Genomic DNA, 68,944 nt, shown 5'->3' on the forward strand with positions numbered 1-68,944 from the left:
GATCCACTTACATCCAGAGAGAATTACTTATGCTTGAGCATTGGCACATTTTGGGAAAAAATAGCTCATGCAACCTGACCTGAATTTAAATGAGAGACAGAGTTGACTCATTTTCAGGGCTTAGATTTAGCCCAGCAGATGTCAGGGCACCATTCAACAACGAGATCAACTTTACTTAATGTAGCCTTGACAACCAGATTTAGATTCCCCTTGTTGCCTCATCACAATGCTACATTTATTGGCTACAAATAAAAACTTACGACTAACAGGTCAAAACAAGAATCAATAATACTATTTTACACAGAAATAGAGCTATGGATGCAAAAATATTACACAGCTCTTATACGTTTGTACCTTCAGGTCTTTTAAAATAATTAATCTTTTTTGATGGACAGTCTTAAATGATTGAACAAATCATTATTTGATCACACAGATTAATGGGTTGAATACAAACTACCAGAAAGCTCCTGTGAAAATCTTTTGTAAAGTCACTGCAGAATGGAAGCTGTTTTTCTATGTTCCGGCAGTCATCAAAAGGCCCACACATCCTAAATGACCAGCTCATTCCCGCCCACACACCACCATCTATCCCTGCAATGCTATATTTTCACATTTTAATCACTCCTGTCAGGCCTGAGCTTTATCAAGACTTCCTCCTGAGATTGAAGCATGTTTGACTCATCTTTCTGCTGAACCATCAGCAATGACTCCTGTTTGGCTTTTCCCCTCTGCACTTTCTCTTTCTCAAACCCATCTTGTTTCAGCTGTTTTAAATTTCAAGAGTTGGATTTTCCAGGAGAAATCCTCTGGAGAATCAACTCCCCCCATGCTCTGATGAAAGAATTTTGGAAACTGGTGTCGCATTATTGTTATCTTTTGTTTCTGGGAATTCAATCTTGAGCAACAAACACAAAATCCTGAAGCAACAACTTTTTTCAAGGGGGTGCAAGCATGCAGGGTAATTACATCCTCCCTGAGCTCCTGTGATCTACACCAATGAAGAGCCAGTATAATGTGTTTGTTGTTGAGTAGGAAATGGGAGAATGTTGACTTTAATCCAGTGGGATCAGAGGTTATTGGATTCACAATAAAGAATTGGCTTGTACCATTCTACACCCCCAACTTGGGAATGTTTATACATTAGCTGCATACCAAACTCTAATCTCCAGAGCAGAGCTGTGTTTCCCAGAATCATTGAATCTGGAGTAAAAAAGTCACAGCTCATTGAGTCAGGAGTGAAGCACGTTTCACTTTTCTTCTGTCTTCAAAAGCAATTATCGCTTTCTATGGGGGCTTCCCGGCCATTCAGTGGAAATTTTTTTTTTTAAGAAAAGCAAAAACACAAGTGTAGTAAACTGTTCACAGATCATTAGCATCATCCGTACTCAAATGCTATGGCCAGTTCAAAGAAATCTGTAGTAGGACTGCCATGATTAGTCGAGACTACATTGATATATCGACTATATAGTCATTTTGTAACCCTTCTGCTCTCCTTGGCTTATTTACATTATAAGTGGGGTCATCTGGACTACAAGACAGTGCGCTCAACTTCTTTTTATCATTGATTTTTGAGTTTCACTAATGTCCATGGCAGACATAAAATCCTGTCCACCTTTATCCACATTTGTCATGGAAGGAATCGCACATGAATATATGGGTGGAGTCATCTGGACCCCAAAGAGAGCGGAAGGGCTAAAACATTTTTTCATCTCAAAACTACAGCGTGCTTTCCTAATGCCACGTCTGTTTTTGTCTTTAACACACAAGCGCAGTAGTGATGTCACAGGAAGTTATAGGAAATCTCTGGTACCATAAATACTGTCAGAATTTACTGAGCCAGACACCCAAGGAGGAGCACACTGAGGGCTAGATATTTACGGTTTATTATGCTCAAGGTGGTGTGGGAACTTCGTTGCTGCCAGATGCACAGGGGAGTCTGCAACAAAAACACAAGAGAGTTACTTATTTGAGGTCAAATGAAGGTAACAAAGTACAGGTGTTGGTATAACCTCCAGGAGAGTAGACTGGTGGTGTCAATATGGAGATGGAGGGCAGTGAAGAATCTTGTGAAATCCAGGCCAGGGTCATACACGTGGGGTCCAACCCAGAAATGCAGCACACCAGGGGATCAGACTCAAATCCAAAATCCAGGGCCAGAAAAAGGGTCAAAACCAGCAGGACAGAAGAAGCAGACTTGAGAGAGCTTGAGGAGACCTGAACCTTGGCAGAAAGCACAACGAACTGGCAAGGAGGATGAGGAGGAGAGAAACTGAAGTAGTCCAGAGCTCAGCTGTGTGGAATCAGGAAACAGGAGGGAGCAGGAATAGGAAGCCCAGAGGGAAAAAAAACCCACAGATCCTGACAAACATGCCAACTGAGCTAGAAAATAATAAAAAAAGTAAATAAATAAAAGACAAAAGTGTACAATGCAATATACATTGCAGAATTTGTGTTCCATGGCAGCGCTACGGCAATTCATGAACACCTGAAGAGGAAGCACCTTGTGACTGAGTGTGATTATGCTGAAGAGGGATCGTCATCTTGGTAAGCTAAGCTAAGCTAACATTAGCGCAGACAGAGAGCAAAATTAAAATGCACTAGTGCTATATTTGAGTTAATGTTGGCCACTTCCTTTGATTTGAGGGTTAATTCTAATGCCAGAAACAAAGGAAGGAAAGAAACTGCATTATTCATTAAAGGTTTAATAAAGTATCATCTTATCGTCTTTATTTTTAGTTAGCATATAGCTTTAACACTTCAAATTTAAAATCCCCCTCTGACAAAAAAAATCATGTTTTTTTTTTAGTTTTTAACATGTAAGTGCAGCATTTTTCTTATGAAAAAGAACAAATGTAATAAGAAATAATTTCGGTTTTTGCATTTCCGAGTATTTTTCCTTTTAAATCGCTGTTAATCAAACTGTCGCAGGCAGGCTCTGTTTGAATTTGATAATCCTTTCAAATTATAATTTTAAAGAATAATCAGATCTTGCAGGAATAAAATAAAAATAAATCACTTTGAATTACAAAGAATGAATTCTGTTTTTGGCTGTTTTGGAAATGATTTTAATAAAATAATTAACTATTAAAATAATTGTTTGTGGTAGTCGTAATCTAGAGTATAATCACTCTCATTTTAAATTATTATTATTATTACAAATAATTAATTATGTTTCAGGATATTTTTGATATCTTGAGAAAACAAGTGTATGTTACATTTGTGTATCTGAAGACCCATTTCCTTTTTTTCTGCCTCTACAAAGAAGTGACACAAGAGCAGAAATCCCCCAGGATCTATAAAAAGAAAGTGAAAGAGCTGAAGTCAAAGATCGGAAACTTCAAGGGAGAAAGAATCATGTGTTATTCTGTGAGTGAGTCATGTTTCCTCTGGTGGTCTTGGATTTCGGAGAAGCTTCGGAAACAGATAAGAAGAAGTAAAAAAAAAATGACAGATTTATGAAATATTTGTGCTCACATGATAGTAAAAAAAGGATAGAACAAAAGTGTCCATGTAAATGAAAAGGTACAATGGGACTTAAAGAGCAACACCTCTTTAAGGCTTTTCCTGCAACACAGAGGAAAATGCTGTAAAAACAAGATAATGGAGAGGGCAGGGACAAACGCAGAAATAAATGACTCATAGAATATGCTGATCTAGTGGTGTCAAATTAAACTCAGCTTTGGAGCATCTCTCAGCCTTGACACTTCATTTGTGAAAGCGAAAGACTCTCCCAGCATGTAGGCTGCATGCATGCTGAAGGTTGAGTTGGCTGTAACATGATCATGAAAAATTCATGGATAAGACAGGGGTCCTTCTGTGTCCACATTCTCTCTGTCTATGCCTGCTGTCCTCTTCATCTTGTGTAAGAAAATCGCTGTCATTGTAAGAGGCCTGGACAATCTCAGCAATATTCTTTCCTTTTTTCTCGTGTACAAAGAGAGTAACTGTTCTGAAGAAACTTATTTGTAAAAAAAATATATCAGAAGAATAAAAGTTCTGATCTCATTTCCTTAGAACATATTATTTTGTCTTACTTGTCTGTTCTGCAGAACTGACATTGCAGTAAAAATGTAACATAAATATCAATTTCATCACCAATTTCCCAGGAGATTAAAAATAAAGAAGGTCCATTTCTTGAGTTTTCGCTCATACATTTGGGAAAGATGTTTTCCAACTCACCACATCTGCTTTCACTCAGCTTTTCTGTTTAAGCATTTCTAGAATTCCCAGAAACCATGACAGAATCCCAAACGCAGAGATGAACTAAACATAGAAAATCCTGCAGATAGCTTTACTTTGAATGCTGAAATCAACATCCAATTTTGATTTTGGACCAAGAGGATAATGATAGCTACGTCCAGTCAATTCCACATAGAATTCAACAACAAATTGTTCTTTTCTTTTTTTATCAAACCACAGTAAGCCTCACTATTGTGCAGGCTGGGAGCTGGATGCTTGCATCCAGGCTGAAAAATATTTTGACAAAAGTTTTTTTTTTTTACATACTCAGTAATTTCTTATCATTTATAACAATGTAATCACAAAGTATAGTTTTTGTAAAATCTGATGCTACATGCAGCATACAGTCATCGACAAGCCATTTCCACGTTGTTCAAGTCAAGAGAGCCCATCAGAGAGATGCTGAGTAGGAAAATTCTTATGGAATAGTGGAAAATTAAGAATTTATTAATAACAAAACGAATGCTTAAGAATGCAAGGATCCGAGAAAAAACACAAATGATGCAGAAAAATATGAGTCACTGGTGTGTCCACCAGACATTTTGAAGCAAGAGCTTTTCCGAAAAAGGAAAATCATTTAACAAGAACAGAAATGCCTTTAATAAAAATAACATGAGGTTACAGCAATCGTGGGAAAAGTATCTTCTGAGACTTTATAAAAGGAAGAGAAAAATTGTGGTGTAGGTGTCTCGTTGACAGCCCACGTATCATGACTTGTCCTGACTGTAAAGGGAGATGAATACAGTGGCTGTAACTCATCCTGGACTATTGATTTACAATATTTGTGGACTGATGGCGATAGCAAAAGCTTAGCTTTGAAATATTTAAGATGATTTGAAAACTATTTTAAAATTATTTTAAAACATTTTTTTCTACATTTTTTTTCTGAAGAAATTGCTCAACTCTTGTTAGGAAAAAGTAATTTTAAAGAGAGAGAAGTGAAAGTGAATGTGGAAGTCAAGTAAGTCTGACTTCCAGTTGTCATGCGGAGCTTTCACTTCCTGAGTGCAAAATGAAAAAAGTTTGAAAAATTTCACAAACAACCAAATCCTAAAATCATTTCAAGGAGTTGACTGTAAGAAAATTAATATAATTTCAACTTTTCTCTCAGAGAAATTTGTGTTTATTGGTCTTTTTTTTTCAGCCAAGAGCTGAAACTACTCCAAACCTTATAAACTGTAATTTGATTTCAGTATTTAAAAACTCAAAGTAATACATAAATTTAACTTTGACACAAAATGTTGCAGTGACAAAAGTAAAGTACACTATATTACTAAAAGTATTCACTCACCTGCCTTGACTCATATGAACCCATTCCTAACACATAGAGTTCATGATGATGCTGGTCCACCTTTTGCCGCTATTACAGCTTCATGTCTTTTGGGAAGATTGTACTTATAGGAATTTTTGACCATTCTTCCAAAAGCGCATTGGTCAGGTCACACACTAATGTTCATGGAGAAGTCCTGAAGGCCACATGAAGTTTGGAGCTTTGTAGTGACTGACTGCATAAAGTCGGTGACCTCTTTGCGCCTCAGCGTCTGTTGACCTCTCTCTATCAGTTTACGTGGCCTTCCACTTGGTGGCTGAGTTGCTGTTGTTTCCCAACTCCTCCATTTTGTTATGATAGCTGACAGCTGACAGGATTATTGAGGAACAAGGACATTTCAAGACTGGATTTGTTGCACAGGTGACATCATGTGACAGTTCCATATGCTTGAACTCCTGAGAACGGCCCATTCTTTCACAAATGTTTGTGAAAACAATATTCTTGATTTTATACACCTGTAGCCAGGCCAATGATTAGGACTCGTGATTCTGATATTATAATATGATGTAAATATATGATATATAATAAATAATTATCTTAGTTTTGGAGAGGAAGTTGTTGAGGAAGAAGTCACATTTCTGAAAATGACAGTGACTTTGAAGAAAAGGATGAAGTTAAACACCAATTATTAAAAAAAAAAAAAGGTGAGCCAGCATCAGTACCAGTCCATCTGCTGCCAGCATCAGGACCAGAACAAAACCAAAAGATAACAATTAAAGAAATATGGATGTCAATAAATTGGGAAATTTAATGGTTTTCTTGCCCACGAAATGAGCGCCAGAACATCAGCTTCTGGAGAATTTAGTAGGAGGATGCTTGTGCCCAACCATCTACTCAACCCACAGAACCAACAACCCTGAAGTAAGTGTGTGATGCTGTTGAATGTCTGACATCAATGTCTCGTAAGAAATAGGCGTTAGAAACATTTAAGATGGTTCCATTATTCTAGATTATGGTGAGTAGAGAAAAAAAAGAAGTGCTGCAAAATCCTTCGACCCATGACAAACAGGAAAACTCAGTAAAATATCATCCCTTATTTATATTTTTTTCTTTAATCTACTTGATTATAACTGATTTACATTTCTTAAATTAGTTTCTTAAGTTAATTCATAAATGTGTTTTAACAAAGGTAAATAACACTTTTTATCCATGTTTGCTGTGTATATGACTTATGCATAATAAAAACATGTTTAATTGTGTTCTTTAAAAAAAAAAAAAACTTTGAATACTGGCAGATTAACTAAAATAGTAACACCATATGAGGGTAAAGCAGCAGTAGTGCAACTAAATCAAGGAAAAGATGAGAACTGAACAGTAGAATAAGCAGGAATTAGCTACTTAACTGTGAACAATGCATATAGGTGTTGGCAACAAAAGAAGGATGTGTACAGTTGCACGTTGAAGAATGATTGCTAGCACTCAAGTAAGTTGGTTGTTCTTCCTGTTCATTAGCTTGGAGCTTTTTGGACCCAGTTCAAAATAAAAGCACATGTATTTTGCATGCAGGGTTTGATGCATCTGTGAAGCCTCTCCCTCTCTAAATCTTCTTTTTGACTTTTCATTTCAGAGTCACTCCTTCCTTCTTGCAGAACAAACAATCATTCCTCCCTGGAGAGGATCATTTCTCTATAACATAAAGCTAGACGTCACTGCCATACGGGAGTGTTTTGCATCTTCTTGACAGGGTCAGATAAAGTGCTTAAAGAAAATAAATGTCCATCCAGTTTCTTGTGTGTCCTAAATCTTGACACAGAAACAAAAAATGAAAGCTGGATTTTGCACAGCAGCTGCACTGTTTGGGGAGATTGTTGAAAATGATGTCATGCATTCTGGGAAAATAAAACCTCTGATCTGCACAAGATACAAACGCCCCACTTCATCTGAGCAGAACTGATCTGGGGGAGAGGTCTTCAAGGCCTTTTGCAGGAGAACCTCCCCTCAACATCTGTTTGTCAGTTTCAAGTGTTGAAAGAAGACATTAGGCATGCTATTGTTTTATCTATATTTTTTTAATTTTGTGTGGGGTAAATAAATTACAGATTCTGCTACATATTACACACAGCTCATCTTCTGGATCAAAGGTGATTCAACATATTCTCCATAACTCTTTTTTTAAATGTCTCATCTGTGAAATGTTCTCTCATGATTTATAAACTATTAATTTTTTTAACCAACACTGCATTCAGATTAGACTAAATCACCAATAGATGGCAGCATCACACTGAACCTCAACACTGATGGAGTCTTGAAACAGTTACCAGAAGTGCAGTGTTCTGGCCGAGCACAAACTCAAGGGACCAACTTGGCTTTCTGTACCAGTGGAGGAAGGGGAACTGTTTCCAAAAAAAAAAGTTGGAGATCAAATGTGTTTTGAAAAGCTCAGCAGTGACAACCACAGCAACCCCATGCACGCACTCTGAGGTCATAACTGAGCTCCAGTCCAATTAACAGTTACTGCAAATTGGCTTGAAAAAGGGGAAATTCTGTAGAGAAAAAAATATTGGAATTCAATAGTTTTAGCGACAAATAAAACCAGCCTTTTCTGAGTTTTTTAACATTTTACTCTAATATGCATTTAAGACACTCCCTCCTTTTAAGTCTTTTCTGAGTTCCCTTCATCTTTCCTGCAACAAAATCCACTAATTTTTTGTTTTTCATTCTCTGCAAAGACTTTATTTTAGTTTTTCTCAATAAAAACTTCAATTGATATTAAAAATTATCTCAAAATTATATAACACTAAAAATCAGTAAAGCAAAATCTCTTTTAAATAACCATACAAGTGTTAAAATAGTTTTTTTGTTGGTTTTTGTCAGTCATGAAACAGAAATAACAACACACAACATAGCTTTAACAATTTTTCATATTTTAGAAACTTTTTGCCACCATCAGAAAAATTCTAGAGATTTTTAAAAAATCCGTTTAAAACATCCCATCTACCAGAGACAGAAAAAAAGCTCTCACTCAGGGTGAAAATATTTGAAATTTTGCTGTTATTACCACACTGAAACTGATGAGTAATTCTGGTCAGCCTGTATTTTTAACATACCAACTGTCATGTGGTTAAATGAAAATACATTTTAGGGAACTTGAATAATCGTAGTTTTATTTCCTATCGTTCGACATGGAATGACGTCCAGCTGTGTCTCAGACTGATGTTACACAGATTAACAGCTGTATTGTGGTGGGATCAACCACAAAACTGATGATTTCTCCCACATTTGAAGTGGTAACATGGTAATCCTCTGTTTGTAAGGACTTTAAACACAGAATGGCTGTGGTTTAATTTTAACCTGTTTGTTTTGGGTCTTTTCCAGCATGTGTTGCAGATGGACAGTTTCTCACAGAGCTGGAGTTTTTTTTTTTTCTCCTTCAGCTCACTCGCTTCTCTTTTTGGTTGCAGTCGGGACTGAATCGCGGCCCCAGCGGGTCTAACCTTCAACCAGCACATCGTGCCATCTTTGGTTGTTGTCAGAGCAAGAAAATCATGCAAGCCGAAACACCTCAAAGCCTTGTTTTGAAATGCTCTGTTGCAGTTTCTTTTTGTCAAAAGGAGCATCACAAAAAAGCTCCATAGCATGGGACAGTAAACAGATGAGAAAAAAGTTTCAAACATCTGGATGGGCTCCAGAGCTGGATTTACAACATCATTTATAAAAGCATTCCTTTAGGGACACTTGCTGTCCACTGAGTCTGGGGAAGTTTTAGAGCCCAGAAGCAAAAAAGGGCCTTAATAGTTTAAATATATTTATTTATTTTTCGCTCAGAACATTTGAGGACAAATAAATCTTAGCCTGTGACACAGATTCTGGAGAAAGGGTAGAAAATATGGAGGAGCACTCAAACTTTAAAGTTTGGCCGTAGTTTTTTACGAGTTGAACCAAGAAAAGGGCAAAACTGTAATATTTTTGATGAGGGGCAGCTGACACAGAACACTTAAAGGCCCAAGTAAAGGATGAAACCTGATCGTATTTACCGCCACCAATCACCTGCACAGCTGTAGAGGACTTTTGTCCGGTTTGTCTTGTTAACCACACCCGTCCTGAAAGCATTCGAAACTCCACTGATCAATAAAAATACATTAGCGATTACCCCGTGAACGGGAAAGTATCCCCCGCTTTCTCAGTGGAGTTTAAAAGGTCCTGGAGACCCCCCCTCCCTCACTTCAAAGGCCTCTTGGGCACCATTAACACCAAGAGAGGGGCACTGGCTTCCAAGGTTTGGTGGAGTGTGCTGTGTCCTAACATCTGGAAATCATTATTTTGTTGTTGCCGGCGGGTGAAGCGCAGGGGAATGATGATGGGGGAGTGGGAGTGCATGTGTGTCCCTTCTGACCAACTGTGAGAGTCTGACCAGAAAAAAAAAAAAAAAGAAAGAAAGAAACTGGGAATGTTTATTAATTCTAACACATAAATGAAGGTGGCACTGCCAGATTTGAGAAGCTAGGAGCAAGAGAAGGATACGGAGTGTTGTCTTTACTCGTGTGCTGGAAGCACGCTCACGAACAGTCCTGTATGGTTCTTTGTTCGGCATCTGTTTGAAGACTGGCTCTTTCACTGGGGCGGCAGGATGTAGCGCTCTGAACTTTTTGGCAACAGAGCAGCTCCATCTGAGCACAGTCTAAAACAAGATGGCTTTGTATGTAAGATCACCATCCTGCCCCTCCCTTCCTTCCTCTAACCCTCACTTACCTATACGGGGTGCCAGGTGCTCCCCTCGTTAGCCTGTGGCTCCAGGCCTACTGCTTCAGGATCAACCTCAGAGCAACATGACCTGGCAACAAAGGAGAGACGCTCTGACCGAACTGAGAGAGCGCCGACGTTGACTGGGAGACAACAGGACGCAGGCAAGCTGTCAGGAGGGCAGCATGTGATCCCACAATTTAGCTGTTTTCTTTAAGACTCTTTTGTGAGAAAATACTTCATTGTGACAGTATAACATCTGCAAAGCCCAAAAGAAACAATCATGTGGCTTGTTAAAAGCCTCATTTTTCTTGGCTTTAATATGGCCAGCCTCGGGGTGTTGCAAAGTCTTTTTTTTAACAAATTAAGCCCAGATTTTGGTGTGAATTCACACATGTGGAGATTAACCCCCACAAACAATCAACTTTTAGGCCTGTGTAATGAAAACCACAGCTTGGGTATTCCAACTGGGATCATTATTTGTCCCGAACCTTGTGTCTGGTCTGCACTCAGACGCTAATGATTGTTTTGGTTCAGTTGTTCTGGTCCCAGCATGAACCGCGTTCAAATGGAGGAATTTCAGAGTGAACCGAAGTTCAGTCCAATTGAAGACGATTCAAGACCACCTCAAAGATGGGTCAGAGAGTGGTTGGTTCAGACTGAAATTTTATTCCCGATTATCGAGGGAAACGAACTCTAGTCCACTTTAAGTGGACCAAATGTATCTCTTAAATCTCTTAAAGTCTCACTCTAAATATACTTTTTTCTCTTTTCAAAACGTTCCCAGTGGTCTTTTATTCATGATTATGCCGTTTTTATTATAAATCAACAAACTTGTGTTGTTTTAAAAGACATATTTTCTGCAGTACCACAGGAGTTCATTAGAAATTTGGCACTGGATCCTGGTGCAGAAGTTAGCCACAACTAATTTCCCATCAGCCTTTTATTTACATACTTACATACTAGCTTAGAGACCCCTCACCAGACCAAGCTAAGATTAGCATAGCAAAAACCGTTGAGCAAAATCGGAGCTACAGCAGCTCAGTGGATAGATACGAGAGGAAAAGGGGAACTTTGGGCCGCCTATGGCAGTTGGTGGGTCACAAACCTGAGCTTTTTCCAACCGCATGTTTACAATAGTGTGAGACAAAGTTTTAATTTTAAACTCTTTTATAAATGTCCTCCATCATGAGAACAATGCTTGAAGAACATGTTAAAAACACAATTTTCATTGGAGTGAGTCCTAAGAGTTTAGCTTTTTTTTTTTTCTTAATGTTGACCCAATTTCTTCCTTTAAGAACACAATGAGCGCATATGTTATGTACAACCAACAGCTTCAGGCTCTGATGAATCTTCTCCTCCCCCACATCAACCTGTCATCTACCTGCTTTTCTTCCTTTCCCTGTCTCCCTCCCTCCCTCCGTCATTGGCTGTTACTGAGCAGGCTTTTTCACAGACGCTCCCGCTGAGACCACTGACCTCATCAGCAGGCAGGAAGTCTAAGGGTTCAAGTTCCTCCTGTGAGAGCGATTCCACACATCTCTGCGTGGTTGATTCAGGACAAGGGAGAGCAGTGGGACCACGGGGGTGTGGAGTCACCACTCTCGGCTGTTTCTCACTGTTGGAGTGTTGCCGCACAATCGTTGTCATCACGTAGACTTTTTATTGTAGATAAAGAATAACTGAATCCAGGTGTCCCTACTTCCCCTGCACCGAATGGCAGTGATGTGGAACAATATGGAGGAAGAGACCAGATTAGAAAAGAAAGGACAGAGGGGGAAGGAGTTCTTGACCAACTGACGAAATGCTGTGGAAAAGCATTAAAGGTCAAAAATGTGGCTGTCATTACCAAACAAAGACAGCTTTGTTTCTGCATCTGTTGGCTTGCCTGGGGGAATAACCATTGATTTGAAAGATAACTGATCAGTGTTCTTTCCCCTAAAGTGGGTAGGTGACCTTGACCGTGTGTCAGCCTCTTTGCTTGCATTCTATTTTCATAACAAATGTCATAAGCTGAGATATAAACCAAAGCATAGTCAACGCCTGTCTGGACACACCCACCCAGGTTTGTCACTGTAAACATGCAACATCTCTGTGGTTGTGTAGTAAGTCCAAAGGATGGAGTTGTAAAACGGATAGTTGCATAACACTAAGTCTTGGTGTATGAACAAAATTATTTTGCAAATCCTAAAAAATGCAGATTATTTTGTTGTTATTCGATCTATTGTGTCCATCAAAACTGGGAGGCATAGATGAGATCAATAAACCATCGACTGAATTTGTCCTGGAGTGCTGTCATACAATTACACAAGCTCACAAATGCACTCTGACAAACACTGGCTGCAGACTCCTCTGCACACTTGTGAATGTGTGTTGCATATCGTGTACAACTCTTATTGCTTTCAAGGAGCTGGCAGTGAATGAGTCGCAACAGGTTTTATGGCAGCCTTGTGCTGACAGTGCAGAAAAGCACTTCCATAGACTTGTTTTGCCACTCTTAGCTTGCATGGCAAAAAAAAAAAAAAATACAAAAAAAAATGGAGCAATCTGCAAGAAATCTTGTCGCAGCTTCATGGAAAATTAGAAATTCAGAGAACCCATGACAGGCTCACAAGACTGGGCAACAATCTCATTCAGGGAGTGGAGGGTGTGTGTTGCTGTGCTGTGAAATGATTGTGAACTGGGGATCAGCTAATCTCCGTTTATCACAGAGTTTTGCCAAAGGGAACATTGGCGGGTTTGTACCCAGATGTGTGGGAGGGAGCCAGATCTGAACAGTCATCTTCAGTCTTTGGGAATTCTTTCCAGCTTTTTAATCCATTCTGGTGGCTGAATCTGCCGTCCTTCCAGGCACTTAGCGTCAGTGACCCGGTTACTGATTTCAACAAATCGTGCGCTCAAGCAGTCTTTTTTGTAAGCTAGCACTAAAGCTGCACAGAGAAGGGAGAAGATCCAGTAGAAGGAAACATTAACATTGATTTTTATCCTTGACTTATCATTCAGGAAGAAGAATGCAGTGATAAAGTCAAGCATTTTAAACAGCACCACATGGCTGTGGGGCCTGCTGTCACCAGGTCATATCACAATCAGGCCTCTCTGCTTCATTTGTGCCGTCAATGTGGAGGCTTCTTGTGTTTTAAGAGCCTTTTCTGCTCTCTGGCTGACTCTGAGCCAATATTCATACTTTGGTGAAACAGAACATTCAGATAAAGACAGCAGCGAGACTGGGAGGACATTCACTGATAAACTCTGAACTCTAACAATGAGAACATTCAGACTTTGTAGCTAGCGATGTGCTGCAAGCATTCAACAACCAGCAGATAACCACGATGACGAGACAACATTTTCTCACACACGCGGACACATTTAATTATTTACTGAATTGTACCTGCCTCCCATTTGAGAAACGGTAGTTTGTCAAAAGGACAAAGAGGTCCGTGCATCTGAGCGGCGAATGAAAAATGTGGCCATTAATGGAGTGGGCGAACAGAGAGCTTTGTGTGAACGTGTGATGTATGTATTGAAGGAAAGAGGAGGACTGATAGAGAAAGCATGTGCAGATAAGTGCAGGTCACTGGAGTCTTGCAGCCTGAGGGTCAAGAAGGTCAGCGCTGATGTAGAAACATGGAACTTCGTGTACTGTGGCTGTGTGGGAAAACCCAGAGAAAGAAAGCAGAATATTTTCAGGTCTGTTTGGGATAATTGAAGTGCGTCCTTCAGCTGGAGTGAGAGTCAATGGAGGAATGGATGGGGAGAAAGAGGAGGGAAAGGGGAAAGAGGAGATCTGGTCTTCGAGCAGGTCTGGTTCCCATTACACCAGAGGCCTGGGGTCGGTTTGTTTGTACAGGCAAAGGGGTCCCAGAGGAGGGCCGAGGCAGACTGATGTTGCTCCTCCCAACTGGAACGCCTCTGAGAGAACATCAGCTGCTCTGCCTCAGCCTGTTGCTCTTGTGTCCCAGCCCTGTTCCTGCCTTCCCTCATTGCTTCTCACCCCTTTGGAGCAAAGTCCAAACTAGTCCTCCAAACTGTTTACGGATGTTCTCTGTATATTTTTCAGTCTTGGGAGTTGTGCCAAAAGTTCCCGTCACAGCCTTTGGCCATTGTGTTCATAACTCAAACATATGATTGATGTTTTTCACAGGAGCAGCTGAACCTTGCGAATTAATCAGCTCACCTGCATCGAATGGGCGTGCAGAGACAGGCCTGTCAGCTTCATGGGTTTGGCTCCACGACTAGTCACAAACTCCTTTAGGCACAATTACAGTTCAATCAATAAAAATAAAATAAAATAACCTTTTCACCAATAAAAAAATAACTGTGCTAAAGATTTTTCCCTTTCAGACCACATTTTCAGTAAATAGTTCGCAGACTTGTGGTATCTGAACAACACAAGCTTAAAGTTTGTGTGTTTCTTTGCTTTCCACTTCACAAACTAGTTGATACTTGTAAAGATTTAAAGATCTATTCCAATGAAAATTGTGTTTTTGGTGATTCAATCTTATGGCATTTTGTCATGATGGGAAAAAAAATAACTGAGTGAGTATTTGTTTATTTAAATAATCGTGAATTCGGAGCAAATGGATTTTTATCTTCACTGATGTCCATGGCAGACTCAAAATTCTGTCCACTTTTGTCCACCTTTATCATGGTAGGGATCACACATCAATGTAAGGGTCGTGTCATCAGGGACCCCATGAGATGGCACAAGGGTTAAGTGAGAACTCAGTGGACCGGCTCGCTACGCTAGGCAGCCGCCCGGTGTACCATGTTGTGAACTAGCGAGGACCGGCAGAGCTAGCTCGCTACGCTATTAGCTTCAGTGGGCACTCAGTAGCTCGGCTCGCTACCCTAGGCGGCTGCTCAGTGGTCGCTAGCCAGCCGCCTAGTGGACAGCATAGTGAGATAGCTTTGCTAGCCCCTCACTGGCTTGCTACGCTGTCCACTCTGGGATCAAATCCTATGCATCCAAATCTAATGCATCAAAAGCCTTTCGCTCCATACTCTTGACAATAGATTAACTTGATTGAAGACTCAAAAAGTTCAAATTGCATCGTCGTTTTTAATTTAATTTTATGTATGTTATTTTAAAGGTTGAAAATTCTAAGTTAGACTGGCATTTAATGTTTCGCCTGTTCTAAAAATAAATTCTAGTTCTAGATTTTATGTTGGTCCGTTAAAATAAGCAAACTTGTACTAAGGTTGTAATCTCATTTTGTCCACATTTTGTTCTAAAATGACTGATTCCACATATTACACTAGTTTTTAGTCCTTAGGTACTTAAGAACTCAATAAATACAAACTAATTCTGAGTTCTTTAAGATTTGTTTTCTTTTAGCTTTTTAATTCCTTGTTTGATTTTTTTGTGTCTAGATTTAGATAACTCATTATAAAATGTCTTGCTAAGTAAAAAAAACTTGCTGCATAGGCAGATCGTTTTACTCCTTCCTAGTGATTTCCTCCTTAAGTTTCTATTTTTAGGCCACGTCTTTTTGCAGTTGTTTGCACTATAAAATCACCATCATAAAGTCGAGTCAGTCAGCTTTGACTGGCACCGTTGCTGTGAATTGCAGGCCATAAAAGCCAAACAACAACACAGGCGCATGCAGAGTCACCAGCAGGTAGGTAAGGCAGGAAGGCTGATTGAAGACGCTTGACTTTGACGCCACCGCAGTGCCACTGACGAGGTCGTAAAGATCGAGCACACTGTCAGAAGCTCAAAGTGGAACAGAGACCTGCTTGCGGTGATGGTGAGGAAGTTCTCATCTTCTAAATTTGGCTGCGTTAAAACATTGTGAAAGGGGTGGGTGGAGACTCGGGGGTCGTGGAAAGGAAAGGGGATGATGTTGCCTCTTCTGTGCACTGTGGGGGGTGGCTGGGGAGGGAAACTTTGATTTATGGAAGCTGAAAGTTTGCAAAAACTTTTCCTGGAACCTGGGGTTGTTTTTTGGGGGGTCTGAGTGATCCAAAGCCCTCAATGAGAGCTGTAAAATAGATGTACCTCAGAGGGATTCAGGCGGGGGTACTAATGAACATTTTGTCTGTTTTACGAGCTGCTCTCACAGAAAGTCTGCATGGGAGCTTTGTAGTCTGATGGAAATGCTCAGACTCTTGGCTAAAGATGACTAAACAAAAGTAAAACCTAAGAAAGGAAATTTATTCGGTGTTATTTCATTTGACAGCAACGGTTCAAGCTATAAAAGAAAGCAGTAGCTGACTCTTTTTGGTTTATATAAGAAGTCCTCCTGCTGTTTTTCATTAGGATTTTAACAAATTCGGCAACACATTTGATAATCATCACTCAAAACATTTTACCACCCGAAAATAGTTATTGTGTGAATGCTTTTACAGCATCCTTTCCGGTACGTTCTTCGGCACGTAAAACTCAATCACACTTTCAGAAATTTCAACAATTTTGATAACAAAACGTTCAGCTCGTTCAGAATGTTACTGCTTGTAGTTTTGGTATTCATAAGCTTTAATTTTATTTTATTTTTTTAAAAAAGGGAGAAATTGAATGAGAAATTGCTGAAGTTCTTCAAAAACTTTGTGCACTTTGAAACTTGTGAACTTCCACGTACTTTCAGCTAGAGACACCATTCAAACTTGAAAATGTTCAGCAACTGCTGGATTTTGGGGGTAATTTTGAATTTAGCTTTAAATTTAGCAACACACTAGCTGTTTTGGCTAATTTTGACATGTTTCTACCTTTTTTAGGCTAACTTGGAGTTGGCTAATATGTTAGCATTGTGTTAGCTGTTTTGTAAAAATCTGACTTTTTTAAGTTCTTTAGGCAAGTTTGGAGTTCAGCTAATATTTTAGCATTATGCAAGCTGTTTTGGCAGAATTTGACATTTTTCCAGTTTTTTGGGTTATTTTTGCATTTAGCTAATATTTTGGCAAGCTATCCGTTTCAGTGTTTCAGCCATCACCTTGAGCATCTTTAGCTTTCAGTTTCAGCATTTTCAGCTAACTGTAGCATCTTCAGAGGCCACATTCAGCCTACAGCCTTCACACTTACATTATGTATAGTCTTTTTCTGACATTTATACTTGCAGACACAGATAGTTAGCCAAAAATGTATTTTTTTCCCCTCCAATTAGTCTATTTTTGCATCCAATATCATATCAATATCAATATTTTTTGGTTCTGGATTGGTATTAAAGATAAAATAAAATGTTTTTCAATCTGTTTTAGGTTAAAGGGATTGCTGTAAAGTCACAAAATAGCTCATGTGAACTTCTAATTAAAGCCAGAATCTAGTTTTTGTTATCCAGCAGAGACTTTCTTCAGCTTTATGGAGCCCTCACTGCGGTGGCACTATTGTTTCCAAATTGTATTTTTTACGATTTGAATTCTCACTGACGTTCTGCTCTTCAGTGTTTCCAGCAACAGCTGGAGGACATAATGACTAATGTGTTGTTGTATCAGAATGACTCTATCGTCTGATTTGCATTTGCGTCAGGTAATTAAGCAGCAGTTTGCCGTCCACTGTGTTGATTTAGAGAACTTCGGGGTAATTCACCACACAGTCAGACAAGCAGCAGCATGAGTTCCTCAGTCACTGCTCTGTGGAAAACTTCACTTCCAGATGTGTTCGTGCCAGGTTGATGGATCCACTGATAGCACTTCCCAGATTTTTTTTTCAGGAGAAGTGGGGCAGAAGATGTCATTCTTTAGTCATCATGGCTCATCCGCAGGGAAAATGTGATAGGCGGCTTTGCTCCCAGTTATTAGTTAGTGATGACACATTATGCTGCATGTGGGATGGGTTCTTGAGCAAGTCTGTGCAACATTTAATTATCCTTCACTTTGGTTTCAATTGTGCTTCTGCAGCAGTAGCTTCTTCATGTGGATAAGTTGATTAACATCTCTGCTGAATCAGTAACTAAGATTTCCATTACCGATTCTGCGACATCGTCAGTCGTCAGAGGAAAGTTGCTTTAATACTCTGGTGGCAATTCTGTAATTTTCCTTTTTCGCTTTCCTCATCCCCAGTTACCCAACAAAAGTCACTGCAATAAACCGACACAACTGAAAGACACTAAAATGATCCACTTTCATTAAAATTAAGATGAAATTTGACTTTTTGTTTTGACAAACTAACCTATGAGCCTAAAAGACACTAAAAGGTCAAAGTAAAGGTTAAAAAAAGTTGAAAACAGAGAACTTCCTATGCTAGCAATCATGCGTGCTAAACTGTTAAAGCTGCCTTTTGTTTTGGGGAGGAAATAAACAGTCTTGTTGTTTTGTTGGATGCTTTTTGTAGTATCACATTTGCAGCTTTTAGTGGTTCACTTAAATCAACTTCCCACTGCTTACTTTTTTACAAAGTCACTTTAAAAAAAAAAAGGTATTTAATGTCACCATGGTGTTCAAACTCTCTTCTCATCTTCACAGATCGGAAGTTAAAAAAAAATTGCAAAGTTTTTTTCAGAATAAAAGGTCAAAAAAGAAATGTACAACTTAATATTGTTATTAGAATTCAGAAAGACGGATGGAAATATATTAATTTAACTTAAAAGTGGATGCCTGATCAAATTAAAGACCCACTCTGATGAAAATTAAAGACCCACTCTGATGAAAATTATGCTGTTGGTGTTTTTAACATCTTCTTGTGGCATTTTTTTCATGATAGGTGACATATATAAAGAAAACTTAATTTTGAATTTAAATATTTCTTTCACAGATTAAAATGTGTGAAATAGCTTGCAGCAGTGCTGCAAAATCAGCGGGCCAAGAACTCCTTGCTTTGCTCTATTCTAATGCATCCACTTGCAGACAAATAGATTCAAGTACGTCTCTGTTTTCCACGTTCAACCTAGCGTCTGACTCAACACTTGTACAGCTGGATGGCTCCAATAATGCTGAGTAATGTCAGGTTCAGGTTATGAAGCCCTGCAAACACATGGACGATAGGAAGTGGGGGCGGGCTTGCACTGTGCCAACAGTCTCGCTCCAAACTCAGAGATGAATTTCCAATCAACTACTGCCACTCTGCAGAAATTATGTCCTAAAAAACAACACAAGTTTGTGTTTTTTATCATTAAAAGAGCACTGGGAACGCTTTTAAAACAGATCAAGAGATGATCGGAGTGGGACTTGAAGCAAAACAAAGCTTAAAGGATTGGGAATGTGTCAGCTTGACCTGTAAGGAGTGAGGTCTGAGGAACTGGGGGGTGCTTCGGCTGGAGTCAATAATAAACACTGGGGAGGGAGGTGAGAGGACGATGGGAAGAATGTGTGCAGTGTGATCAAAGCACCAAATCTGAGGTGACGTGTGGCGCTTGACCACGAGGGAGGCAACGCCGTGCAGCCAATAAAGATGAGAGAACACGTCTCGGGCTCACAAGTGATTTAAAGTCTCAGAATTTATACGGCTCTCCTCTTTTGATGTTTATTTAGGTTCTACATCAATTGTGGATCCATTAGTGGGACAATCTCCACATAAATTAGGAGATAATATTTTTCCCAGGCCAGAACTTGATTCTACATATTCATTTGTTGATTTATTTGCTATAAAAACATTTTTGCAACTTTTTCTTAAATGTTTGCCCCCCCTTTCAAGCCCGTTTGTCTGTCCGGACCTGCTTAGTGTTCATCGTCAGGTTTAACGACAAAAGTGCTTCAGGCTCTATCAGGTCACTGTTAGATCCCAACCCCTGCTGATGCCCTGCCATGTCTACTTCCATTCTTTGTACTTTTTTATGATAAGTGTACACTTTACAACTTTAGCAACTCACTTCTGTGATTGTTCGCTTTTAACTTTGACTGTAGAGGTCATGTTTGAAATCGTTGGGATTAGGGTAATGGTTGGACACTGATCCCTTTTATCTGATGGCCTCTGACGTGGACTCCAGCTATCAAGTTCCAGCTTTGTTTAGGGAAGAAAAATCTTATGTCAGAAGTCGTACCCTTTTATTAACAAATCCTCTCACCCAAAGGCACAAAAATAAAGTTTAATGTTTAAGCTGCTCTTCATTCAAATGGCTTAATGCAAAACTCATGTTTACAGCCTCAGTTCACTTCCTTCCCTCCTCTGCCAGTATAGACATTCATCTTGAGTCTGTTTCCTTTTTGACTCATTTGTTGTGCTACTTCACCGCCTCTTGATTTCCACATTTTTTTCGTTTGCAGAAAGCCTTCTTCTGATAGCGTCTGCAAAAACTTTTCTGTCTACTTCAGAAGAAGAAGAAAACCTTCTTTTTCTTGAGTTTGCAAAAAAAAAAAAAAAACTAACAACATATTATCTTCTGGTGAGTAACTGCTCTGAAACAGCTGTGCACATGCTTTCTGTCATACTTCAAAGACCCACTCCAATAAAAATTTTGTTTTTAACGTGTTCTTGTGGCATTTCTTCATGATGGACATAAATTACCATTAAAATGCATTTCTGAGTATTTCTTTTTTCAGATTGTTTGGAATCAGGAGGAGACAAATAAATGCAGTAGGAAACAGTGTGTGGGAATGACATAGGTGCCCCTCATTCTGCAGACAAATAGATCCATGTTCATCTATGTTTTTCTCGTCTGAGCTGCTATCTGGCTGGATAACTCCAATATCGCTCGTTTTTTTTATTTTTTCTTGCATTAGTAATGTTAGGGTTGGGGTTATGAGGGTCTGTAAGCTAGCTGGAGAGCGTGTAAACACATGGATGATAGGAATCGGGGTGGGTTTACTCTGTGGCAACAGTTCTGCCCACAACTCAGAGGTTAATTTCCAAAGAAATATTGCCACTCTGAGGAAACTGTTTTTTGGCACAATCATATTAAAAGACCACTGGGGACACTTTTACAAAAGATCAGAAGATAATCGGAGTGAGACCATAAAAAGTAGGATTCGTTATTTTACATCCAACATCAGAAAAAGACTTACAGGAGATATTCAACTATTGCAGATGTGACAATATAATTCTATTGTTTTACTTGTACTTTGCCCTTACTACTGCAGATTTCACTCACATGAGCACAAGCTAACTCTTTTAACTTTCAGTTTCTATGTTAGCGTAAATAAAAACGCCAGCTGTTGGTGTCTTTGTCAACTTAAGGGGAGACGTTGATGGCTGCCATCTGGTCTTTGCTCAGCAAACAGACTCAAACTGACAATTTAAGGTCCGTGATCGTATCTGCGCTCCTCGCTGAATGTTCAATTTCTGCATCTCAGAAAAGAATGCTGAACCTCAACTTCTAAACGACAGTTTCACCACAGAACTGACTGGAGTTACATCACTTCTGGTATTGCTAAACTATAGAAACGCAGGCAGTAAATTAGAAAAGTGATGAAAATTGCTGTAATGATGACTGCTTGGGACTAGAGTGGTTTTCTTAAGGGTACTTCACTGAGGCTCTGTAAACACGGCACTAATCTTTAGGAATCCACAAAACTCATGAAACGCACCCCCCACCACCACCACAAATGTGTTGCTATCTGCTAGCATACATATATCTTGAATTTATCTAATAAAAAGAACAAGACATTCAATACTGGTTGCTCCAGTATCTAGTACACAAAGACACAGAAAACTTGACCAGAAGAACAATCTTCTTTTTATGTTTTTTGGGAACAATAAGATAAGTTTACACCTATGCGTGTCACCAGATGGGTGGAACATTGATAAACTGCCAGATTGAGATTCTAAGTCTCTTATATGTTCTTCACACACATAACTATTTTATATGGAGCCACAGTAATCAGAGAATGAGATTCTGAACTGAATTTTGTTTTATTTTGAAGTTATTATCAGCTATAAGTGACCTAGATCTACGTTTTCCGTGCACAGCAAACAGATCCAGTTCCTTCAAGTTAGAATAGAAAAGGTTGTGGGATAAGCGATGGAAGTTAGTAAAAGATGGATGGATTTCTTCTAAACTTGGAGCAACAGAGACATGTGGTCCAGCCTGAGTTTAAGCCCAGTGTTTAGAGTGCAGAAGCAGATAAGCTGCTTTGACTCCAGACGCCTCGGTTGTTGGTAGAAGAGATCAAACCTTGGCTGCCAATGGAAGTCTGTCCGAATGACCCTCAAGCTGGGAGCCACACAACACACAAGTGATTAGTCAGCTTTTAGATGAAAACGTTCAGAACGTACAAGAATAGCCTCTTAAGTGCAGACACGTTATTCATTCCTGCACACAATCATCTGGGGCTGTGAAGATGCACATCAAGTACTGATCTAACTTCTCGTGTGAAAAGAGAGGAAGGCTGGCCCCAAACCCTTTTTGATGTCTGGGATACTAGAAGGAGGAAGTCACAGCTTCGCTTTTTGAGTTTTGAATTAGTTGTTGAACCAGTTTGCAGTTTTTTCCTTCATGTCTGGATAGGTTAGCGCACACAAGCACACGGCTGTGACTCATAACTATTGCTAAAAACAAAAGTGACAAGCACATCATGGCTTGTTAGAACCGAAAGGATTTTTTTTAATTAATTTCCTAGAGTGTTGCACTATGGTTTATATATTATAGAAAAGAAGGTAAACATGGAATGGAAAGTCCCCGCCTCAGAGAGCAAAGACCCTGAGAACAATTAGATTTAGCTTAAGAATTAGATTTGCCGTCTAAGTGGAGCGTACATACAGGCGGATGTGTTTGCCTTGGGGGTCTTTTGCTCTTTGAGCAAGGATCTGTGCAGATGACTTATATAAATAGTGCTCCGTCTTGTTTTGTGCACGTTTCTGACGTGCCATCTCAGAGGTTTATGCTTTCTTATTGTCACGTTCTCTCAAGTTCAAATGTAGGTCAAGCGACCACAGCCCCACTGAAGGGTCTTTCAGGACAGTTTTGTAGTATGTGCAGAATTCATATATGGGAAACATTTTGCGAGGTTTTGTGGATTGTTTGAGGCGAGACTAGAACAACAGACACCCACGTCGGGATTAGGAGCAGCGTTAAAAGCAGAAGTTCCCACCAGAAGTTCATCAATCAGTGCAGTTTTTGTTCAATCTACACAAAAAAACAGTGGATGGGGTGTGTGCAGGGGGTTGCTAATAACAGCTGCCAGATGTGTGGAGTCCCCCGAGCCTGTGCACATTCTCACAGACAATGGAATGCTTGTGAGGAGCACTGACAGGAAGTGAGGTCAGGGCTCTTGACCCCTCCCCTAAAGTCTCACTGAAGGATCCAGCAGTGCCCCTGAAAGCGTCCTGTAATGGACCCCTATGACAGTGTGCACTCTATAAAGTCATCCCTTCCACAGACAGGTTAAGGATTCCCCTCAGACTTCAAAGACGATGCACTTTCCACTATTTTAGCAGAAGTGTCGAAAGCCAAATGTGGTCACAAGATGTTCTTCCTTCCAAAGAAAGAGATGTTTCCACATGGCTGCCACCGTGCTTTTTTCAATACCAGATATGGAATAATAGCTTTAACAACAGAATGGCCTATAACACTTAGTAGCTATTTTATGTATTTTGCCTTTTTGTAATGTTTTTCCTTAATTTCCTCTTTTTATCTCTACTTATAAAGCGCTTGTGCTTCCTAACGGGGGTGACTAAATAAAGATCTGTTCACTCATTGATTCAGGTTGGTGGATAATAAAAGTTTTTTCTGCAATCGCTGTCACTGACCTCAGAATTTTTTTTGACTCAACGCTCAAACTGTTTGTCGGCCTTCCTGAAAACCGTCTGCTGTGGCCCCTTTACTTCCCAAAAAGGAGTTATGATACGGTCTTTCGTGATATTTGCACTAACAAAATATGAGCCTATGGGTGACTCAAAAAGTGCCACCTGTTTCCGTAGCTTCTGTTTTTTCAAGACATACATATTTTATTTTTCCACAATCTTTCACTTTTTAAAATGTAGTTTTAAACAAAAAAATCTGAGTGGTTCATTTCAGATTTCTACTACAGAAGCTTTTGATCTGAGCAGCAGCTTTGAGAACATTATCACATAGATGATGTCATGGCCACATGGGATGGATTGGGCTTTCAGGATAATGACTGTAAAGACATTAGTACCTCCTCTGGGGTAACACAGAGGCTCTTTTCACCCAGCCAGCACCTGCCGGCTTATAGACACAACTCTGATGATTAACAAACTCTGACTTCAACCTTCTTTTCCACCTTGAAAGGTGAATACTGGAGTCGGTTAAGCAAATCAAACAAAAGAAAGAGGAAATGTCAAATGTTTGCACAGTTAAATTTTAATCAAGAAGCTGCAAGCACTCTGCTGGAAGGGAAAGGAAGTGGAGGTGAAACATCTGGACTTCATTTGTGCGCTCCAAAGCGGAGAAAAAAGGGTCAGAAATAGCCTTTAACAGTATTTTCCATATGAATTGCTGTCCACATTCCTGCCCAACTTTTTCAGGCTATACAGTTCGAGTGTGAAATGCGCGATTTTCATGGCCACATGACGGTTCCAAGCTGTCTCTTTCTCTCTCTCTCTCTCTTTCGCTGGTGTGTGGGTGTGCGCACAGAGCGCAGCCTATTGTGAGCGCGCGCCTCCGACGCACTCAACGGCTACTGCTGCTGAGCGAGAAGACAATCAAAAACGGACCCCTGGATTGGAGGCAACAAAAGAGAAAGCGCAAACTTTTTACGAAACTTCCTCGGGTTTTGTCTCACTTCTCGGTTGGTTAAAGTTTTGGATCAGGCTGGGCTTTTGGGGGAACTCTGCGTGGTCTTTTTCGCTGGTACCGGTATGGATTCAACAGACTAGACGAGTCTAGACTCACAGATGAAGTTTGGGTTGTCATTGTTTCCTCGGGGACACTGACTAGAGGACGGCACTGACGGTTTTACGCATCCTTTGTGGACGCTGGTGATGGCACCTGGACGTGGATTCTGGTCGGTGCGACATCTGTAGACGACTATATTTCTCATGGGGTAAGATAAAGCACTTTATCCAACATATATACAATAGCATTATAAGATTGACCCATTTTTTTGCCATGAAAATGTGTATATGTATATATTTTGGCGCAATTATACTGATCTCCACGTGGTTTCTTTTTTGATCAAACTTTGACAACAGGGAAAATTTTGTTGACTTCTGTACTGACTCATTTAAGGGAGCTCCCGTGACAGCATGATTGCCCCATGCAGCCATGACTAACACCTCCCCTGTACTTCTGTTCACTCCTGCCGTCAGTGTTTGGATGCGTCCTGCGCGCCTTTTACTGAATAACTGGAATTGTGTTAAATATTAACACTGTGGGTGACCAGTATTCCGGAGAGGGCAGAGCAGTTTGCTGTATCATAGGTGGGGATGTGCGCGCAGGGGCGCTTAGCTCTTTGGAGCCGTTGCGCAGCCTGCTGTGTCCCCCCTCCCTTCCTCAATCTCGGCCTGACCCCTCCGATTTTGTTGGGGCTTGTTCATCCGTCCCTCTAAAGAAGGCATTGTAGTGAAAGGATGTATTAATAAGACAAAAGCCCCATTATCCCCCGTGTACAGGAGTTAATCTCACTGCGCTCCCCTGACCAAACAGGAAAAAAAAAGTTTGTTACCTGAAATTCAAATGGAGAGAAAACAGGATTTGTATTTGCATATACATTTTCATGATAAACTGCTTCTGTTGGTGGGCTGCATTTGTAAAGCAGAAGGAAGTTTGAAGTTGAGTCAACAAGCCAAAAGGAGTTTCTTTGAGAGATAAATCCTGGAGGATGCAGAGGTGTTGGCAGGGCAGTAGGAATCCTGGGAGAATCTTGTGTGATAAGTTGATAAGAAAGAGGAACTAATGTTTAGTGCCCTGATAAAAGCCCTCATTCTTCATCCATGTGCGGGTCGTCCATCTGCACAGTATGGTGCAGTTAAAAAGGTCCAGAAAAGGGGCTCCAAAGCCTGCTATATGAAAGTCAGCAAACATCCAAACTGTGATAACATCAGAGGTGCAGGAGGGGTTGAAAAGAAGTGTGGTCAGTGGTGTCAGGACAGGACTATCGAGTGTTGAAGGACCTGTCAACAGATCTATTGATACTAGTGTTGTGCAAGAGCCACTGGGTTAGTTTTGGTCATGCTCCTTTGGATCTCAGTGTGACCAGCTGGCTTCGGGGTGCAATGCCTCCACCTGTCCATCAGTGTTTGCTTCATGTGGTCACATGGTTCAGTGGATCTGAACAGCACCCGTCACCCCGCCGAGCCAGACTGCTGTCAGGTTTCTCCTCTTTACCATCTTGGCAAGGGAGGCCTGAGGGCGCTGTGAGTGCTTTGCGGCTCCAGAAGCCCACAGCCAATCACAGACAAGGAAACCATATTAACATTTGCAATATCCATTGAGGACTTTTACATTTGACCAGCAGCTCATGACTCCAAGAGTTCAGGCTGTGTGTTCTTTATAAGCAAGCTGCTGAAATCGGAACCCCACTCAATGGGGGCTGCTGCGTGAGAGATGAAGACAAACAGATGAACTGGATAAATAAATAGAAGTATAAGAGAATGGGTGGGTAAATAAATTAATGCTTATCAGAAGCAACAACAAGTTTTTTTTGTTTTTAGCTTTTTAAGAGAAGGAGGGAGACAAGTTTCCTTCTTGCTTGTTCTTACCACTTTATTCATCCAGAGTGACCTGCTGGAGGCGGCCTGTCTTTAACCTGAAACCACACACAGGTCGATAAATGCAAGCAGAAAGGAGCACATGGAAAGTGGGTTCTGCAAGCTTTGAGTTCTAGCTGGTACTCCCCTCTGCAGAAAAACACTTTCCTTGGGTGTGGCAGCTGGAGAAAAATAAATGCCTTCTGTTCTCAAGCTGCTGAACTGCAAGTCACAACACACAGCTGACAGCATGTAGCCTCCCATTCAGGGCCAAGACTTGGGAGTGTCTGATCAAAGGTATAAATGTGGCCGTCATTTCATAAACACAGCTTTAAAAACAAGTTTGTTTGCAGATGAATGCTTTTATTCACTTATTTTGCCTGCTCTGATTATTTTAGCAGATATTTCAGTTCTGCAAAGAAAAAAATGTGTTTTTCTTTGTTGGAAGCCCTGAAGAGATTCCACAGTCTGCTGTTTCAATCCCTTTCTACTTGAGGGAATTGGACAAGCCATCGGACCCCCCATGACCAGGCACTGATGCTTGTAGCAGCATGCCAGGATTCCCCAAAGCTTCCTGGCGTGAGGATAAGTCTCTCACATTTCAAGCTTTGGCCATGCAGCCCAAAAACTTCCATCTGGAAATAATGCAAAAAAAGGGTTTGCCTTAAAAGTCCTTTTTTTTTTTGTAGACCCAAACACTTCGCATCTCACAGAGACAATGACAAATAGACTGAATGGGGGTTTCTGGTTACAGCTGTGGCTTTGGATGGATTCTGCAGCACTTTGCAACCTCTGTTTAGGTTGTGCAGTGATTTATGACGTGGATGGGAACAGCATCATACTGTCTGTTCTAGCAGCAGGGTAAATCGGTGTGGTCATGTTGTGGTTTCCTGATTTCTGCTCATTTTCAGAGCTCACACTTTACAATCCTGGAGCAGGTACACATGAAGATGCTGCAGTTTCAGAGACCTCCTCCACTTCCTCTTTTGTCCTCCCTTTTTGGGAATCTTTGTTATACACTCAGCTTTGTTTGTGCAGCTGGAAAACACAGCAGGATTACTTCAACACCCCCATCCACTAGACCCCGAAGCTTGCCAGAGTCCCTTTTTTCTTGAATTGCCTCGTGTTGAGCCTTGTGCCAGTGAGAGCCTGCTGAAACTTTTTGCCATTAGTTTACTTAATCTCTCAACCTCGTAAGCTCTTTTGGTCCAAAGACCGTTCGCATTAAATTAAATTCCAAACTATGATGACATGTTTCTTTTAGAGACGGCTATTAAGGCGTCAGCCAAAGCCTTACAGACATCGTGGATGCGGCCACACGCGAGATCACGATGAAGGTCAGACAGCTCTTTTGGATTGGAACAATTGAGAAGAAGTGCCGCTGTTTAAGTAACTGACAAGGACAAAAAGACATCAGTTTTATGCAGCCGAGGTCAAGTTCTTTCTTTGTTTCCACTGAAAAACTCGTTTTGCTTTTTTTTTAATCCAAATATCTCAAACAAAAATCCTATTCTGTTTTCACAGATTCATCTATTTATGAATCATATATGAATCTATTGGGACAGACTTTTATTTAAAGTCTTGGTTCTAGAAATAAACTGGATTATTTGAGGCAGAAGGGGGAAAAAAGTCTTAAATTGCTTAAAATAGTGGGGTGCAACTGTGGGCTTTGTGGACACAACAGTGTTCCTTCTCTAGGCAACCAGGCAGATCTATGTTTAATAGATCAGTGTTTTGCCAGAAGAGTCAGAGGAATTTATTTTCCTATAATAGGCACAGAGGAAAGACGAGATGGAGAGCTCCTCCGTTATTTTTAAGGGGGTACTTGGTATTTTTGTGATGCAATGTTAAGTGATCTGGTAATTGTATCCGGCCCTCCAGATCATTTTATTTTATTGTTATTAATGGTCCGATGTTATGTTGCGCTTATTTTTAACTTGTATAATTTTGACAAAATATATTTTATAGAGAGTAAATATTGAAAGTTATTTAAGGTTTAAGTTGTTTAATTCTGGAATGAGAATGCTGCTTTTTTATTACTCATAATTATGTTAAAAAGTTATGGTTTAAAGTTTTGAAAATTGGCATTCTGCTAGCTTTGTGGACTATTTTAGCATTTACCATGATTTTTTAGGCTTTTTTTGGAGTTTAGCTAATATATCAGCTACATGCTAGCTGTTTTGGCTAACCAACATTTTTTTGTTTGTTTGTTTTTGGCATTCAGCTAATAGTTTAGCTGGCTATCAGCTTCAGTATTTTGAGCTATCAGCTCCAGCGTTTTTATCTATCAATTTCAGCATCTTCAGCTATCAGCACTAGCATCTTTAGCGACCAAATTAATCTAACTGCATTCACACTAGCATTATCGCAGCTAATGCTATATATCTAGTTCATAATTGAGCTAAAAAGTTTTAAAAATGTACTTTTAGAGTGTTCATTAAGTGTTTATCATGTTCAGCCCACGACCTATGGTGTGTTTTGGATTTTGGCCCCTTGTGCAATTGAGTTTGACACCCCTGCTTTACATTGTGATGCTTGTTGTTCTCAACAACAGCTAATCACTTTTTCTCTCACGCTTTGCCCTCTATTTGTCAAAGAAGCGAGAGAACATGAGAAGGGGTGGAGTTCAAGTTTTGGTGGTAGATTAGGAAAGAAACAGAGAGGCAAGACAAAGGAAAGCTAAAAAAGAGTTAAATTTCTTTATTTCTGCAGATGCAAAGGCAGCTGAAACTCGCCTTAACCATCTAAAACAAATTGGACCGTCTGTTCTGTTGCCTTTGAGTCTGCAGACATGATCTGATAGTGTGCACATCTGACGCCATGTGGATCAAACATTTTAGCAAAGAGCATTACGTGGTTAAAAGTATCACGCAGATTGAGGTTTATCTTGACTTCACTAACTGATGCAACGACCAATGTTTTTTAAAGATTATCAATTCTCTGGGCTATTCAACATCCTGTTTGCTGAGCTAATGTGGAAACAACTGATTCATTAATATACAGTGGTTTAATTATTAACTTCACATAAAACCTCAAAAGAGTTTGTTTCACATCGTAGATCTCCAATGAATAGAGCTGATTGCACAACATTCTGAGCCTTTAACAGGGGCCGTAAGAACATGTCTGCTCCAGATGTGAGCTAAATAAGTCGGTCTTGATGTGACTTTAATCACCTCTTTGTGGGCTTGTCTTCAGATCTGTGCAGTAAGTTTAAATAATTTGAAGCAAAGAGGGCGTGTGAACGAGAAAATGATGTCGCCTTAAAAGTCTGTTTGAAATGGAAATAAGGAAAACACAGCAATAAAATAAAGCCTTAATTTGGAGACAAGACTTAAGCTGACAGGAATGGTCTAAGGGTGAATGTATTACAGTAATTGCCTCTCAGGCGCCACCTTCAGAGACCTCTTCCTCCTCCTCCTTCTGCTGGGGAAGGCATAGAAAAGAGGGGGTCGGAGAGGAGGGAAAAGGGGGTTATGGTTCCTGAGGCTGCGTGATGCCCTTCTTTTACTCGGCTCTTTGTTTTTCCATTCCACTGGAAATCCAGTGAATAAACAGCTGCTGCGCAAAAAAAAAAAAAAAAAAAAAACACCACAAAGTTACTACTTTGACATTTTCAGTGAGGAACTGAGAGTACCCAATCCCCACAAAACTCACAATAATAAAAAAAAAAGCAACAACAGCCGTTTGTGTTCCAGACAGGATTGCACTGACAGATTGGATCCCTCAGAAGGAGACTGTGCCCAAACTGTCAAACTGTTTGACGAGCAAAAGGGTAATCCCTAATTATGTGACGAAACCCCGTGTATTGGGGACACCCACTCTCCTCATGTCTTGCAGATTATGCAGAGTTTCAGTGACGCCTGGGTGTTCATAATAGACAAAGGCAGAGCACAGTTTGCCATTTTAAGGTAAAATTAGACACTAGAAGGAAGTATTCAATGAAAACAAAAAGGAAGTGCCTTGTTGTTTGCTGTGATCTGTTGTCATGATGCTGGTATGTTTTTTAACATTTCTGGAAATCTAGTTATATGTTTGTGTAAAGTAGTTTATTTAGCTTCATCTTTTTTCTTTTTAGAACTGAAATCTGCTGTGACGGCATTAGATTTCCTTCCTGAACAGATCATAACAGTCAACCTGTTCTGCTTTGATTCTAGCAGCAAATCTCTTCATAGCACTTTATGTAAAGTTTACTTTATCTGATTTGCAAAACAAGAATTTTAACTCCTCTATTTCTTTCTTTGAAATCACTGCTATAACTGATCTCTTTTTAGTTTATGACTTCTATAGGGTCTATAGGGTTGTATCTAATAGATAGGATTTTTACGCCTAAATTCACTACGTATAAAATGTTCCTTTAGCGTTGTGACGGAATGAAGTTTGAATTTTTTCTTAAACATTTCCCCTTTTAAGTACACAACTTCTGTTGTTTACATCAGAAATAACTTGTATTTTTAGCCTTCTGCTTTTTGTCACCAGTTGTAGCTACAGTTTTATCCGTGTGCTTATCTGCAGTGAAGCATGCATAGAGATAAGTCCGATGCTTAGAGATAGTCAGTCACGGAAAAGGGAAAATTGTTCCGGTTTTGTGCCCCCTTTTGGAAAACACTTTCCCAGTAACAAAGCAGGGTTCAGCGCCAGGACAGCAGCAACACAAATAGTCACACTAATAATCGAAACATGATTGCTTATTTCTAGAAATTGCCTCAAAAATCAATAGCATTGCTTATGTAAAACCAACCACAGGAAAAAGGGCTCAGTATATTAATGCTTCAATGAGGAAAGAACGTAGACTGTATTTCTTCTTTAGTAAGTAACACCTGCAGAAACCACCTGCATCTCTTTTTTATTCTTCTTTATTATTTGTAAAACATGCATCCTGCAAACTTCATGACGGAATTTTGTATGACAGTGTCTCGAAAATCTAAAGCTTGAGAACTCGGGAGAATATCTGCAGAGGCGATTGTGCATACATGCTTTTAAAAAAAATCCATTTCCTTTAGAGATGTTTCTGTGGCAAACTCTGCGGTTAAAACAGTTGCAAAGTCTCCTCTGAGTCTCGTATGTTCAGGTATGAGGATTTCGTGACAATTTTGCATAGCTTCCCATGCAGTATTTCTTTCAAGTTTTTTGAAGCCGAAAAATTCTTAGTTTGACGGATAATGTAAACTGTTGGGTCCTTGACAGGACACGGGAATACGGCAGGTGTGCACAAATCTATCTTTCTGTTGGCATATCAGTCTCCCAGAGTAGATTAACCTTTGTTTTGCTGATGCGTTGAGCAGATTAGTGAAAATCGTAGCAACAGAAATGGAGACTAATACCATTAAAATAAAAGTGTAAAGAACACTGGAAGCTTTCAAACCTCAATAAACTTTGAAGAGCAGAAAATAAAGATCCTGTGTGAACTATCTGAGGATGTTGACGTGTAAGCGTCGTGACAGGAAGAAGCAAAAAAAAAAAAAAAAACTGGATTGTACCTGTTTGTTGTCATTACAGCAGCTTTTGTGCAGGGAGGAAAAAAAAAAGGTCAAACTGGAGAAATATGTCACAGGATGTGTTTGACCACAAACTGTCGCAGAACAGTTCAACACTGCCAAAGAAAAATCCATTTGAATGCCAACAAGATTAAAAACAAATGTAAACTGCCTGGACTTCTTATCTTCAACAACTGTTTGAGAGTGTGAGTGACATTTGTAAGCTCCTATACGTGCATTTCTGAGTGCAGCAGCTGCGTCGCAACCTAGTTGTTTTAGGAACTTTTCCCCCTAGAGAAAGTATAGAGGGGTTTCAGTGGTGGATTACAGGTTGCAAGTGGGCGTGGAAACCTGGTTAACAGACGTTTTCTAATTAGTGCTTATCAGGTTTAGGGAAACACCTGATGCCTTTTGTAAAACCAAATTTTCATAAGCTGCATGTAATATCAGTGCATAAAAGTGCAGGTGCTGTGGTGATAAGCACGAGTTGTTCTTTTTTATTTTCTTTTACTTTTGTGGTTTTGAAATAGCTGAGCTCACTAAAGTGTGATTTCTGGCCACATCACCTTGCTAAAACATGCACCGCTAAAAAAAAAAAAAAGAGCTGCACACGTAACAGCTCGTGACTTTTGATAGCATATCCTGTTCTGATATTGTGTCCGTTCCTGTCACCTTGCTTTCTCTGCTCTCTTTACATTCACTTCTTTCACCACCAACACAAACTAGCTTTAAGATTTGCTGTGAAATCCTGACAGGATATTGAGCTGTTTATGAAACAGCTGCACCTTCACCCATACTGCAGTGCACAAAAAAACCATAGGAAGCTTTGCTTTCTACCTTATAGCCTATATACATGGCTTTTTTGTCATCCTCTTCTATTGAAGGGAAATGTGTCAATTGTGTGAATGCTTAGTAAGCATTTACACCATAGTGATTCACCCGCTCCTTTCCGTACGTTTTTCGGCATGTAAAAATTCTTTTACACTTAAGCGATTTCAGTAATCTTGATATCAAAACGTTCAGCTTGTTCAGGACAATAACTTTATAGTTTTTGAAAAATTGAGCAAAGCATGCTCCATAGGAAGTGAATGAGAAATTATTCAAAAACCTTGTGCACTTTGAAACTATTGTTTTCAGTAATTTTTAAATAATTTGGCAATAAGATGTTACATTAGCATTATGCTACCTCATTTTGGTAATTTGGCATCTACTGAGGATTTTTAAAGCTAATTTAATGTAAAATGTTAGCAAAATTCTGACATTTTTTGGCTAATTTCTCATCAACTAAGGTTGTTAGGCTATTTTTGAGTTTTGCTAGGAAGAGGCTAAAATTTTTGGCTAATTTGTTAGCTACTAATTTTTTAGGCTACTTTTGAGTTTATATTTTAGCAACAGGCTAACATTTTTAACTAATTTTACTGAGGATTTTTTTGGCTATTTTGGAGTTTAGCTAGTATATAAGCAACATTCTAGATTTTTTTTAGCTAATTGGGCATCTACTGAGGTTTTTTGGGCTAATTTATAGTTTAGCTCATATTTAAGCTACATGTTTTTGCAAAATTGGCATGTATTGAGGATTTTTAAGCAAACTTACTAACAATTATTCAGAACTGTATGCTAACTTCAGCAGTCTTTCATTGTCCTTTAACAAAATGTCAAGTCTTTTAGCAAATCTTATATTTTGCAAACAGCTTTTGTATTTTCATCAAATCCCTTCAGCAATTAGAGTAAATAGCTTCAGCATTTCAGCAACCAGATTATGCAAAAAAGCATTCACACTAGCATTATTGCAGGTAATGCAACTTTTCTAGTTATCTTAGTTAATCACCAAACTTTAAATTGCTTAATATTTTGATGCTGGTTAACAAAGCAACCATTGATTGTCAGTGCATGACAACATTTTTGACGGTGTGTCGGCGTGTCTTTTGTGACAGTGTGACAGAGGTGTCTGGGTCGAATGCAGGCCACAAGTTGAACAAAAGAGGCGGGGGTTTGTGTTGGAGCAAGTCTGCACCGCGCTTGGCCAATCAGTGTGGCAGCATCTGAATAGCACATGGCAGGTAGAAGAAGGGCTGGGCTCCTTCGAGTCGGTGCTGTCGGCAAACCAGCCTGTCAGGTTTGGAACAAGGAGCCAAATCCCTTGACAACAGATGACTCGTGATAGGAGGATCTGCTGTTGTCTAAACAGCAGATGGGAAGAGAGATGTCCTGAAAAAAAAAGAAAAGTCAGGATGAGGGAAATCTATTTTAGCTGACAGAAGACGGGGAGTTTATTCCATGCATAAAATCATTATGTGTCCATATTGTTAAATAATGTAATTACCCAGGCACAGCTGGTGCGAGTGGTCAATCTCAACTCTTCCGATAATGGAAAGAAAAGGGATGGACAGACCTCCTGAGATGGTGGTTCAATAAAGAAGTACTCCACTGTAACTACATTTCTGCCATGATGCGGTTACATCTGCCCAGTGGTGGATTGTGAAGGCCAGAGCACTCCACAGTGAAGCAGACTGCAGTTAGTTGTTCCTGTTAGAGGAAGCTAGGTCTAACTGGCAGTCTTGTTGCAGCTGCATGCACAGCCTGCGAGTAGCATTAGCCGTGTTGGTAAAAACAGATTTCTCTGCTTGCGTAAGAGTCCCATTCGTGCGTGTATGCTCATCCCAGTCAGGTCTCAGACTCTTGCCTTTGTGTCCAGATGCCGTTCCACATGCATGCTCACTCTCTATGTCTCGTTTCCTTTTTCGCTTTTCGGTCTCTCGGGGTTTCACTCTAGCACAACAGATCAGCAAAGAAGCTCAGTTTTCACTCGATTTTTAGGGTTTGTTGCAGCTGTCCAGCTTAAGAAAAAAAAAAAAAAACAGGCAGTGGAAGCATCAGCGTTGAATTACCTTAGGAGCAGTGAGGGGATCCAGTTACTTTTGACAGGTTTAAGACACCGGCTCCGTCTCTGATTAGATTTCCAGGGCCTCAAACTTTCTTTTGTGCTCACTTGTGACGCTGCAGTCCACTTTAGTTCACTTTAAAGGGTAATATGAAACCAGGCGTGAAGAGACCCTGTTTTTTTTTTTTTTCTTTAGCTAATCTTCATATAAAACTTGTTCACATAAAATTGTTTTCTCACTAATCTGATTTTATCAGAAGTATCTCTGAAGTGAACACTTTCTGTTTAGGCTTGTCAGCATGTGATGCTACTGAACACCACAATCAAGTCTTAACAAGCTTTTTTTTCCCGATAAGTGAGAGAACCCCCCACTTTTCTCCTCCTCAGGTGTCTGTTTGATTTGCTGTTAGCTTTTCTCAGGAGAATGGAAGTGGGTGGTTGGGCAGGTCAGGACGAAGAGGTCTGGCTGATCCACCAGCTATGCTGCAGTTTAAAGAAGTAGCTCAGTGAAGTGGAATGGTTCATTCCCTGCAACAATGCGGCGCGTTGACAGCCGAGTGCTCGGACAGGGTTAGTGGAATGTCCCGTTCGGACTATGAGGGCAGTCCTTTGTCTAGGTACTTCCACCCTCTGAGGATATTGAGTCTTTTACTTGAAGATGACTTCCTGTACACAGGTTTGGTATAAAGAAAAGTGTTTAGTGTTCTTTTTTATTTCTAAATGAAGAATGAAGCAAACTTAACTCTTTGGCGATTTATGGTTTTGAGAAAACACAATTGTTTTAGGCACAGCATGTCTGCACAGTTCTGTCATGTAACTTATGCAAGGGCTTCTGTTTTTACTCTCTTTATTCCTGATTTAAAGTTATTTTTGTTTGGTGCAGATTTTTTAGCGATATTTTTCAAGCTGTTGCAGCAGGTTTTGACATTAGACATTATGTTCCTTTTCCAATAATGTCTGTTTGCTTCGTCACAGCTTATTTCAACCATAGATCCACTTTTCCACAGTCTATAACGCTTTCATTCTCTCTGTCCACAGGTGACCCACTCAACACTCCTGAGACGTGACTGTAGGACTGACATCCTACCCTCCGCCTGTTTCCTGGCAGAATTTATGATATAAAGACTCTGGAACTGAAGTTTTAATGAGTCTTTCCCATAGTGCCCCTGTGCTCTGCCATCCTGTCACCATGCAGAGCAAGTACTCCCAGTACTACAACAAGAGTCTCATACAGTTACACTATGCTCATGCCAAGAACATAAGTGCAGAGGAGATAGCTAGAAAGGTATCAGAACCTGCCCAGCCCGACTCTCTCAGTATAGTCATCCTGATCATCTGCACCATCATCATCTTCGAGAATCTCTTGGTTCTGATGGCTGTGTGGCGCAACAGTAATTTGCACTCCGCTATGTATGTCTTCATCGGAAACCTGGCATTCTCCGATCTGCTGGCGGGCTCTGCCTACATAGCAAATATATTCCTGTCAGGGTCACAGACGTATAAGATGTTCCCAGTGCAGTGGTTCATCAGGGAAGGCACGGCCTTCATAGCTCTGGCTGCTTCAGTCTTCAGCCTGTTGGCCATAGCTATAGAGCGCTACATTGCTATCACAAAGCTTAAAGTCTACGGACACGAAAAAACAAGCCGCATGTTCCTGCTGATAGGAACATGCTGGGTCACCTCCATCCTGCTCGGGGGGCTTCCCATCCTGGGCTGGAACTGTATCTTCGACCTCGGAGATTGCTCGACTGTGCTGCCACTCTACTCCAAGAAATACATTGTTTTTGTCGTCACCGTTTTCAGCCTCATACTGCTCTCCATTCTCATTCTCTACGTGAGGATCTACTTGATCGTGCGCTCCAGCCACCATGATACAAATACAAATACGCAGTCATACTCCCTCCTGAAAACTGTCACAATAGTGCTGGGAGTCTTCATCGTGTGCTGGCTGCCTGCGTTTACCATCCTTCTCCTGGATTCCTCCTGCAGTATACAAGTCTGCACGATCCTAAACAAGGCCAAAATCTTTTTCGGCATTGCCACTCTGAACTCAGCCCTCAACCCCCTAATCTACACGCTGCGCAGCAAGGATATGAGGAAAGAGTTCTTGCGATTGTTGTGCTGCTGGGGGGTGCTGCAAAGTGGGCGTCCATCTGAACGCTGCCTGATACCCTTACATCTCTCCAGCTCTCAGGAACAATGTTCCAACAAACAGGAACAGCAGACGACTCCCATCATAAAAGACTCTACAACCTGTGTCTGATACTCCACGACAGAGGAGTTTCGTTCATGCACATGCGAGAGGCTCGCACGGGAGACGCTGTGTTCATTCGGACAAATGTTGACAGAGAGCAGGTCATGTGACTCGAAATGTCTGGGAGGCTAAGGCGTCTGTCTGCAGGGACGTCGTTCCCAGATGAATGTTTTCCTTCATAATACAATCATAACTGAGCGACTTCCCAAGAAGGTTCTGGTTTAAATAAAACAATTTGTGTTAAAACACAGTGTTTCAAGAGGGAGCTAGTTGTGTGGGTTAAGAAATGTGAAAAAGCAACATTTACTAGGTACTTTTATATAAGGAGCAAACATGTTTTATATATGTGGTTACTAGGTTTTTTTTTTTGTTTGTTTTTTGTTAAAATCCTACTGAAAGCCAGAAACAGAAAAACATAAAAGCTGAGCTAAAATTGTGTTGGGGAGTTTTTTTAAACAATCTTTTATTAAAAAATACCAAAATTGCACTTTTAAAAGCAGACTCTCATCATTCTCTCCACATAAGGTCTATAGATTCACTCGTTCCTGCAGCATCAGTGAGCTCACCACCATTCTAAAATATTTAGAGACAAAAAAAAAACCTCTATGTATACCATATATAATCTTCCTTAACCAATTTGTTAAACTTCAACAAAAGTGCATAATCTGCTTACATTTAATGCATGAAATTCTAATAATAAATATATACTCCAGCTCCAGCTTCTACCACTAACACCCTTTTCATCGTTGCGCCTCATAATCTGTCCCTCTTGCTTTTACTGTTGTCTTTTGTAACTGAACAATTTCCGTTGAGGAAGGCCAAATCAGAACTCACATTTCCTTGAGTGTGCTGGCATTTACTGAAACCCTTCAGCCACTTTGACACCTGACAGTGTTTTTTAGTAACTCGGAACAGCGGCGTGCCAACTTCTGTTTGAGTCCTTCTCTTTGGGATTAAGGCTGAATGTATGTATGAAGTGTTTGGGGCGTGTGCTCCACTATGACAGTATTAATGGTCAGAGTTCCTAAATCGTTGGTGAGCAAAGAGTGAGCCGGTTAGGTCTCTCTCACTGTGTGGCCTCATTGTATCAATGACAAGAATAGGGGGTTGGCATCCCTTAGTTTGTTATTGTCAAACTTAGAGCATAAACGCATGTTTTCAGAGTTTGCTCGGCTCCAGGTTTGAAAGCATGTGAGGGATTTGCCCTTGGAGGAGGTCAGCTTCATCTTCATCCTCTGACATGCAGTGACATGCAGCTTCCTCCAGCTTCAGGAAGTTTTTTTTTTTTTTTTTTAGTTGTCCGGTTCCTGTTGTTCAAGGTTAGAAGAACCTTTTTCCTTTAGACAAAAATAAAACTGTTCTCTCTGACAGTCCTCTTTATAGTGACTGTTGTGTCCAAGTAGAAATTGGTGAAAAGCACTTTGGCAGCTTCAATGATGTTATCTTTTCCCTAGTTTTTCTCCTATCAGGTGGTAAAATGTTTCAATTGATGTACCAGTGACTTCATTCAAACCTGACCATGGCTTTATTAAAACATGAACAACTCTGTATGTATGTTTGTATCTTTGTATACTATGTATGAATTCAGAAATGTGTTGTGTGCAATAGCTTTGTGTGTTGTGTAGCACGCTGCCTGTGTTAAACTGGTACAAACTAAAACACTAATGTAGGTACATAAACGTTTTGTTCATTGCATTCCAGTTTTATAAAATAAATGAATTACGAAAATTGTGTTTGTGTGTGCATGATGTTCATTTTCACCTGCCTGTCATTTCTGGGAATTCTCAAATTTCTCTGCAGGTCTAGAGATGTTCTGCTTTTTTTTCTTCATCTCCAAAGTATTTCAATGCAACATTAAATCCAAACATGCTCTGACAAGGTCAGAGAAACCTTTGCTCCAACATAAAAGGCTGAAATTGTTCGTGCAAACACTGCGTGGGCATTAATCATAGCTCTGTTGCCTAATACAATTATTTAGTTGCTTAATGAGGCAATGATAGGAAGCTGGGCAGAAGATGGGGAGGCCAAAATATGGGTGTGGCAAAGAATTATGTCTATTTGTTTGATAGCTGCCTGGGAGAAGCAGAGCAAAATACCCCTGGAGGGGCTTTTGGTGAGGGGGATGCTTGGGGTGGAGGGGGCAGAGGCTGACTTATGGTGGCCTTGGGAGAGTTGGGGCTGTTTCCTGTCAGACATCCAGAATTCCTGGGTGGGAACATTGACTGAATCCGTCCCAGGAGGCTCTGCTGTCTGGAAGTCCGCCAAGTCTTTCCATTGCCCAGCAGGATGTTACATAGCTGCAAGTTATATCAACAAAACTCTTTACAGAAAATTAAAACCTTTAGTGCCACCGTAAACATTTTAGATTAGAAATGTATCATTTGTATGATAAAAACGAAATCTCAGGTAACATTAGTATTTATTCTTAACATCTTCTGCCATTTACAGTGTCACACTTGGGAATATTTGAATAAAAATACTCCAATGTTTCAACAGCTTATTGAGAAAAGTTTCTCTACATTTTGCAATTTATGTGTTGCCTATATTTTGTGAAATCAACCGTTTAATTTTCCAAGTTTTGCCAAGGGTTTTTCCCGTAATCACAAAGCCAGTTTTATTTTCTCTTTTATTCAGACGTGAGAATCTAATATTGCTTCATCAATACATGATTTCAAACTCTGAGTCATGGAATTAAAAAAAAAAAAAAAACATAGTAAAAGAAGACATTCGACCAACACATCCCCAACATAAATATTTGGCTTTGTTTTGTTAATGTAAGGTCGTATTTTTATTGCAATATCTCACTAATTTGAACCCTAAAGTGGCCTATGACACACTATTCTATTGCAAAAAAGAAATAATTGCATTTTATTTGTAAAAGCAATTAGAGAATGGCCATTTGAAATTACTTGTGTAACAACGCCATCTTGTGGCAAAACTGCAAAACAGATGCTTCTCTTAAACAATGTGGGGCAGAAAAGTATTTATTCAGCCACTAATTGTGCAAGTTGCAAAAAATGAGAGACGCCTGTAATTTTCAGCATAGGTACACCTCAACTATGAGAGACAAAATGAAAAAAAAAATCCAGAAAATTACATTGTCAGATTTTTAAAGAATTTATTTGCAAATTATGGTGGAAAAAACTGCAAACAAGCGAGATTTCTGGCTCTTTGAGACTTCTTCTGTAAGAAAATCCTTTGTCATCCACTTGTTACCTTTAATAATGTTTAATAATGGCACCTGTTTGAACTCGTTAGTTATATAAAAGACACCTGTCCATAATCCCAAACAGTCACACTCCAAACTCTGCAACCTGTGGCTCTGGAGCCACATGTGGCTTTTTTTTTTTTACCTCTCCATCGTTGCTCTTTAGTTAAAATAAGTGTTTTGTTTTTTTTAAAGTAACTATGAAGAAAAAAAAGTAATTGGTAAGAGTAAATCAACTCAAACTTTATTAAATTAATTTAAAAGCAGTTGAAAGACAGTATGAATAATTTCGTGAGGATCTTAACACCAGTAGCTGTAATTCTCCATCAATCCAGCAATCCTTTATAGTCTATCAACATCATACTAACACATTTGGACTTAATTTTGAGCTTTATTTATTACAGAAAATCAATTTATTGTCAGTTAGCACAACCGTAACGAAACTTGTGTTAAATTATAATCCACAAAATTTTCCATTTTTGAACAAATTCAAGAATTTAAAGTGTGCCTCGTGGTTTTAGTATATTGTAGGGGTAAATTAACTATCTCTGATTTAGTTTTAGTTGGTTACCTAGCGAATGACCTGCAGAGAGCTGGGACCAAAGTAACAAAAGCTACCATCAGTAACACACGACACCGCCAAGGACTCAAATCCTGCAGTGCCAGACATGTCCTCCTGCTAAAGCTAGCACATGAGCAGACCCGTCTAAAGTTTGCTAGAGAGCATTTGGATGATCAAGAAGAGGTTTGGGAGAATGGCCTATGGTCAGATGAAACCAAAATAGAACTGTTAAGAACTCTTCTGTTTGTAGGAGAACGAATGCTGAGTTGCATCTGAAGAACACCACACCTATTGTAAAGCATGGGGGTGGAAACATCATTCGTTGGGGCTGTTATTCACTAAAGGGATCAGGACGATCAATCCGCGTAAAGGAAAGAATGAATGGGGCCATGTAAGCTCAGTTTTTGAGTGAAAACCTCCTATCAGCAAAAGCAGTGGAGATGAAACGTGACTGGGTCTTTCAACATGACAGTCCAAACATACTGCCAGGTAACGAAATAGTGTCTTTATAGACGCATTTCAAGGTTCTGGAGTGGCCTAGCTAGTCTCCAGATCTCAGCCCCATAGAAGATCTTTGGAGGAAGTTGAAAGTCTGTGTTGCCCAGCAACAGCCCCAAAACATCACTGCTCTAGAGGAGATCTGCTTGGAGGAATGGACCAAAATACAAGCAACAGTTTCTGAAAACTTTGTGAAGACTTACAGAAAAAGTTTCACTGCTGTCATTACCAACAAAGGGTATATAACAAATATTGAGATGAACTTTTCTCATTGACTAACTCATATTGTTAAGTGAGAGAACTTTGAGTGGCTGACAAAATGCGTTTTTGCCTCACTGTATATTTTCCTTTAGTGTAGATCAAAAATAAAAGCAACAGTCTTTGAAAGTATTGCTTTGAAACACAAACGACATTTATGGAAATAAACTTTTGGTTTTAGGTTCAACTCAGCTGCAAGTAGCCTACCTATTTAACTCACATCCCATATCACTGTTTCAGCAGACACAATTTAAGAACTTCTCAAATGTGGCAGATTCTGGAGACATCAGATCTGTTCATATTCTTGACACTTTTTCATTTTTTTTAAACACATACATAGACATTCAGCCTATATAGGTTTTAGATTGTAAGTCCTAATGGATTTTATTAACTTAAGAAAATTATTTCATTTCACTTTTGTTTTAACCTTTTTTACAATCTCTTCCTAGTCTCAAATGTCAGATGTTGGTAAACAATGCTAAAGAAGAAAAATAATATTTTGCATTTTCGTATTCAGTTTTCTTCTAGTTTACTTAAATACAAAGTGGTCACAACACAGACCCCCAAGAAGGCCCCAAGGACGGGATCACTGTCTGTATATTCAATATAAAGTGATATTATACACATATGGACCGAATGGAAACATTATTTTGAAATTCACTCGAAAGCCGGAAGTGAGACATGAGACAGGGATCAAGGGACTCATTTTTTTCTTTCTTTCCTTTATTATTTCTTTTTACACGCATTTATAAGTAACAACAGCAAAACGAATCATGCTATAGGCTTATTACATGAAATGACTGAGGTAAAATGTGGTAGGTAGGTTTGTCAAAATATTTCTAAAAGAAAGAAAAGGAAAGAAAATAAATGAAATCAAAGAAAATGAACAATGGGGAAAATCATGACAAATTGGTATATAAATTCGTTTTTTTAGAAGTTATAGTGGGATTTACAAATTTTCATAATATTCAAATATTTAATAAGGATCGGAACTGGGGTTTAGAGTTGACTCATTGATGGTTTAAACGCTATTTCGTTATACAAATACGTTAAAGGATTGTGACGTGGGTGCTGAAAATACCAATTAAAAAAGAGCTTTACTGTTGACAGTGAACATTTATATCGTGTTTTTTTTTTATTTGAAAGAAGCAAACACGAAAGTATCTAGTTTTTTCCCATTCCGGAACTCAATGTAAACACTAGTAAACATTTCATGTCGCTTCCGCTTTGACTGTTAACCTACACATTTGTGCGAAAGAGTGGGGGTTTACCAACCCATCTCTTTACATACTCATATATAATACTACCACATTTTAATCATATATGAGTTATTTGAGCAGCATTTTAGGTTTATACGGTTATTTCTTGGATTTACAGTGAACTACAACGAATTCAGAAGAAACATTGTTCATTCATTTGAATGACGCGTTACCCATATATTGTTCAGGTGGTACAGTCCACAACACCCGGGTTTCCGCGCGAAAAGACGGCCCGCGCGCCCGAATTGCTTATAGCATTCACGTAAGGAGACAGCACGCTGCAGTCGTTACCGGCGGGTCTGCTTTGTGTTTGATGACGGTGGAGTAAAAGTTGTTTTTTAGCGGTTTTAGACGGTTTTATTTTTTAGTTTGCAGTTACGATGCCATCCAGGACGTCCCTGTCTTTGCCAGACGATGTCAGAAAAAGGTACTGACACCGTGTCTTAAAATGCTGTTCCATTGATGAAGCTAGCGGTTTCTTTCCCTCTCAAATCTACAACAACGCATTTGTCACTCATGTTGACTCCATTGGAGTTTACCTGTGTGGGTTTAGCTTAACGAGCACGTTACCCTTGGTTTGTACTAGCAGCTGCAGCTAGCGGTAGCATATGCCATTCGACCATTAATGTGATTTGAAGTAGTTTTCCTCCTTTATTAGCCCGCTAACAGCGTTAGCCTCACTGTGCATGGAGCGACATGACATTTGGCGCCAGTTAGGAAGTCCTGATACCCACGTTTTTTTTTTTATTAGCGCGGTATCGCAGACAACATGTGTAGCTCTATGAGATTGGCGCCCTGTAACTTGGCAGCATCTGATTCAACGACGGGCTATTTGTTTACAGGCTGCAGATGCTGGAGGAGGACGGATCTTCAGAGGAGGTAAAAGCTCTCCATGTAGTTCATCTAAATGGATCCTCTGCTTTGACCAATTTGAAAATGCTCGTAAAGATGGTTAACTTTGAGCTCAGGCTTTCAGCATGTATTTATTACGATGCCATGGATAAATATGGTTCCTTTTTGGAATGGAACATGGTTTATTTCAATCATACTAAGAATAATACAAAAACAAAACGATCAAATGCGCAGAAAGATTTCAAATATAGAATAATTGGGCAAAAACTGTATTTGCATAACTTTTTAAGTTTAAAAAGCAAACAAAACGTTTTTCTATTTCAGGATCAAGTCAAAGAGAAGCTGAAGTTGGTGCAGGACTTTCTGCATGATGATGCCCAGACTCAGTTGACCAGTCTTGAAAAAGAGATGAAAAGTTCAGAGATCTCAAAGGTTGGTTACATCCTCCTATGTCAATATAATTATTACCTCTGTTGCTTGGCCGCTTGCTTAGTTCTTTTTTATTTTTTTTAATTTTAGGAGGTCTACATATCAAAAGTTAAGGCCTTGTTGGGAAAAGAACTTCACCTTGAAGATGACACACAAGCTGGGAAAACAAATGGCTTTTCGAACGGCTCTCATGAAGACGAGCAGGAGGAAGAAGCTATGGGTGCAGATGATGTTAAATCACCGCCTGCTTCCAAAGGGAAGGCTGGACGCAAGGTCAAGTCCAATGGGGATTCAAAAAGTAGGCGTTTCAATTTTATTATGCAGTCATGGATCTTAGAAAATTACAGTGTATTAAAAAATATTTTGTTTCCAGAGTCTCCTGCAAGTGCCAGAGTCACCAGGAATAGTGGGAAACAGCCAACCATCCTGTCAATGTTCTCCAAAGTGTGAGTATATGTTTATGTATATGCATGTTTGGAAGCTCAAATACATATTAAAAAAGGTGAAATTATCTAAAAGTGTAATTTTTTTTTTTTGCAGTCAGAAGCGTAAGTCTGATGAAATGACTGAAGAAACTGTCAATGGAAAAGATGAAGTGAAGAAAGAGGAGGATGCTGATGAGGTGATACATCAATGTCTGCAGTTGATGTGGACTTCATTGTCTGATATAATTGAGCCTATTTTATTTTTGTTGCATTTTAGTGTCAAGAGAAGAAGCGTCTCAAAGTGGAGTCTGATGAAAGGTAACTAATTTTTGCTGATCGTTTTGTGTAGTACTCATGTTGTCAGGTAAACTAACACACTCTTCTCCTACTGTAGTCCTGCTGCAGAAGATAATGAGAATGACACAGCAAAACCAGTTTCTGTTGCAAAGGTATTTAATACATAAAACTGTGTTTTTGTCTTTTGTTTTCTAACAAGACATAAACTGTCTTAACTTGATTTATTTATGTTCCTCTTTTTTTTTTTTAGACACCACCCCCCAAATGTCAAGATTGCAGACAATTTTTGGACGACTCGGACCTGAAGTTCTTTCAAGGAGATCCTGATAATGCTGTAAGAATTTCCAGCACATGAAATGGAAAAAATGTTATTTTTCCTGATCGGTTTTCTTGACCTTTATCAGCTCGATGAACCTGAGATGTTAACAGACGAGCGTCTCTCCCTGTTCGACTCGAATGAGGACGGGTTTGAGAGCTACGATGATCTACCGCAGCACAGAATCACAAACTTTAGGTATGCAATTTTAATTTTACCATGTTAGCACCATATTTTTCTTTCCTTAGAACATAGTATTTTGTGCTCTATTGAACTAATACCCACTGCAGCTAGGGGGCGTACTACTCCTTTTAAGGTTATGGAGTAGAAAAAAAAATGGTGTTGACCAAATAAAGTTATTTGAACATCATTTGTGAGGATTATTTTTCTACCAACATTTTGCTTGGCTAATAGCGTAATGTTTTCCCTTTCAGCGTGTATGATAAACGTGGCCATCTGTGTCCGTTTGACTCCGGCCTGATTGAGAAGAATGTGGAGCTTTACTTCAGCTGTGCCGTTAAACCCATCTATGATGACAATCCTTGCTTGGATGGTAGGGAATGTTTCATGTCAAACACTAATAGTTAATCTTTTTTATTTTATTTTATTGTTGCTGAATCCTTTTATTTTTGATGCAAAATCAACTTGTTCCTTAGGTGGAGTTCCTGCTAAGAAGCTCGGACCGATCAACGCCTGGTGGATCACTGGTTTTGATGGAGGAGAAAAAGCTCTAATTGGTTTTACTACAGGTAAAAAAAAAAAAAAAAGTTTTTCATTTAAATATTTTTAGTCCTTGCATACTAATGTAAACTCTTTTTATGCAGCTTTTGCGGATTACATCTTGATGCAGCCCAGTGAGGAGTACGCCCCCATTTTTGCACTGATGCAGGAGAAGATCTACATGAGCAAGATAGTGGTAGAATTCCTCCAGAAAAACCCAGATGTGACTTATGAAGATCTCCTCAACAAAATTGAGGTGGGCTCTGATGTTTCACCATTAAAGTTTTCTATTTTTTTGCCAACATCAAACCCTAAACGACTATCTTGATTTTCTACTTTCAGACGACAGTCCCTCCAGCTGGACTGAACTTCAACTGCTTCACTGAAGACACCCTGCTGCGTCACGCCCAGTTTGTGGTGGAGCAGGTGGAGAGCTACGACGAGGCCGGCGACTCGGATGAGCAGCCCATCATCGTCACTCCCTGCATGAGAGACCTCATCAAACTCGCTGGAGTCACTCTGGGAAAGAGGTAGAGTTATTATAATGAAGCTCCTGTAAATACATTTTAGAATTTTTAGGTTCGTAATTAAGTGACACAATCGGCTCACCTCAATAAAAGTTAAATCTTCTTTTGGTTGGATACTTAACTTGCAGCCTATAGTAAAATAAAGGTGAGCAGTTTGGGATTATAACGATTTCCCCTTACAGGCTGTATTTAGAATTAAAAGCTATTTTTAAATATATATAAATATTTAAATTATTCTCTCTATTTTTCTGCTCCTCCATCTTTGCCTCCCTGATATCTAACATGTTTTTAACACTTCCTAATGCAGCACGCTGCTGTACTGGTAGGTGGGCCTTACTGTGATTGCATCTCTATTCCGCTCAGTGGTGTGTTACTGTCAAACGTGCAGATATTGAACAGATTATTATTCCCACTGAGATAAATATACATGACTTCAAAGTTATTTTCATTTTGAGTTATTTTGATTCTTATTGTGGTCTTTTAGTGAAACTGCTTTTGTGAAGTTTTGGTTGAATAATTTTTTTTTGTAAAACAAAAAAAATAATAATTTGACTTGTAGGGTATAAGTGTAAACTATGAAACCAAATAATAAACATAACTTGAAAAAACTTTTTCTTACAAACTGCCTTCGTTTTCCATCTTTTAAATTTGTTTTATTTAGGATTACAGGTAAATAGAATAGTTTGCTTTCTTTTGGAGGAAATAAAAACAAAAACTTTGTATTTTCAAAATAAAACTATTTAGAATTTTACACTTTCACATTTTTGATAGTTATCGATTAACTTAAGAAAATGTTTAAAATGTATTCATTTTTCTGATAAATCTGTGGAGTTATCAGAGTTTATAAGAAATAATCCTGTATTTTACAGAAGATTTAAGTTTTAATTTTTCCATCTTCAATGTTTTCATAGTTCTCCAAAGGTTTTTAAAAGCTCACCGACGTTCAGACTCTGTTTTGTTTGCTTGTACTGCTGCATGGCCTGATGCTGTGGTGTGTTTCCAGCCAGGAGCTTCTTAGTTCCATCCCTCACCATCCGCTCAGGTGTTTATGCTGCTTCAAAGTCCACCTCTCCTCTAAACTCCGGCTCGCTTTTGTTGATAGGAGAGCCGCCAGAAGACAAGCCATCCGTCACCCGACCAAGATCGAGAAGGACAGCAAGGGACCAACGAAGGCGACGACCACTAAACTGGTCTGTCAGATCTTTGATGCTTTCTTCTCTGACCAGATCGAGCAGAACGATAAAGAGAGTGCGCTCAAGAGGCAGCGTTGTGGTGTTTGTGAAGTGAGTTTTTTTTCTTTTTTATCTTCTTTTGGTTTTTAATTGTGATTTTAGAATTCTAGATCTAACAAACTGGAATCTTTTTTAGGTTTGCCAGTCGCCTGATTGTGGTAAATGTACGGCCTGTAAAGATATGATCAAGTTTGGAGGAAGCGGTCGAAGCAAGCAAGCCTGCAAACAGAGAAGGTCAGGAGGCTTGAGCAGATAGTTTTTGTGTCAAAAAAAATTCTGGTTAAGTGTAATTTTCCTGTATTTACACCTGCAAGAATAAATATCAGATTTTATTTTTAGAGAAATAATTTGCTTTCTTAACTTCAGTACTTCATACTTGGGAAAAAAAATCAACATTTTTTCAACAACTTTTTTTTTTTAAAACCCCTGATGGCACTTTTGTCCTTTTTCATGCTTAGATGCCCAAATCTTGCTGTAAAAGAGGCTGAAGATGATGAGATTGTTGAGGAAGAAGATGTTGTGGTTGATAAAGCCAGGAGAGATGCCAACACCAAGAAGAAGAGGCAAACTCAGGGCAAGCTCGAGTGGATCGGAGAGCCTGTTCAGGTATGTCTTTTAGCTCTTTCCATTTTTCCCAATTTGTGGTGTGAAGCCACTCATTCACTCTGATCTGTTTCATTTTAGTCTGAGGGGAAGAAACACTACTACAAGAAAGTATCTATGAACAATGAGGTTTTGGAAGTGGGAGACTGCGTTTCGGTTTTATCCGACGATCCATCCGTGCCTCTGTATCTGGCCAGGTACGAGAAAGAAAAGGTGTTCTTTAGTAATGTTTAGTTTACTGAAGAGTTACTAATTTCACGTTTTCTCTCTCAGGATCACTGCAATGTGGGAGGGTCCTCATGGGAAGACGTTCCACGCTCACTGGTTCCTCCGCGGGATTCACACCGCGCTCGGAGAGTCCTCTGATCCGCTGGAACTCGTCGTCGTGGACGAATGCGAGGACATGCTGCTCAGTTTTGTCCATGAAAAAGTGAATGTTATGTACAAAGCTCCCTCCAACAACTGGTTCATGGAGGTAAGCTGGGTAAAAACGTTTCCAGTTTCATCCTGTCATTTTCAGAAACGTTTACATTTGATGTCTAACGTTTTAGGGTGGCATGGATATTGACCTTAAGGTGATTGAGGATGATGGGAAGAGTTTCTTCTACCAGTTTTGGTACGACACCGAGTTTGCTCGATTCGAGACTCCTCCCAAGACTTCTGAACCAGACAACTGCAAGTACAGGTGACTCATTTTGAAAATAAATTGGAAGGGGTTTTCTATTTATGATATTGATGAGTTTTTTTTATTATTATTATTGTTTTTACCTTCAGGTTCTGTGGCAGCTGTGCTCGCATCAAGGAGAGAGCAGAGCAGGAAGTGCCTCAAGCGGTTGAACCTCTGGACAATGAAAGCAGCGACACAAAGGCTCTGTATGCAGTGGCTTGCTTCAAAGGAGATCAGTTCAGGGTTGGAGATGGCGTTTATCTCCCTCCTGACTCCTTCAATTTCAAGTGAGTGTATTTAAACTTTTAGGGATGACAATTGCTCCAGTTTAATTTTTTTTTAAATCTTCTAGCATTTTTTTCACATTGATTTGGGCATAATTGATTGCCAGTTGAACAAAAAGAAGGCTTGAATTTTTCTGCTTTCTTCCGCGTTTAGCATGAAGCCTGCTAGTCCAGTGAAGCGCTCCCACAGGAAGGACGATGTGGATGAAGATCTGTATCCCGAGTACTACCGGAAGTCGTCAGACTACATCAAAGGGTCAAACCTGGATGCTCCCGAGCCGTTCCGCATCGGTCGCATCAAGGAGATCTTCTGTCATCGCCGCAGCAACGGGAAATCCGACACCGCAGACGTCAAGCTGACGCTTTACAAGTTTTACAGGTTGGAGAAAAAAAATCTATATATAAATATAAAGTCTAAAAAAACTGGACAAGTAAATAATTTTTTTTTTTGTTGTCTCCTCCAGGCCAGAAAACACTCACAAAGGTGTCAAAGCGAGTTACCACGCTGACATTAACCAGCTGTACTGGAGTGATGAAGAAGTGACGGTCCGCATGACTGACGTTCTGGGCCGCTGTCAAATAGAATATGCAGAAGACCTGATTGAATCGGTCCAAGAATATTCCAGCGGTGGACCAGACCGCTTCTATTTCCTGGAGGTACGGTTAGGATTATAAGAACTGGCTGTTCAGCTTGTCTGAGCTGTAAGGCCACACACTGCATTGAGATGAAGCCAAAGTTGAATCCTTTACTTTTCTGTTTTTCACAGGCCTACAATGCAAAGTCAAAAAGCTTTGAAGATCCTCCAAATCACGCTCGCTCCGCAGTTCATAAAGGAAAAGGAAAGGGCAAAGGAAAAGGTTGGTTTGAAATCTTATCATGTTTAAATGAGTCGTCTCTCTGGTCACTGAAACCTGAACTCTGTTCCATCAGGAAAGGGCAAAGGGAAGGCTGCACAGGAGCTGCAGGACTCTAACGTTGGCCCACAGATGCCTAAAGTTTCCAAATATCGCACTCTTGACGTTTTTTCTGGCTGCGGCGGCCTGTCCGAGGGTTTCCACCAAGCTGGTAATCGTCATATTTTTAAGTCCACTAAGCAATGACCTTTTTAGTAAAATATTTACAAGTTAAATTAAGAATTTCATGTGTGAAACCTCTCTTAGAACACGCAGACAGTTGTTTGTAGGGCATTGCTCAGAGTGCGTCTGCTGCTTTCAGGTATCTCTGAGACCCTGTGGGCCATCGAGATGTGGGAGCCTGCAGCTCAGGCCTTCAGGCTCAACAACCCCGGCACCACGGTCTTCACAGAGGACTGCAACGTCCTGCTGAAGCTGGTGATGTCGGGGGAGAAGACGAACTCTCTGGGTCAGAAGCTGCCGCAGAAGGGGGACGTGGAGATGCTGTGTGGGGGGCCGCCCTGCCAAGGCTTCAGTGGGATGAATCGCTTCAACTCTCGCACTTACTCCAAGTTCAAGAACTCGCTTGTGGTCTCCTATTTGAGGTATTTCAAGGAGGTCTTATCATGTTGGTGGTGTTTTACAACTAAACTGACTGTTAAATTATTTTTATTTTTCCTTCTAGTTACTGTGATTACTACAGACCCAAATTCTTCCTGCTAGAGAACGTGAGGAACTTTGTTTCCTTCAAGAACTCCATGGTTCTGAAGCTGACTCTGCGCTGCCTTGTGAGAATGGGCTACCAGTGTACCTTTGGAGTCCTTCAGGTGAGACTAACCTCTGCATGCATGAAGCTCTTCCCGTGTGAATCCCAGAGGTGACGTTTGTCCTGCTCCTCAGGCGGGTCAGTACGGTGTCGCCCAAACCCGTCGCAGAGCCATCATCCTGGCTGCGGCTCCAGGAGAGAAGCTGCCGCGTTACCCTGAACCTCTGCACGTGTTTGCTCCCAGAGCTTGCTCTCTGAGCGTGGTCGTGGACGAAAAGAGATACGTCAGTAATGTGACCCGGTAAAGCAAACTCCCTTAACTTCACATGAAAGAAAAATACTTCTAGTGCAGGGGTGTCAAACTCGATCGTACAGGAGGCCAAAATCCAAAACGCATCTTGGGTCGCGTGTCAAACAGGATAAACATTTATTGAACTAAATTATTAAAACTTTAAAACTGTAACTTTTTAACATGATTGTGAACTAGATGTATAGCATTACCTTTGATAATGCTGGTGTGAATGGTGTTGGCTGAATGTGGCCGCTGAAGATGCTAGTGCTGATAGCTGAAGATGCTGAAATTGATGGCTTAAAAACACTGAAGCTGATAGCTGAAAATGCTATGGTTAATAGCTTAAAAAAAACTGAAGCTGATAGCTAAAATTAGCTAAATGCCAAATTAGACAAAAAAAATAAAAACTTCGGTTAGCCAAAACAGCTAGCATGGAGCTGAAAAAATAGTGAAACTTAAAAATAGCCTACAAAACTGAAAAAGCCGAAATTAGCCAAAATAGCTAGTGTGTAAATATTAGCCTAACTCAAAAACGGCTTAAAAAACTGAAAAAAAAAACAGCTAGCATGTAGCCGAAATATCGAGTAAACTCTAAAACGGCTTTAAAAAAGCCTAAATTAGCCAAAACAGCGTTTATATAACTGAAATATTAGCTAAACTTCAAAACAACCTAAAAAAAAATCTTAAGTGCCATAATAGTCCAAAAAGCTTGCAGAGTGACAATTTTTAAAACTTTAAAACCTCAACTTTTTAACATAATTATAACAAATAAAAAGGCAGGAATATTATTCCAGAATAAATCAACTTAAACCTCAAATAACTTTCAATATTTTACTCTGCATAGAAATATATATTTTCAGAATTATACAAGTTAAAAATAAGCGTAAAGTAACATCGGGCCACTAATAACAATAAAATAAAATGATCTGGAGGGCCGGATTCGGCCCCCGGTTCTTGACTTTGACACATGCTCTAGTCTAGTGTTTATTGGATGAATGTATTTTTCCATCAGAGGTAACGGCGGCATCTACAGAACCATTACAGTCCGGGACAGCATGTCCGACCTCCCTGAGATTCGTAACGGTGCATCTGGCCTGGAGATTTCCTACAACGGGGAACCTCAGTCTTGGTTTCAGAGGCAGATCAGAGGCACACAGTATCAGCCAATCCTCAGGGATCATATCTGCAAGGTAAGATTACCTAATCCTCAAAAATAAATAAATGATGAATAAAATATCCAGAATTAACCAAATTTTATTCATTTTAGGACATGAGCGCTCTGGTCGAGGGTCGGATGCGTCACATTCCCTTGGCGCCGGGCTCCGATTGGAGAGATCTTCCCAACATTGAAGTTCGCCTCAAAGACGGCACCATGACCAAGAAGCTGCGCTACACCCACCATGACAAGAAGAACGGCCGCAGCAGCACCGGCGCCCTCAGAGGCGTCTGTACTTGTGCAGGAGGTACACAGCACCCTTTCGATGGACATCCCGAAACCGTCTCCACGGTGCGAGCAGCTCTGACCCGCTTTGTGTGGCGTTTTAGGGAAGCCTTGTGATCCTGCAGACCGGCAGTTCAACACTCTGATCCCCTGGTGTCTGCCCCACACTGGGAACCGCCACAACCACTGGGCCGGGCTTTACGGCCGACTGGAGTGGGACGGGTTTTTCAGCACCACTGTCACCAACCCGGAACCCATGGGCAAGCAGGTGCGGATGTTTGGGTTTTCTGTGATGCTTAAACACAAAATCTTTAGCATATATATAGCTTTTTAACCGTTAACACGGTAATTACAGGTGATTCTGAAGGAGAAAAGCGGCTCGAGCCGCTTTTCTCCTTCAGAATCACCTGTAATTATCGTGTTAACTTTAAAAAGCTACTGTAAATTAAAGAAATTAAACAGTGGAGCTCCCCGCTTCATCCTTTGATTTGTAATTTTCAGGGCCGCGTTCTGCACCCGGAGCAGCACCGAGTGGTCAGCGTCAGGGAATGCGCACGCTCTCAAGGATTCCCCGACACTTACCGCTTCTTTGGAAACGTCCTGGACAAACACAGACAGGTGAAGAAGTCCTTTCTGACAATATATATATATATTTTTTTAAAAAAAAGCTCCTTTTTGCTTTTATTCATCTTTTATTCGCTCATGTTCTTCAGGTTGGAAACGCCGTTCCACCTCCACTCTCCAGAGCCATTGGGCTGGAGATTAAGAAGTGCGTCATTGAGAGAATGAAGGAAGAGGAAACAACAGGTGTGTTAACCTCAACTTCTGTCATTTTTTCTAAGAAAAAAAAATAAGACGAATGTATTAAAAACATGTTGATTAATCTACAGACGTCATCAAACAAGAGAAGATGGAGGTTTCTGATTAGTTCCTGTTCCAGCACAACAAGATCTACAAATTCTGATTGTGGGTTTGGGGATTGTTTTATTTTTTACTATTTGCTGTCTGTGAATTGACCACTATGGACATTTAATGTAGTACCCATCCCATGTTGTGTTTTAACTGTGCTTTTAATCATGTTCCTCGATGTTTAATGTGCGACAAATTGTATGTAGTTTTTATATGTTAAAATTCAAATAAAGCTCTTATGAAATTGTATATTACTGAAGTAAGTTGTCATTTTATTTAGATTTATTTATATAATTCAACTCAAATTACTATAAACCGGTTGGATTTGAAACTTTACAAGTGCTTTAAACTATTAAAAAAATCCAAGTCCAGCTGTAATACAATTGCTATGAAACAAAGCCTAAAATTTTTAAAACACCAGTTTGTCTTTTTTTTTTTTTTTTTACAAATTTATCAACTTTAATACTTTTGACTTTGTTGATTTAAGTAGTTATGTATACTTAAAAGAAATGTAGTTAGGATATGTAGTCATTGGTTGGAAGAAAACAAGAAAAGGAATTGCTCATGTATACTATTACACTAAAATGTTGAAATTACTCTTAAAGGCCCTTCAAATTAAAAGCATTGCATTAGTAGTTGTTTTGTCTTTTTGAGGTTTCAGGCTCAGACACTCGACAACTTTTAAAAATACTTTGACTAAACTAAATAAATAAAAAAACAGTATGGAAACTCAATTTGGAAAATAAAAACCTCATCAAAACAGCAGCTTCAGGTTTTACACATCCAAAACAAGGGCCCTAACAGAAAAGTATTTACATGCATTAAGCCTCTTAAGGATTCCAGTGCAATCAAGTCCAGTAAAACTTGTTGCTATCCCAAAACTTTCGGCCCTTTACCACTGATCCACTTGCAGCAAAAATCAACACGTGGTACATGGTTTCTTTAGACTTTGCAGTCTCCAAAATGAGACGGGGGTTCCAAATCCAGGTTCAGTCCCAATATCTTCTGTACCTCAGAACAATACTTGAGGAAAACCAAAAACTATTAGTTACAATTTCTGTTTTGCACTTCAAAAACAAGCGAGAAAAACTTCAGATGAAGCTGTCTGTATTTTGGTGAGATGTGCATCCTCTGAATGATAAGTTGAATTTTGTTAAAACACTGAAACACCGTTAGTGTATTTCCAGATATTTCTCCCAAATGACAGTTCTTTCTCCCATGTACTTCTAAGTTTACATAATGGTGACAATGTTTTTACAATAAGCTCAGACAGTCTCCCGCGTCCTTGAAATAATACTTTTTCAATAACAGATTTTTTGAGGTTTGCTACCTTTGTAGTTTAGTTTTAGAAGTGCTTCTGTATTTAAAAGCATTTTTTTTCAGCCCAAAAAGTGGAGTATTCATTTTTTAGAGCAAAGTAAATCTGAGATGACACTAACTTTGATATTGGCTTTAGGAGTGAGAAATACATGGATTAGTTGAAATTCTATGGTGCATAAGTGCAACAAAAGCACACAGACTTTTTAAATCTATGGAATAGAAAAATGTACATAAGTGAATAAAAACTGCAACGATGATTCTGAATTCATTCTCTTTATTTAAGCAAAAGCCACATTTTACCACAATCAAATCTGGCGTCTTCCTGGAAATATTCATGAACTCAGTTGTTTGAAGGCCTGCGAAGAGAATGAAACGATGTTCAGCTCAAGATTTAACACACTTTTACCACGAAACGCTCGAATGTGAAACTGAACTTACTTGGCCCATTCAACATTAAGAATAAGATGGTCATATCCAAATCCTGAGACGCCTGCGATGGCTCTGGCTGCATCCTCCCGACGATGGAAACTGATGAAGGCAAATCCCTGCAGGAAACGAGATGCAGTTAAGTGGAGCGTGTCATTTGTTTATGGGTGTAATACATCAACGGTCTGTTGGCGTGTTTATATCACATGCAGACAGAAGGCAGCTCTCACTAAGTTGCACATTTGCTTATATTAGTTAAGGTTAATGTTGGTGATTGCAGACACAACCATGAAGGAGAAAGGGTTAAAGTAACCTATTTTCAGTTAATTGATCTGTGTTTTGTGAAACGGCCTCTAACCTTGGACTGTCCTGTATTCTTATCCTTGGCCAGATAAATCCTCGAGATGGAGCCAAAGGGTCTGAAGAGCTCCTGTAAGTCGGTCTCACGGGTGTCCTCCGACAGGTTGGTCACACGAATGGTCGCATTATCATCAGCTGTGAGATCACATACAGTTTAAATGAAATTAATGGAGTTTTGATGCTGGTCACTGAGTTAGTGGTTTTCGCCCTGGAGCCTCACCTCTGCGGTTAGGCTGCATGGACTCCCCTCTGGCCCGGCCTCCGTCCCTCAGACTTGGCGGAACATACTTCCCTGTCTTGCTTTGGGCGGGCTGAGCGGGTTCCGGTTCCGCTAAAAAAGTAAGGTACCAAAGGTGAGATGTTTAGAAAACCAAACAAGATGTTGGTTATGAGAATAAAGAACAACCAATACCGGCGCCAGCGGGTTTTTCCTTGTCCCCCGTGGACAGTCCAAGCTGCTCAGCCAGCTCTTTCTGCATGGGGCCCAGGGTGTCCTTGTACGGGCAGCGGGTGGTCCAATGGTCGCCTTTACAAATACGACAAGACACAATCTTCTGTCCCTTTAGCTTGTTCATGGGATCCTCATCCTGGTCTTGAGCATTCAAGTCCTGCAAAAAGAAAAATTAAATTTGAGTAACCCTCAAAGAAAGTTGGTTCACAAAAAATATTTTTTTAATGCAATTTTTATGTTATGACCTCTTTGCTAGAGATGAAAGTCATGAAGACGTCATCACTGACGGTGGTGGTGGCAACATTTGGGCCGGGTGCATCAAACTCAGAGTTACCAAATTTTTTCCAGTTCTGAAATGAGTAAAGTCACCGTTACGCAACTACTAATCTCACCCAAGCAATCCCAGTTTAGACAGAACTCCACAAACCTTCCTCCTAGCGACGGCTTTGGATGCTTTCCTCGTCTCAATCTTAAAAGTCCGTATAATCTACAGAGATTAAAATGAAATGACTCAGTCTGAGCAGATCATTATGGCAGCCACTGTAGACGTGGTTTTTACCTTGTACTTCTTTCCATCTTCATCGTCGATTTTATATTCTGTGATAGTTTTGATATTTCCTTTAATCGTCTCCTTCGGGGAGGGTAGTGTGGCTGTCAATGAAAACACAAAAACAACGAATAAACCCAAAGAATTGGGAATTGTGGTCATTACTTGTTCTGTATGGTCTAAGCTAAAAAAATAATAATAAATCACTTACAATGCAACAAATAGCATATCTCAAATAAAATATACTATTTATATTGTGATTAAGTGATTGTGCGTTTTAATAACATGCTTGTATTGCGATGATGCTAAAATGTTCAATGAAAACATAAGTAAATGTAATTTAAAAACTAACCGGTAGAAGGTTGAAGAATAACTACTGACTCTTATTTTTATAATTTTGTCAACAATATGTTGTATTTAATATATGAAAATGTTTAATTACAAATGTTTTGAATTACATAATTTGTCTATAGATATTTTTTAACTACATTTTCGTTCAAAACTGTTGGAATTACAAATAAAAGTGAATTCGCTCAACACAAATCCACTGTTTTAACTTATATTTTTTAAGTTTTTAACTGTGTTTGCAAAAATCTCTGGGACTGAAATAAGTTAAATTTGTGCCACAGACTAATATTTAAGACTCAATGCATTATAATTAAACTCGGGGCTGTCACCGTCTGCTAACGGGGCTTGTTAGCATGCTTTTTAGCCACGTCGAATGCTATTGATAATAAAACTGCGCTAACAAGCGTCCATTCATGACGATTCTACATAAAACAACTCCTATAAAAATAAACAATTTTGGAGGGTGTGTACGAAATAGTTTCCCCTGGAGTTATTTGATTTGCCAGACAACCACGTGGAGATGAAGCCGGTTAGCCGGCCTCCTTGAACTAGCGTTCCCGTTAGCTACAAATGCTAACAGGGTTCTTACTTTCATCGACTTCCTCCTCGACTTGGTCGGCCCAGCTGGGCTTAGAGCTAAAAGACAGAGAAAAATCGAAATCAGATCAATAAAAACGACTCTTATGACATATAAACAGGAATGAAAAATAATTAAAGACGCTCACTCGTCGTATTCCACCGACGGCATCCTGCGTGTTAGCTTAGCCTCAGAAGGACCAGGAGGACGCGCCGAGACGAGAGAGGAGGGCGCTTCCGGAACTAGAACTTCACAATAATGGCACCAATAAATAAATAAATAAAAATAAAAATTAAATAGTGATCGAATTATCAACATTTCCCCCCTTTCCGTCTTAAATATGTTGGTTTATTTGGTTGTTTGTTTGTTACCACTCGTCTCAGATATTTATATATAATATAGACAGGATAATCTGATCCTATTTTTCATAAAATGTTAGTTCTCTGATTTTAATTTAACTGTTTAAAACCACCAAATTTATCTTCAATATTTTGACATTAATTATACACTTTAATGAAATAAAAATTTCATCTGATGAAATAATAATAATAAAAAGATTTTTTTTAAACAAGAAAAATATTATTGTATTATAATATAATATGAAAAAAATTCACAATTAACATCATAACAGGAAAAAAATGTTTATTTGGATAGATAATATTTTTCCAAAATGTTCATCTATAGGATGAGCTGGGAAGAAAACAGTTTTATCATTACAGGTGAATATCAAAGTTGACATATAGAAGGCAAAAATATTAAAGACTCTATATACACTGCTATCACAGATAACACAACTTACTTTTCTAGTCAGAAAGAAGAATGCATTTTTACAAAAGACACCAAATATCAATCATCAAACTTAATTTGTGTGGTGCAAAAAAACACAACATTGATTGTACTGAAGTATAATACATCAAGGTATAATAACACAACAGACAGAAAACTGTATGAAAACATAGATGGAAATTTAACAACAGAAATACATCATAAACTACTGGAAACTAAAAGCCGGAGAGAATAAAGTGTTAGGAATTAAAAGATGTAAATTGTTTCTTATTCCTGCATTCTGTCCTCTGAACTCTTTCCACAGCACAACACTCTTATACTGTCGAACACGGCCATGTAGAGGATGGGATGGATGCACATGTTCAGCGTTGCCAGTCCTTTAGACACCTGGTACATGTTGTAGACCCAACAAACAGACTGGCGAGGAAAGCGTGACCTTAGATACAAATGATAGACTTGAGCAAAGTGGTAAGGGACAAAGGAGATAGCATAAAGAACGACCACCGACGACACTAACAGGGCCACCTTGTACTTTTCTTGCTTTGTTATGTTGACATTTTTCCACACGACACGAATCACCAGAAAGTAAGAAGTGAAAGTCACCAGGAAGGGCACAAGGCAGCCAAACACAGCCAGGAATAGCTTGTAAATGAAGTGAGACCTCGCGTTGTTTGAAACATGGTCACAGAAGGACACACACAGAGTTTTGTTGTTGTCTTCATGTTGGCAGACAGATGCAAATTTCAGCACAGGACTGGAGACGACAGTGATGATAACCCATATGATGACGCTGACCAGCTTGGCGTGGAAAGGCTCCACGTAGGAACGGGTGAAGAAAGGCCAAACGAGGGCCACGCATCGGTTCACACTGATGGCCATGATGAAGAAGACGCTCACGTAAAGGTTGAGGGTAAAGAGAAACCTCTCGATCTTACATGCGGCATTCCCAAACATCCAGCGTTTCTCCAGGGAATAGTAAACAATCAGGAGAGGCAGCGTTAGGACGTACAGCAGGTCACTGATGGCCAGGTTGCAGGACAGGACCACACCTGGGTGCCAGTTCCTTCTTTCTCTGGTGAGCAGCAGCCACAGGGCCAACAAATTTCCAACCAGAGCTACGATAAACTCCACTCCATACATGGCAGGAAGAACGCCAATCTGGAACTTCTCACAATCAGAGAAGTTTACCATCTTGCTTTAAAGGGGATTAATTGGAGTGCAGAGGCTGTAAAAGAATGTGAACAGTGATCAGTGGGACTGATTTTACTTGAGCACATACAAATAATTTGATTTTTTGATAACAAAAACAGAAAATGCATCTTTTTTTTAAACTCTTTTTATCAGAAAACTTTTAAAACATGTTTTTTTTAGAGATTTCAAAAGTAATAGTTACTTACCTAAAATGTGCCACAAAATGAATTTACCAAAGAGCGACGAAAGGAGTTCCCGTGTAAAAACTGAAGACGACAGAACACCCCTTGATCATCTTAAGTGTTGCATCTGGTGACTAAGAGACACAGCAAAGCTGTCATTTCCTCAAACCCCCACATGCATTTCACAATCTAAAGAGGAACATAACCACATCTGCCATCTGCAGAAAAAAAATATATATCCACGGGCATATCTCAGTTTTAGATCACATTTATTTCACAGTCTAGAATAGTTGTTTAACTTTAATTCAGAAGTTATTTGACTGCATAGAAGATTCAAAGGGGATTGCATTAAAGTAATGGGACAATTTCTAACTTTGCTTTAGATATATTTTCAGATTTATTCTCTTCTGGCACCTAAAAACGGAAAAAAATATGAAATTAAGGATGTATTTTATCTTTATTACCGAGATAATAAGTGATATTAAAACAGTTTACGCTTCCTGTTTGAGTGTTTTGTACACTAAAATAGTGCAATTTGAGTTTTAACCATCAGTAAATCGTATGCAAATCAATATTTCATTCTAATTTGCAAAACAAAATATTTATCCTAACATTTTGTTTACTAAATACCATGACAGAGAGTTGCTCAGTTGATTTTTGCCAGTAAACTTTGTTAGATGTTGAGTGAACTATATAAATCAACACATAGCATAAATATTAGTCAATTTGCATTTTTTAGAGATTGCATTATTCTACTTGGAGCTTGTTTTTAATTCTGGCAATTATTTCAAAAGAATATCTACATTTATAGACAATATTTGGATACAATTCCCCTAAACTCAGTTAAAAATACAGGGATACATTGAGGAGAGATGAATTTCAGTTAAATGATTTTCTTCCACACATTTATGCTTAATATCTTGTTTGGTACATTATATATTTGAGGAAAAAAAATGAAGCTGTACTTAAAAAAATGCCTTTTTGGTTTAGAGTATTTTAAAACCATTTACAGTGAAACCCCAAAAATATAACTGAGAAAAAGTCATAACCTTTATTTAACTAATTATTAAAATAGTTTTTTTTAATTTAATCTTTAAAAACAGCAACAAAATACCAACCATTTTCACATTTATTATGAATCTCAAGTATGTTTAATATTTTCAGCATTAGTTATGACAATTTGTACAAATATGAAGAAAGTCACAAAACAGATGAAAAAAAATATTGTGATGTCCATCAACAAAATGGAAAATTTTAAACTTTTGCCTCGTTTTAAATTTCACAAGTTGCAACTTTCCAAATAGAGACATCAGTGAGACGATGCAACACTGCCATCTGCAGGCCCTTGGAAGGACTGCAACCCAAAGTCCACATAGACCAGAGAAGTTCAACCCTTTCCCTTCCTCTGTTTGAACCCTTGCTTCCTCTCTCCACCCTTCTTCTTAAAGCCCGGCGTGCCTTTTGAATGTTTGAATTTGAATGATTTGTCCTTATTTTTGTTGCCATCAAACTTCTTTTTTCCACCAAATTTATTGTCCCTGTCTGCGTGTTTCTTGAAGCCAAAGGCTTTTCCTGTAGGCTTCTTTTTCTGTCCAAACGCCTTTTCCCCCTCTCTGGACTTCTTCCATCTTTTTCCTTTTGGATCTTTTCCGGGTTTGTCTCCGTGCTGTCCTGGGGGTCTTTTCTTTTTAGGGGATTTGAACTCTTTAGAGGACGTACCAGGATGCAGCTTCCTTTTTTTGGTCCGTGGGAACATATCTGAACAAAAAGACCTTTTGTTAAAGTAAAATCGATCAGGAACGGGATTATTAGGAAAGAAAAACTCGTAAATACCTTCGTCGGGTTCCTCCCCCACAGCCTGTCTGTAGTACTCCTTATCATCATCAGATTCAGCATCAGCCGCCTGACCCTCCTCCATTCCTGGATCCTCCACTTCGCTGTCCTCCTCCGCTTCCGATCGTTTCCTCTTTATACCTTCCAAGCTCTTTTTTCTTGAGAAGAAAATACATTTTTTAACATCCCAGAAAAATAATAATAATAAAAAAACATTTGCTTCTGCTAAACGTACTTGTGCTCTTCTCGTTGTTCTTTCTTGGTAGCAACATTCTGCTCCTGCTGTTTCCGCCGCTCCTCTTTCTCTTTCAGCTGCTTCTCCTTCCTCCTCAGGATCTCCTGAATTTCTTCTTCGGTTTTGGAGACTGTGAGGACGGGAAACGACATTGCTGATGAAAACCGTCTGTGCCAGCGGGATCTTCAACAACGTGATCTCAGGTGAATCAGTAAGCGTTTACTTTTGAGAGATAGATCATGGATTTCATACTGCTTTTGTCATCACGCACACCTGAGCGCCATCAAGTGGAAGTAAAAGGGTGGACACTCACTGGAGGAATGGTAAAGGACGTTCCCGTCGCTCATCCCCTCCTGAATCTTTATGAGCTGAAGGGTCATGCGGGGGCCGATCTGCAGAGGACAACAGTCAGCTAACGTCCAGGTGCTTTGAGAGCCACATTCCCGTTAGCTTACGCACCTCGGTCAAGCGGACGGCGCTCTTTTGGGACGCGATGTTGCCTCTTCCAGAGTAGACCTGAGGCAGCTCCGTTATGTTGTCCTCCCCGTCTGGTTCCGCTTCACTTTCTGAGAGGTTGGCTCCTCTGAAGAGACACAAACATTTATTCACTCAGGATCTCTTTTTTTGCAAAAGAAAAATCCATTTTTTTCTAAATGTTTCCATTTTTACATCAGTAGCAGATGAATTTTTGGCTTAGATCAGTGGTCCCCGACATTTTTCCGGTCAGGGACCGGTGTTGTCTGCAGCATTAATGTGCGTTATCACCTAGATGTAAAATCCCATTTTATTTTGAAATTAAAATGGAAGTTTTATTTTGAAACCCCTTCTGGGTCTTCTGGATTTCTGCTACAACATTGAGGCATAAACGGAGTGGAAATTGAAGTCCTGTGTGAAGTTTGTGTTGTGGAGACGGACGTTAGATGAAGAAATGATGGAGGGAATGTATAGACTCCGATTTAATAATGAATGTTATCGTTTTTTGTGTCAACGCAACACAGAAATCCGTCATTAATTGCAACTTTTTGATTCACTGTTCTAACTCACTGAGGCCATTTACTAGCAATTGAGTTCAACTTATAAGTAATAAAACACATAAACCCTAAAATCGTTGCTCACAAATTGACAATATCATGAGGTCGTCTCAAACCCAAACCTACAGACACAAAGACTTTGTGTTCTCACTTGATTAGCAGCTCACTGATGTCCTCAAACTTGTTCATATTGGGGAACTTCTCCTGCATCAGCTTCTTCACCCCGCGGCTCATTCCCACAGGAACCACTTTCAGGCTGCTGCAGGTCGACAACAACAACTTATTAACACCAAACGCCAAAACAGAAGCCTCGTCTTCTTAGCGAGAAGGCTCATCAGTGCGTTTACTTTGGACAAACATCACTGAACAGTCAAGTCAAAGTCTGTCATCATCTGAGCCCAGTTAGGATTAAGTTACTAAATAGTTAAGAGGTTTTGTGATACTTACTAATGTCGAAACTGGATTTCCTGGGATGTTGAGTCGTAGGTGAAAAGCACACACCGCTTGATGTTGTTGAGATTTACCTGTGAGTCAAAAAGAAAAAAAAATCCTCACTACAGTTTAGGATCACCTTTAAAATTAGCAGCTAATTGACAAACAAATCAGAAAGCGTTTACTTTTTTCAAAAATCTTCAAAAGAACTCAGAAGACTATACTTTCATCACATCTGTCAGGATGTAACATTGAGAAGAGTATGTCTTCTCTATTCACCTTTTGAACATTTATGGAGGGAAACATGTTTTGAAACATGGTGGACATGAGCTTGATGTGCATGCCGTCCACTCCAAAGTTGCTGAGGATGATGAGTGGATGATGCGTGAACTGCTGCTCGTGCATCCGATGCTTCTTCTGAGATGAAACTACATCTTTGATCAGAGAATACTACAAAAAAAGAATGAAAAAACAATTAAAGTTGGTTGAAGGGATGCTTCTATGTCCATAATTTAAGTAGTTTGAGTTCGTCAGTGCGTTTACTTTGAAAAAGCATCACCAAACAATCAATAAACAAAGCATCATCATCTGAACTATTGATTTTTTAATTCAATAAAAGATGTGGAACATTTACTTTTAGGACTCTAAAGCTGAGCGTGGGACCTTTGGGAAGTCGAGCGAGTCGCTGTAAAAACAAGAAATGCTTCGTTAGAGTCAGAGGTGAATTAAGCCAGAAGTTACACTCCTGAGTTTCAGGTCTCACCATATTAACACTGGTTTCACTCTTACTGAAGATCATAAAGTGAGTTACTCCCAGAGGGCCCGCCATCGCCACAAAGTCCTTCAGGACATTCTTCTTGCGAACCTAAATCAATGAAACAGCAATGATATGATGCCAGAGCAGTTTTTCCTTTTACACTTCAATCAGAAATCTTAGTCTTGACATGAATGCTATGGTGGTTCAGGGGTTTGCACACGGACCTTCAGAGACTCTGCGGTGTACGGCTGCATCACAGTGCGCATGTCCTGGATGAGCTGACCCACGTTTTTCCCCACCTGACCCCGGTTGAAGACGAACGAGTGGGGCACAGTCGTGTAGGCTTCCTCGGCCACATGGTCGGCCTCCACTCGGGCCTTCTTCTGGTTCTTAGTCTGATTTAAAAGAGGGGGAAAAAATTAAATACAAAACAACTTTAAACTCACAACTACTTCCTGTCTCAACTTCGCTAAAAAGTAATTAACTTTATTTTATTTATAGTATTAGGAAAAACACACGGGAGCTAGAACACAACAAATTTATTGAAAAATAATTTAGGCTACAATGTTTTAACATTATGTTCCCTCTGCCGCGAGGCCCAGAACTTACCTTTGATTTTCCCATGATTCAACTCGCCGCTGACGGTTTTAATTCAAAAGAAATAACAATAAATTATATATATGTAACCCATTTGATTAGTTTTCCTCGTTTCAGGACCACTAAAGAGGAAAATCAACTTCGCCACAGATGCAAAGACCTCCTCATCCACATGGTTCGCTCTCACTGTGTCACACAGTAAATGTTCCGTGTTTGCCCAACGCTTGGTAGTTCCTACCCGGTTAGGTTGAGAAAGCAATTCACAATTTGACCACAAGAGGGAGCACTTTCCCCTTTATTCTTTCCCTTTGAGGAGTGCCCATATTGGTTTTTTTTTTAGGAAGTGAAGCATGATCTGAGCAAGTGGTCCGTCTTAACAGAGTTCTATGCTAAGCAAATAAAAATAAATAAGACATTTAAAGCTTTTAACATATTTCTGGCAGCAGATTGCCATGCAGTAAAAAAATAAAAATGGAATCAAATCAGAGTTTGTGGTCCTAAACATTTATTTATTTTAAATAACAACAATTTTACATAGCAGTAATGCCGCAACAGTGACAGTTTAATATAACCATGCATTGAAATATTGAACTTTGAAAGGTAATCTGGCATCTACGTGGGTGGACATCACATTTTTGTTTATGTAACTACAGTAGTTAATTCTGCTTAACGGGGATTCCGTCAAAAAGAAATAAAAAAAAAGATGAGGTTAAAATGCTCCAATGTGGGTTGAAAAAAATCTAAATTATTCTTTTGAGTTCAAAAAAGAAATTCAATCAAATACTGGAAATGTTTCTGTATTTTTTATTTGGTGACTGAATTTATTTAGTGCCATCGGCCCTCAATATTTGAGGGTCAGAGTCTTTTTCATGCTGCAGTGTGATGATAGCACGGGGAGGAGACAGCCAGATTCCTCCATGGAGCACTAAGTTAAACAAGCACGGGGAGGCGGCGTCACCAGGATGGTTTGTAATTAGTTGCCTCTTTCTTTGTGGAACTTGAGACAGAAACTCAACATCTGAGGAGCAAACTCAGCTCCTGGGAAAGATCTGAATGGTTTTATTTTTTTATTTTTTTTAAACCAAAATTTCCACTTTCAGTCCAGCCTTCAGAATAAAAGCTTTCAATTTGGAATAATTGTTTAACCTCTTACAGGATTCTTTGGAGATTTGATTTTAAATCAAGCAAGTTTCAGGTAAGTCATGAACTATTTTTCGCTCTATTCTGGTTAATATTAAGACATTTATAGCTGGAGTTAACTGAGACAGGGTATATCAGATAGAAAAATGTGATTTGTTTGCACCATTCTGTCAGTATCATTATGCCAAAAGCACAGGGGTGTTTTGTAATAACCTGTTGGCATTGCTTGAGACATTGAGCATTATTGTGGGTCACTGTTGATTGCAGAGGTGCACTGTGTTGGTTGTCTGGTTTCTGTTGACTGTTGTCCCTTCATTGTTTACATGCTAAACTCCTGTCTGGTTCTTTTGCAAACATCTGGATTCTGTTAAACTCCATTAACAAAGTAGTTGGAATTAAAATCTACAAAAGGGTACAGTTTTGTGTTTGTAATTGTTATTCTGTCCTCCACAAACAGACTCCTCTGGAGATTCATGGCCCCGCCGCTAACGATTAGTCTGACTCTGTTTCTCACACTCTGTGTGAGCACGCCAGGAGTCGGAGGTCAGAAGGAGGCGGCCAAAGGCGAACAGACGAAAGCAGGCAGCCGTTGCTCGTACACCTTCATTGTCCCGCAGCAGAAGCTGACGGGGGCTTTGTGCGTGAACACACAGTCAGGTGTGACCAACCGCTCAGAGGTGGCCCTGCTGAGGGCGGAGCTCAAACGTCAACAGGAGCAGCTGGAGATGCTGCAGCGCCAACTGGAGCAAGAAGGCTCCCTGGCTGTGGAGGTGAGAAACCTGCGCACAGAGAGCAACCACATGAACTCCCGCATTGCTCAGCTGTACGCACAGCTGCTCAATGAAGTCATCCTTAAGAAGGATCAGGCTTTGGAGCAGCAAAGGATGGAGAGTCTGCTGCTGAATGCCACAACCCAGGTGAGCAGAGATCTCTAAATGCAGCTTCAACCTGTCAGTCAGTTTTAAACTTATGTCCATGTGGGACATTTTAGGTCCTGGACATGTCCAACAACTACCGGGAATTGGAGAAGAAATATGGAGCCTTAACATCCACGATGAGCTCGCAGAACCAGTTGATCACTCGACTAGAGAAGCAGTGTCAGTGTCGGGACTCCAGCCAGTCTTCTTTGGTAAAACAAATGTTTCAGATTTTTGTCCATTTTTTAATAGATTTTAACCACTGCATCATTTTTGTTGCAGCCAAAGAGCGAACCAGAGAAAAGCCAATCAAGCGTGCATCATAACTACAGCTCTGAAGCCAACGAAATGACCAATGATGTTCAAAGGGATCAAAGTGCCCCACAACTCCAACCCGTTAAACGAGAGGGAGTCCGTCCCCCACACGTCACCACGGCGAACCCTCCCACCGACCTGCCTTTTGTCAGCTTCGTGGTCACAAAATCTCCAGGTAGATTTAGTTTCCCTTTGGTGCATTATTGAGCATCAATCTGTCAGAGGTATTTAGCAGCTCAGATAAACAGCAGATGCTCAAGGAGTCGTTGACCTGCTGGCTGAAGACTCATCCCTCCAGAAGAACATAAACAAAAGTCAGGAACAGCTTACAGCTGCTATCAGAGCATTGAATTCCTCAGGACCGTCTCTGTAAACCGAATTTAGCAGAATCTGTGTAATTGAATTCTTATGATTTTTAGGAAATTAGCATACTTATGATACAAAGGTTAAAAAATACAAGAGTGCATGGAGAATGATAAAAAAAATAATTGATGAAAAGTGGATTTTCACATGCATACTGTGGGCATAAATGCTCAAAATTAGAGTTTGCTGCATTCGTTCTGGACTGTTTTCTTCCTTCTGCCCACTTTCGTCTGTCTTATCACTGTGATGCTGAACATGTGCTGCAGAAGGAATTCCTCCACTCCAAACAGATAAACGTGTTTTATCTGTGATCCTCCAGACTCTGGAGCTGTTTTGCAGCTCTGCATGCAGTAGATTGGTTTAATCTTCACTGCTGCAAGTCATTAACGTTCTATGTAACGTTCAATGAAACGAATAAGCTTTAAAAATGTCGCAAAAAAGGGAAAGTTGAGTCGGTGCATTCTGCTGCTTCAGGGCCGTGGCAGGACTGCCAGAACGTTCTGACCTCTGGTGAGACAACCAGCGGGATCTACCTGCTCCGCCTGCAGAGCACCAACCGACTGCTGCAGGCCTGGTGCGAGCAGAGCCACAGCCAAGGAGGCTGGACGGTCATCCAGAGGAGGCAGGACGGGTCTGTTAATTTCTTCAGGAACTGGGAGCAATATAAAGTGAGAATTTTTACCTTTTATTCTAACATTTTCTGTTTTATTAATTACCACAAACATACGCAAGTCTGCATGAAGTCGCTGCATTTAATAGTTAATTTGTTTGGAAAAAACTATTTAGACATTAAGGAAGAATCTGAGGTTAAAAATTTAGAGAAGATCAACATTTATTTATCAAGTATTTCACCAGCAGTGTGTGTGGATATGTAGAATTTACAAGGGTTTAACATATAATTTTATGAATAGAAAAAATGTCAAATTAAATGAACAAAACTGTAATCAAATAAGATTTAATCATATTTTCTTTCACTATAGCAACACAGTGGGAATAGCGATTGGGTTTCAGATCAGATTTTTCTCATTATTAATTCTCAAAGTGCTTGGATGATGAACTAGAAACATTTAGTCCACTTTTGCAGAAAATTTGGCGATAGCACATTTTGAGGGGAAATGTATAGTTCAATTTTGGAGAACTTCTATGTTTAGCCCCGGAGAATCCATGTTGTCAAATTTGACCACTGTTTTTTATTTAATTTTCAATTTTTCTTCTATTTTTTTACACTTTCATGTATCTTTTTATTATTAAGTCACTGTTTATAGCTTCTACCCAAAATTAACTAGAAAAAAAAGGCAAATTAACTTTTAAAACCCAGGAAAAAAAAGTTCTTGGGCTCTCCAAGGATAGAATCAGTCCAAACGCCTTAAGAATTGCTCCAAT

The 68,944-nt window shown here is 39.7% G+C and overlaps 6 protein-coding genes and 2 long non-coding RNA genes across 11 annotated transcripts in view; 3 read left to right on the forward strand and 5 right to left on the reverse strand.

The window, feature by feature from the left end:
* LOC112145977 (hemicentin-2) overlaps positions 1–2,668 on the reverse strand; it is a 21,793-nt gene extending 19,125 nt beyond the window's left edge. Inside the window, exons 1-2 of one of the 2 annotated variants that reach the window (XM_036213210.1) lie at positions 2,010–2,668; positions 1,879–1,936 (exon numbers count right to left, since the gene is read on the reverse strand). In XM_036213210.1, coding sequence (XP_036069103.1) covers positions 1,879–1,936; positions 2,010–2,088 — 137 coding nt within the window. In that variant the 5' untranslated portion in view covers positions 2,089–2,668. The remainder of the gene's footprint in view (positions 1–1,878; positions 1,937–2,009) is intronic. The other variant, XM_024271507.2, reaches the window with a different exon arrangement.
* Positions 2,669–8,922: 6,254 nt separating this feature from the next.
* LOC112145999 lies at positions 8,923–10,342 on the reverse strand. Its single transcript, XR_002919171.2, has 2 exons — positions 10,259–10,342; positions 8,923–10,187 (listed from the first exon to the last, which is right to left on the reverse strand). It is a non-coding gene; the product is annotated as an uncharacterized LOC112145999 (long non-coding RNA).
* Positions 10,343–15,833: 5,491 nt separating this feature from the next.
* On the forward strand, positions 15,834–39,045 carry s1pr2 (sphingosine-1-phosphate receptor 2). 2 transcript variants are annotated; one of them, XM_024272751.2, is made up of 2 exons: positions 15,834–15,996; positions 36,099–39,045. In XM_024272751.2, exon 2 carries the CDS (start codon positions 36,205–36,207, stop codon positions 37,321–37,323), a length of 1,119 nt encoding a protein of 372 aa, XP_024128519.1. In that variant the 5' UTR covers positions 15,834–15,996; positions 36,099–36,204; the 3' UTR covers positions 37,324–39,045. The 2 variants fall into 2 exon arrangements, with proteins under 2 accessions (XP_024128519.1, XP_024128517.1); XM_024272749.2 differs by lacking the exon at positions 15,834–15,996 and adding an exon at positions 24,455–25,060.
* LOC112146769 lies at positions 30,050–32,537 on the reverse strand. Its single transcript, XR_002919312.2, has 2 exons — positions 32,183–32,537; positions 30,050–30,263 (listed from the first exon to the last, which is right to left on the reverse strand). It is a non-coding gene; the product is annotated as an uncharacterized LOC112146769 (long non-coding RNA).
* A 4,150-nt stretch (positions 39,046–43,195) lies between the features above and the next one.
* Positions 43,196–54,005, forward strand: dnmt1 (DNA (cytosine-5-)-methyltransferase 1). Of its 2 annotated transcripts, XM_036213213.1 has the most exons (35): positions 43,196–43,361; positions 43,468–43,526; positions 43,942–43,978; positions 44,276–44,383; positions 44,471–44,678; positions 44,754–44,826; positions 44,921–45,002; positions 45,083–45,123; positions 45,200–45,254; positions 45,353–45,436; positions 45,507–45,616; positions 45,853–45,971; positions 46,075–46,167; positions 46,243–46,394; positions 46,481–46,668; positions 47,768–47,948; positions 48,034–48,131; positions 48,356–48,503; positions 48,582–48,697; positions 48,774–48,975; positions 49,052–49,185; positions 49,275–49,454; positions 49,606–49,830; positions 49,916–50,108; positions 50,219–50,309; positions 50,383–50,517; positions 50,668–50,950; positions 51,031–51,172; positions 51,246–51,412; positions 52,416–52,593; positions 52,671–52,866; positions 52,949–53,112; positions 53,346–53,462; positions 53,558–53,651; positions 53,735–54,005. In XM_036213213.1, exons 2-35 carry the CDS (start codon positions 43,480–43,482, stop codon positions 53,770–53,772), a joined length of 4,479 nt encoding a protein of 1,492 aa, XP_036069106.1. In that variant the 5' UTR covers positions 43,196–43,361; positions 43,468–43,479; the 3' UTR covers positions 53,773–54,005. The 2 variants fall into 2 exon arrangements, with proteins under 2 accessions (XP_036069106.1, XP_024128158.1); XM_024272390.2 differs by lacking the exon at positions 43,196–43,361 and having other exon boundaries at positions 43,368–43,526.
* Positions 54,006–55,330: 1,325 nt separating this feature from the next.
* Positions 55,331–58,088, reverse strand: eif3g (eukaryotic translation initiation factor 3, subunit G). The gene is made up of 10 exons (XM_024271316.2): positions 57,931–58,088; positions 57,795–57,841; positions 56,870–56,961; positions 56,738–56,797; positions 56,556–56,660; positions 56,272–56,467; positions 56,080–56,190; positions 55,858–55,994; positions 55,512–55,618; positions 55,331–55,429 (listed from the first exon to the last, which is right to left on the reverse strand). Exons 1-10 carry the CDS (start codon positions 57,951–57,953, stop codon positions 55,414–55,416), a joined length of 894 nt encoding a protein of 297 aa, XP_024127084.1. The 5' UTR covers positions 57,954–58,088; the 3' UTR covers positions 55,331–55,413.
* Positions 58,089–58,782: 694 nt separating this feature from the next.
* On the reverse strand, positions 58,783–65,047 carry LOC112146210 (suppressor of SWI4 1 homolog). Its single transcript, XM_024271888.2, has 13 exons — positions 64,839–65,047; positions 64,454–64,624; positions 64,236–64,337; positions 64,107–64,157; positions 63,752–63,922; positions 63,488–63,564; positions 63,192–63,299; positions 62,469–62,592; positions 62,323–62,401; positions 62,010–62,139; positions 61,775–61,932; positions 61,330–61,699; positions 58,783–59,763 (listed from the first exon to the last, which is right to left on the reverse strand). Exons 1-13 carry the CDS (start codon positions 64,851–64,853, stop codon positions 58,836–58,838), a joined length of 2,484 nt encoding a protein of 827 aa, XP_024127656.1. The 5' UTR covers positions 64,854–65,047; the 3' UTR covers positions 58,783–58,835.
* Positions 65,048–65,631: 584 nt separating this feature from the next.
* Positions 65,632–68,944, forward strand: part of angptl6 (angiopoietin-like 6) — a 4,085-nt gene continuing 772 nt past the window's right edge. The window contains exons 1-5 of the mRNA XM_024271398.2: positions 65,632–66,021; positions 66,424–66,883; positions 66,958–67,095; positions 67,166–67,373; positions 68,036–68,229. Of these exons, the coding sequence (XP_024127166.1) occupies positions 66,440–66,883; positions 66,958–67,095; positions 67,166–67,373; positions 68,036–68,229 (984 nt within the window). The 5' untranslated portion in view covers positions 65,632–66,021; positions 66,424–66,439. The remainder of the gene's footprint in view (positions 66,022–66,423; positions 66,884–66,957; positions 67,096–67,165; positions 67,374–68,035; positions 68,230–68,944) is intronic.

Source organism: Oryzias melastigma, linkage group LG8 (assembly GCF_002922805.2).
Source record: "Oryzias melastigma strain HK-1 linkage group LG8, ASM292280v2, whole genome shotgun sequence".
Lineage (NCBI taxonomy): Eukaryota > Metazoa > Chordata > Actinopteri > Beloniformes > Adrianichthyidae > Oryzias > Oryzias melastigma.

Bases quoted from the DNA above. Each gene is read 5' to 3' on its own strand.
- s1pr2 (XM_024272751.2), top strand. From the start codon at position 36,205: ATGAGTCTTTCCCATAGTGCCCCTGTGCTCTGCCATCCTGTCACCATG.
- dnmt1 (XM_036213213.1), top strand. From the start codon at position 43,480: ATGCCATCCAGGACGTCCCTGTCTTTGCCAGACGATGTCAGAAAAAG. The intron at 50,310-50,382 runs GTTGGTTTGAAA...CTGTTCCATCAG, and splicing joins AGGAAAGGGCAAAGGAAAAG to GAAAGGGCAAAGGGAAGGCT. The intron at 53,463-53,557 runs GTGAAGAAGTCC...CATGTTCTTCAG, and splicing joins TCCTGGACAAACACAGACAG to GTTGGAAACGCCGTTCCACC.
- eif3g (XM_024271316.2), bottom strand. From the start codon at position 57,953: ATGCCGTCGGTGGAATACGACGA. The intron at 56,798-56,869 runs GTAAAAACCACG...TAATCTCTGTAG, and splicing joins AAGATGGAAAGAAGTACAAG to ATTATACGGACTTTTAAGAT. The intron at 56,468-56,555 runs GTCATAACATAA...TTCTTTTTGCAG, and splicing joins CTTTCATCTCTAGCAAAGAG to GACTTGAATGCTCAAGACCA.
- LOC112146210 (XM_024271888.2), bottom strand. The intron at 64,158-64,235 runs GTGAGACCTGAA...TTGTTTTTACAG, and splicing joins GTGAAACCAGTGTTAATATG to CGACTCGCTCGACTTCCCAA. The intron at 62,140-62,322 runs GTGAGTGTCCAC...CCGTCCTCACAG, and splicing joins CGTCCTTTACCATTCCTCCA to TCTCCAAAACCGAAGAAGAA.